The sequence below is a fragment of the Leucopleurus acutus genome (genome assembly GCF_964270905.1).
Source record: "Leucopleurus acutus genome assembly, chromosome: 1".
Taxonomy (NCBI): Eukaryota; Metazoa; Chordata; class Mammalia; order Artiodactyla; family Delphinidae; genus Leucopleurus; species Leucopleurus acutus.
Window position 1 is genome coordinate 93,289,628 of NC_139142.1, and position 72,089 is coordinate 93,361,716.

A 72,089-nucleotide genomic window follows, 5' to 3' on the forward strand; every position below is an offset into this window, starting at 1 on the left:
ATGTTCAAGCTTAGGAAACATTTCTCTAGAAACTGAGAAGTGCCAGTCATGTGCTGGGGAGTGGGGCGTAGTAGGTTGAAAAATGGCACCCCAAATACGTTCACATCCAAATCTCTGGAACCTGTGAATCTGATCTTATTTGGAAAAAGAGTTTTTTCATATGTAATTAAGGATCTTGAGATGAGATCATCTTCGATTACCTTGGTTAACCCATATTTACAGATAGATCTGCTGAGGTTCATATTGCTGAGAAGACACCCAAATAATCTTCAGAATATGCACAGCTATGAAGGGAAGTTTGGCCAGGTGATATCAAACAGCTGCTGGATTTGGAGCTGGAATCCCTGGGGGGCAATCCTAGATGTGGCACTTATGGTGCGACATTGGACAAACCATACAACCTCCATGTGGTTCAGTTTCCTCATCAGAAAAATGGCGACTTCTCTGCCTTCCTTACTTAGTGTTCGGGTGAATGGGTGCGTAGGGGTACAAATGAAATGATGGATGTGAAAGGGTTTAATGTTAGAGACTGTAAATGTCATGGCCCATGGTAAGCCCTTGGAGATGGAAAGCTATTAGTTGTGGCACATTAACCATTTATAACAATTCTTTCCCCTTAACACTTGCCTCAAAAACAACACACAAAGAAATATCACCCACACCTGCATCATCATGGGCAGGGATTTCTCCAAAGTGACAGTTGATTTCTATTTGCCTGTTTTTGGTTGTTCCTAGAGCACTATGAGTAGTAAAAGCAGCAAGCTGTGTTTGGGGAAGGTGGTAAGCTTGCCTGAACGAAAGTGTTGGTGTCTAGGGAAAGTGTTAATTTCCACTGGGAGAGGAGGTACTAGTGAGCCTGATCCAGCTCATCGATGACTTTGGTTTGGGTGGCACTGTATTTTAGAACATTGAACTTCAAGGCCTTTGGGTGAGACGTGCTCCTTTTCTCCCACAGGCTCTGTTTACAGTTGGCCTGATCATAGGTGCCCCACTCTTCTAGACACCGCTGTATAGGTAGCACCAGCTTCATGTGTGGGTGAAGTCGGTGCTATTATTTTAGGGGTATCTGAAAGGCAACACCTCCACTCCTCCCTCCTCTCCTTCCACACGCCCTGCTTCCTGGTGCTTATAATTCTTTCAGGCAATGTCTTGGAAAAACAAAAACCTATGTTGGAAGGGAGGAAAACATTTTGAATATTAGCTATGCTTTATAACATGGGTAGATAAGTTTAGCAGATCAAGAAAAAAATCGGGGGGGGGGGCAGGTTTTGATAAGAGAACTTGAGACACCAAGCCTGTGTGTTGGGGTTTGTGTGGGTAGGTTTGATAAACTCTATGAAGCAGGTAGCAAAGGAATATAAATGGATGGAAGGGCAGAATTTATCTGTAAAATGGGGGTGTACCTGCCTCACAGTATTATTGAGAGAATTAAATGAAATGATTATGTAAAGGACTTAATATAATAAGAAAGTAAGTACAGTTACTATTGTTTTTCTTGGTCTGAAAGAATGAACACATGTCACAATAAACTGGAATGGGAAAGAGGCAGAAAAGTGAAGTGTTCTCACCTCCTCATCCATCCAAGCTGCACTAGGCTAGAAGAGGAAGCCTCCGTGCCTGTGTCTGGCTGGGTCTCCTCCATGCCAAACACCTGGCCATTTGGAAATAACCAGATGAGTGACTGTTTCATTCATAGCTAACATCCTTGCCAAAGGAAGAGACTGCCTAACAGCTGTCTCCATCACAATGGGCTTCTTAGCACTTGTCAGTTTGGCCTAAATGGAGAGAATTTTATGGCCATCATGAGGTCTAGTTTGCCCCTGTGTGTTTATAGTAAATTACTACTCTTTTCTCCACTGTCTAATTTTTTCATGCAGTACCACATCTGACATGAATTGAAATTGTGCAAAACTAGAAGCGTTCCTAGTGGTTAGGTAATAGCTTAATGGAATCTGATAATTTCCAGTTGAGGCAGCTGATGGAATCCACACGTTAATACTACCACCTCACACTAAGTGAAGTTTTACAGCACTTTCCCATGCACTACCTCTCTTGAGAAGGAGCCTCCAAACATGCATGGAAGTGGGTAAGGCAGGTAGAATCATCCAGATTTTCTGGACGAAGTAACTAAAGTACTTCCTGACTTAGATTCCTTGGGTAATGAGGCAGGGAATGAGCAAGGCTTGAAAGGGGTTTACCCAACACCACCTGGGGGAGAGCCAGGAACCTGGGACTACACTCCTCAGCCTTCCAGCAGTGAGTCCTGCTGCAAAGAGGTGGCATGATGGAGGGGCCAAGACTTTGGGATGAGAAATGGACTAGAATCCAGCTCCTTTACTGGCTGGGCCCTTGAGGGCAAGTCTCACCAAATCCCTGGACCTCTGTCTTGTCATGAACAATGTGGGGCTTCCTGGGGCAATCATACTAATGTGAGAGTTGTCATGAAGCTTAAAATGGGATCGTAATGTTGAAGCATCTGGCACATCTTCTGCCCCCTCCACTGCATGAAAAGAGGTTTCAGGGTGTCATGATCAGCCTAATTACTGAGCATCATCATTTTCAGGCCCAAGGCTTACTGAGAGGTTGCCCTATACCAGACACTGTGCTGAGAGCTCACATAAATTTATCCCTTGTAATCGCCACATCAACCTTATGAGGAATTTATTATCCCCATTGGATTGATGAGAAAAGTGAGGTATGAAAGACTAAACAGTTTGACCAAAGCATACATTTAAGAAATGGCTGAGCCCAGATTCAAGTCTTCACCACCTCCTTATTTACAGAGTCGTTGAGCTGAAAGGAACTTTAAAAATCACCTGGGCCACAGGCTGAACTTCCATGTCTCATAACTTAAGAACTTTGTTACAAGAAATGTTTTATTAATAAATTAAAATACTAAGGTTGTGAAACATTTGCTTTGGCTTATAATTAGAGTAGATTTAAGGTTATTTTTGCAGTAATTCTTATACTTATATTCTTATAATAATTTTGACTTGTACTTTGAAATGCTTTCTTGGTGGAAGAGAAAGAGGCAGGTATACCTAATGGGCAGGGCTTGATGACCAGGTTGCCTTATCTAAATGTACTCCTTTTGTCTGTTGACCTGGTGGAAACAGGGTATGGCAGTGACTCCCTAAATGTAAGCCAAAACCTGCTAAAAGCTGCAGTAAGGGAATGAATGATATCTTGTTTGCCTTGAGCCATGGAGGGTTCAGCTCTTGACTTTGCTTTTTGAGCTAAGTCCAACTGAAAGTACTGCAAATTACATTCAACTCCTTACTTTGACAAAGTTTAATTTAGCAAGTCTTTTTGCAAATACAGGTGAGAGATTCAGTCCCAGAGACCAACTAATACAGGAGATTGAGGAGGGCCCAGCTAACATTCTTTCCAGTGGGTCAATGCCACACACTTCTATGGAATATTAGCACCATGAATGGTGAGGGGTGCTGCTTAGAAATAAAAAGTGACAACTTCCAACTGGCATTTCCCATTATGTGGGATCTTTCTGAATGAGATGATTTTCCACTTGTGGGAGGGAGGAGTAAGATGTCAATGAAGGCAGAAGGGGGTTTCTAGAACATCCAAAGGCAGGAGACTACAGTTGTTCTCACAATTTGAAAATGATAGAGCCCTCATATGCATTCATTTCACTAATAATTTATACATCCTAGTTCTTTGAGAGCTGGTGAAAACAGAATACACAGCACATTCAGAGTGACAATTAAATATTTAACAATGAGGCAAAATTTTGAAGAGAAAACAGAATTTTCAAATATATGTTCATCAGCCCACTGAAAAGTCAATGATATTCCAAATTCCTTAAGCCTGTACAAACATATGAGGTTTGTCAATACAGGACAGAGTGACAAGTTGAACAATTGCCCAGATAATTTGTTTCTGGGAGAGTTTGCTTAGATCATGCAAACTAGTACTTTCCCTCTCCCCTTCCCCCCCCACCCCTGTTTTCCCCTAGCATATTTTTGTATCTGCATTTATCTATATACAACCATATCCACCTTCCAATTCACTTTGACTGTATAGACAGACTGTGGCCTTGGCTACATATATGCACATTAAATACAGTAGATGTTCAAGGGAATTAGATGGATGGAGTACACTGGTCCAAAGTCTGTTTTTCTCTACTGTGCAGCTCCAGCCAAGGACAAAGTAAACTGTTTGTTAATAATCACCAGGTGAATTAACGAAGACACACTAAGTCTAAAATCCTTGCTTTTCTTTCAGGGATCTGAATTGATTGGATACTCATCTAGACCTGACTACAGACATATCCAGATACACAGATGTATTTTCACATATGTTTACATCATATAGATGATCCAGATAATTCCAATTTCAAATATTTGCTTCTTTACTAATGCCCATCCTTGAATTCTTAGGATACCTGCTTCCCCTTTACTTAGTTTCTGGGTCAGTTAGAGTATCTCTGAGCCAGAGTGTCAATTCAGTGTTGATCTTGAAAGTAAATATGGGGAGAAAGAATGGGGGACGGGCGTGGATTCCAAAAGAAAAGAAAAGACCTCCCCACTCTCAGGAGTTTGCACTCTCATTTTATACTCAGCTGTTGCCCTATTGCAAAGCAGCAGGATAAGAAGAATATTCAGGTTGACTCAATGAAAAACATTTACAGGTTTGTAAATGAGTTCAGTTTTTTTCATTTTTAAGTGGCATTCAGCAGATACACTCTTATAGTGATATCAGTATAACACAAGGAAAGTAGTATTTGGAAATTTCACTCATCTACTTGATTCGCCCTGGACAGAAAATTCCAAGGTGTGCATTTTTCCAAGGCTATATAGTGATCCAATAAACTAGATAAATGTTAGATCTCTAAGGTAACTGTTAAATCTGAGGTAGGATAAAATGTGATTGCAGGGGTTCTACCCTAGCCATGTTCTCTACTGATCTGTTGCTTTTGGCTTTGGGGGTCATGGAAAGAAAGAGAGGGGGAGAAATGTTGAGGGAGAAGGATTATGGTATATGAGGAGCACTCCTTAGAAGTTTGAACTCACTGGGTTGTAGAATTAGATATAGATTCAGAGACTTCCCTCCGCCAAATCACTGAAGCTGTGGTAAGAATTAATAGATGCCGTTACCTGAAGTTATTTCTTAGTTACTGTACTCCTGGAGCTAAGCAACAATGCAAACATGAAAAAAGGAATTTTATTTTAATTTGAAATGCACTGTGTGAATTTTTTTTCCTACAGCAGATAAATGGTACTAATTATATATTTTACTCAGGCTATTAATAAGTTACTTTGTATTACCTGAATCTACACCTATTGTATCAGAGGTAAATGGCTGAGGAATAAATTGAGAGATTGGGAAAGGGTAGTCTTCAATTTAACTTTTGCCACAGACAAATCACATGTGGATAAACAAGAGTTAATTGAATATAATTCATAGGAAAAGTCACATGCTGAATTTGTAAGCATTTCTCCAAAGGTGTGAATATTGCGGTCCCCAACCCACCGAAAACAAAATCAAAAGCCCTTTATTCACACTAGTGGGTGTGTTTAGCCCTAGGTACCCAGTGTTGGCCTGGCCTTTGTAATTGACTTGAGTGCTTCTGCCCCAGTCATTACAAAGCTCCCATCTCAGTGCAGGACAGTGAGGAGTCGGGCGTGAGTCTTGCTGATGGCTTGTCTTTCCCAAAGCATGTTTTGTGGAATGGGCCTTTAGGGCTGCAGTTTCCTGCACAAATCTTGGCCTCTGTATTTTCTCCTGCAGTCTGGTTTCTGGTTTGGATGCGCTCAGATGAGCGGCATCTCCCGGCTCCCGCTGACACCCCACAGGAGGTAAGTGTATAAAAGGCCAGAGGCCACAGTTGTTCATGGGAGGAGGACTACCTGGCAAAGGTGGGTGTTTTCCATGTGGAATACTGTTGAGAAGTGCTCCAGGGCAGGGACTGACCAAACTTTTTTAGTGGTCGAGGCACTTGTCTGAATTTCTTGGGATGAAAATCATTCCTAGCAGGTCGCTGGTCTCATCTGGGTGCAAGGATAAGTCATTTTTCTTCTGCATCTTTTCAATACATCGACCTTGCAATGTCTGCACATGGAAGCTTCTCAGAAGTGTGACCAGGGTGACCTTCATCATCACCATGGCAATGTATTTTCCCGCACAGGCCCGGGGCCCAAAGCCAAATGGCTGAAAGTACCTGTAAGGAACCTAGGAAAATGATCAGACAATTAGCCCGAGAAGTAAAGGCTAGAGTCATGCATATCTGTTTGATTCACCCTGAAAACACTGTGAGTCAGAATGCTCCTTCACGGAGAGGAATGACTATAACTCAGATAAGCCTCTTTCTCCCTCCAGTTTGATTCACCCTTTGTGATACGGACACAACTTCAAACAATTCCCTGTTTTGCTTTTCATGTAAATACTCAGCTAGCTCTGTGGGAAGACCATGGCTTTACTGCTGTTCTGCCAGTCATTGAGGCAAAGATTGTTTTTGTGCCAGGGCATATAACATGATGACAAGGACAAATTTAGGCAAAGGTGTGGATTCCCTATTAGTGCCAAGGATCTAAATATATTTAGTTATACAAATATTTAATGGGACACCTCTGCCTGTCTTGTCCCCATTTGGACTCACATAGTGCCTGGCACTTAATACACGCTCAGTAAGTTATTTTTGACCAATTGCCAACATGGCGTGGGTTGCTTAACTAGAAATGGAATGAATTAGACAGCTAGTTTTACTAAGATCATATTTCCATATGCAAATGGAAAAAGGGGACACAGAGGGAACTATCAGGATAATTCAGGTTAAAAAAGTCATTGCCTAGAATTGACATAATGGAGGCAGAATCTCCAGTACACCTCAGTTACAGAAAAAGAAGAAGCTGAGGCTCTTGTAATTACAAAGTCGTATATAGAATGAGGCCTAGTGCTTGTGGGGCCATTTGAGAAACCAAAGGCCCACTGCCAAAACCAAATCTTTTCTTCTCACTTGATTTCCATCTGAAGCAGGAGTGGATTTCCTTGACTTAGATGATGCTACGGCTGAATCTACATGGTGACAAGGTGATAAGTTTAAATGGAAAAGTTAAGTTTAAATGGGTTGGTTAAAGAAAATTTGCCTCATTTTAAGCAAATTAAGGGCCTGAATTATTCATCTTTTGACCTATTGTGTGGCCTCCATGAAGACATTTCTGAGAGCTTGAGAGCCAGCCTCCTTGCCTTGAGGACAGACATGGTGGTTGTGTTCCAAGCTAGGGGAAATGTGTTTTCCTGGTGAGGTGTGAAGAGAATGAGTAAATAGAATGAAATATACATGGTGCAAACACAGAAACAGAGAGCACTTAAGAGGTGACATTTTCAAGAGTGGCACACTCAATTTTAAGGAAGGGCTCTTACATTCCTGGCAAAGTTTTCAAGAGTAAATTCATTGGGCTTGGGGAAAAACTCAAGTCTATGCATTCTTCCAATATTCAGGATAATGTTAGTCCCCTTTTTCACTGGGTAGCCATCGATGACATCATCCTCTAAGGCTTTGCGCATGACCAGGTCCACGACAGGCTGGTACCGCATGCTCTCATAAATAAAGTTTTCTACCACTTTTAGTTTTTGCATATCGTCAATCCTTATGTCTCTTTCACCTGTAGAAGAAGATAAAAAAAAAAACAAAGCTCATGTTAGTTTTAATATACGATTGGTATTAAAAATACTGTGCTTTCCATAGAACAGTTTGCTCTTGGTTGAAAAAAAATTATATCTATAATTCTAATATAAACCAGCAACCTGCATTAAATATGTTATGTTTGGTCCACAGAGTGTCTTATGAAAATTCAGATTTGAAGTCAATTATCTTAACACCTGGGCTTTTCATATTAAAGTCTAAATTTCTAGAAAAATAAAAAAGGTAAAATGGGACCCACATTCCCACATGGCTCTGCAGTATCATGTAGACCTACCCAAACTGCTTCAAACATTTATTTATCTGCCGCCTCTGTGGTTCTTGAGTTTTGTCCCCTACTCTAAATTCTAGAAGACGTTCATTCCTTCTCTAGTCAAAGTGAGATGGTGAGTTTAATCAGGTTCAAAGAAATTTTCTCTTCTGGTATCCTGTGCAGTCATTTGTCGGAAAATATCACTGATAGTCTCTCCTCCTCACCTCATCAAGAACAACCTGGTGTGGTAGTGTGGCAAGAACCCCCTCTCCCCACCACGACAAAAGGGGTGCCTCAGATCAGCCCTGGGTGAACTGGGAATTGACAGATCCCTCGTCTCAGCTTGGCCTCACACTCGTCAGAGAGGTTCAGATCACTCTCAGAATTGGCAAAACTTCAAAGCACCCTCAAATGGGGTATCACTTCTGCAGAATCAGAATCAACCCAGGGTCCTGAGGCAGCTCTGTCTCCTGTGCAACTATGTTATTCAGGAGTGGTCTCACTTAGAGAACTCTAACCACCCAGCCCCTCACATACTGCTCTCTGTACACTTAAGAGTTTAATGGGCTGTGTTTATCTGGGGTGGGGAGGTAGAGGGTAGATGATGGAGCAGGTAACCAAAGGTGTACCCTTGGAAGTAATTACCAGGCATGCAGGTCTAGAGGGAACACGTACACATGTGCTAGTGGTTGTTTGGACTTTCCATCTGTGCAGAGGTCTGTTGAAGCATCAAGGGAACATCATGGGGCACAAGCACTTTTCACCTCTCAAGGAAATTGTATTAAAGGTTTATGATCTCAAGAGCAATTTCCCCTGTGTTGCCTGTACCCCCATCATTCTGTGACTCTCACTCCACTGAGCTTGTTTCTTGAATTCTCGTTTTCTCACGAGACTGAGAGCCCCAGGATTGCAGGGATGGCACTGGCTTGTTCAACACGGTGCCCCTGCACCTGGCACAGGACCCATAACCTGAAAAGGGTGCTTGAGAAAACATTCCAGAATTTGAAACCCAGATGTCATTCTGACTCCTTGCTATCTACCTTCCCAGGCAGTGGCCCTCCTATGGCAATGCGTCTGCAGAACCCTTTCACATATTTAATCCGTGTATGAAATTTCCCCTTGTCATCTATTTCAAGCAGCACTCAAATGGTTTTAGAGATAAATAAGATAAAAATTTTTTAATAATATGATGCCTTTATACAGCAAAATAGGTTGTTTCCCAGGGATTCTGTAAAGTCAAGAAAGAAAAATCTATATCATTACTGATACCTCTTCGCATATGTCTGAAATGTGTTCCTAAAGAGATTACTTATGTGAAGCACACTCCAAATAAGGCATTCTGTTTTCTCCAGAAAGCAATTCTGACTTCTTCTGAACGTGGCAGTGTCTCCAGGGAAGGGTGGGGATATCCAAAGCAGTGGCAGAGTGATGCTGAAGCAATGGCAGAGCAGGGAGGGGACAGAGTGGGGAAGAGCTGAGCAGGGACCTGGAGGCTCTCCTGCAGAGGAGGAGGAGAGGGTGGGGGAGGGAAACTGATCGCTCCCCTGCCTCTGCTATCATCACCCTTTCCTCCTCCCTCTGCCACCACCTGGAAGAACGGGCTGCTTGAAACCCAGAAACACTGCAAAAAATGATAGCCATTTCTTTGGGTGAAAAAAGCCTTTTGTCACTGATAAGGTAGCAAATCCTTGTGGATGATCCCGTGTTTTTTAAAACACAAATAAAACCGCATATAACTCTTTTTGAATTATGGTTTTCTGAGGGTATATGCCCAGTAGTGGGATTGCTGGGTCGTATGGTAATTCTATTTTTAGTTTTTTAAGGGACCTCCATACTGTTCTCCATAGTGGCTGTATCAATTTACATTCCCACCAAAGAGTCATGTACCGAAATGTTCATTGCAACTCTATTTACAGTAGCCAGGACATGGAAGCAACCTAAGTGTCCATCAACAGATGAATGGATAAAGAAGATGTGGCACATATATACAATGGAATATTACTCAGCCATAAAAAGAAACAAAATTGAGTTATTTGTAGTGAGGTGGATAGACCTAGAGTCTGTCATACAGAGTGAAAAGTCAGAAAGAGAAAAACAAATACCGTGTGCTAACACATATATATGGAATCTAAGGAAAGAAAAAAAAAGGTCATGAAGAACCTAGGGGTAAGATGGGAATAAAGACACAGACCTACTAGAGAATGGACTTGAGGCTATGGGGAGGGCGAAGGGTAAGCTGTGACAGAGTGGCATGGACATATGTACACTACTAAACGTAAAATAGCTAGCTAGTGGGAAGCAGCTGCATAGCACAGGAAGATCAGCTCGGTGGTCTGTGACCACCTAGAGGGGTGGGATCGGGAGGGTGGGAGGGAGACGCAAGAGGGAAGAGATGGGAACATATGTATATGTATAACTGATTCACTTTGTTATAAAGCAGAAACTAACACACCATTGTAAAGCAATTATACTCCAATAAAGATGTTAAAAAAAACCCCGCATATATGTGTTTATGTGCCCATCAAAAAAGACCTTGAAGAATACACATCAAAATATTAACAGTGATTCCCCCTGGGGAATGGGAAGGAGAGTGGAAGGGATCAGGAGATACTACTTTCTGCCTTATACATCTATTATTTGAATTTTTTCCAATGAGCGTGTGTTTTTTTATATCAGAAAAACACAGAAACCTGTCTGGCATAATGAAAATATGACACAGTGAACTGCTCTATTGTTCTCTGGGTGGATTCTAATAAAGATTTTGACATAAGATTTTTAGGACCTAGAAGCTGATACTCAGAAGGAATTGTTTTCTAATCTCTATTGTTTGCTTGATAAATTCTTACCAACAACAGTCTGGATTTCCTTCATTATTGCCTCTTCAACCTGGGGGTGCTTTGCAATGAGAAACAGCATGAAGAACACAGAGACGGACATGGTGTCTGGCGCTGCGATCAGCATTTCCAATATGCACTGGTCCACATTCTCTTTTGTCAGGTCACCACGTTTCTGAACAATTGAAATGAGGAGAAACATTGGAAAAGTGAAAGGTTCAAAACAGGAGGGAGGGTGGCACTCAAGGATCAACAGACCTCAACAAAATGAAATTACAGAAATAACAAGTCTCTGGAATTGACAATGGACATTTTCATTAATAATCTTCAGCTCAAAGCTGAACAATTTAAACATTTATCTATGTATTTAGTGTCTTTGCACTCCCCTGTTTTCATATTTTATATTGTGCAGACACAGAGAAATTTAAATCTTAAAATTCAGTCTAATCTGATTGTCTAATAGTGGGCAGTTTGGGTTGGGCATTATAGAAATACTAAACCAAGGGCTTCCCTGGTGGCGCAGTGGTTGAGAATCTGCCTGCCAATGCAGGGGCCACGGGTTTGAGCCCTAGTCTGGGAAAATCCCACATGCCGTGGAGCAACTGGGCCCGTGAGGCACAATTACTGAGCCTGTGTGTTTGGAGCCTGTGCTCCGCAACAAGAGGCCGCGATAGTGAGAGGCCCGCGCACCGTGATGAAGAGTGGCCCCAGCTTGCCACAGCTAGAGAAAGCCCTCGCCCAGAAACGAAGACCCAACATAGCCATAAATAAATAAATTTAAAAAAAAAAGAAATACTAAACCAAATATTTAAAAACAGAAACATGCAACAATTAACAAGAGGAAATTTTAAGACACCTATACACAGTCATACATGCATGTTGTGTGGGAATTATGATTAGTGCAGGTCTGTACCTCGGCAAAAATCAACTCAGTGGCAAAATCCATACAGTCTTCCAGTTTCTCTGCTGTTGAAATCCTCTGTCTTTTTTCTTCTATCAGAATTTCCATGGCATCTTTCAAATCCTTGCTGGAAGTAAAAGTAAAAATATAATCTACTTGTACTCAGTTAAGACACCTAAAAAAATGGATTCATTTGCCATTTGTTTAAATAAAACAATCTATTTAAATTGAAGCCATTAGTTCTCATGAATAACTGAATTTATACTTAATTCTTTGCAAATATCCATAAATTACGTATACATTACACTTCATATTAAGGAACCGGAGTTAGCCAACATGTCTAGGTACTGGTAGCAAAATCAAGGCTGTAACCTATAGTTAAAGGTTAAAAACTGTTACCGAAAGGCTAAATCCAATATATTTTTTAAAGTATTGGCATGATAGAGAAAGATGCATACTGTCTTTCTCACTTGTATGTGGAATCTTTCTCACTTACATGTGGAATCTTTAAAAAAGTGCAAGATCATAGATACATGGAACAGATTGTTGTTTACCAAGGCAAGAAGTTGGGGGTGGGAGCGAAATTGGTGATGGGGATTATCAAAAGGTACAAACTTCTGGCTTTAATAATAAGTCATGGGGATGTAATGTACAGTATGGTGACTGTAGTTCATAATATTGTGTTGCATATTTGAAAGTTGCTAAGATAGATCTTAAAAGTTCTCATCACAAGAAAAAGTTTTGTAACTATGTATGGTGACAGATGTTAACTAGACTTTTGTGATGATCATTTTTTAGAATATATTGATACAAATATTGAATCATTATGTTGTACAACCGAAACTAGTATAATTTTAAATGTCATTCATACCTTAACAAAAAAGTATTGGCACATTGCAAGGGTATTGCAAAAGAATTTCTCTAGGTCTTTACTGCTTTAGGTCATAGGAGATATTACCTAGTTCACTAACCATTGGCAAATGTTACAGAGAGAGGAAAGTTGCTAAGATAATTTTAAAGAAACCAAAGAGAAACTGTTATACAGTCTCATGCAGCAAGTTTCTATGGGCCTGCTGACCATACAGAAGCTAAACTAATGACCAAATTTAACTGTGGACCAATAAGACTCTTTAGACGACCACAAATTCTGACAGCAGTGAAGAGATGAACCATTTATCTTATCGATTCAAATCACAATAAGCTCCGGTAGAAACAAAGAGAAATGTTTAAAGGACCAGGTGTCCAAATCATCCACCTAATACTCATCATCCGCTTGAAATACATAAAGCAACATCAAGCTGACTACCTGGAGACTAATACTACTGAATTTCAAAACACGCAAACAGGATGAAGTTAGCTCTTCAAACAACTTTGGGAAATTGTAGAGATGGACAATTTAAGATAGTCAGGGACATCTGGGAAAGATATGAACAGAGGGATGGGGAAAACTAACATGTTTATTGCCTACTATGTGTCATGCTTTGTGCTGATTGCCCTACATAGAGGATCTCATTAACCTGTATCGCCACCACGGAGGGTATGTTATATTTTATTTCAGAGAACTTCCCAAGGACATTTGGTTACTAAGTGGTAGAGATAGGATACAAACCAGGTCTGTCTACCTTTAGATCCCCTGTGCTTTCCACTGGCGGTTAGAGGTGGCAAGTACAGTGGCTGGAAACTTACACTCTAAAAACCCACTGATTATCCAATAGGCTATTGGGCATTTGTCTAGTCTTCTGCTAGACTAGTCTGACACCAAAGCAAAGCCATTTAATGACAGTTTTAGGATCCCCCAAGATATAAGATGCATAACTAAACAAACAACACGTCTTAAAAAAGTTCATCATGAAAAAAATTCTCTTGCAACTACTGTCAATTCTGACAAATTGAATTAAGTTAAATTCATTCAGAAGCAACACAACAATAAAATGATTTATGTTTCCATTTTTCCAGACATGCAAAGAGAATTTTGACTAATGATAAGGATAGGTTCAGCCAACCCTTCTCTTCAACTCAAAATACACAGCAGTGTCCTAGTTCCAGAGATGGAGCTCTCAGCCTCCTAGGGGAAAACTGCCCTGGGCCAAAGTCTTCCTTTCCCCTGTGGTCTGGCCACATGCTGCCAAATTGCTGTAGGAAGTGTTTCACCGGCAACTTAACAGCTCCCTTGCGGTCTGGAGAGGAGAAAGCTTGCCGAAGAGGCCAGCAATAACTAAGACACAACACAGATCAATCCAATCTCAGCAATAAATATTCCAAAATATGTTACTTACACAGACTTTTCATACTTTCTGCATAGCCAAGAAATCTTAAAGAAGATGTCTGGTTTGAGAAGGAGAGCTTGCCATGCATCAAAATAACCCTGGATTTTAACCACGATGGCCCTTTCTGGAAAAACAGAAAAAGATCAGAACAGATGAGCAAAAATGTGAGCCCAAGAATGGTACACTGCTCAGAGAAGATCCCCTGTAGACTCTCCTACCATCTGGGACTCTAAGCAGGTCAAGGTTCCACCTTCACTGGGTGTTTCAGCCAGGGGAATGCCACTAAACAAATCAACACTAATTTATTCTGCTTGGCATCTAAACTGGCCACGTTAACCAGAGATTTGCCAGTTTTCATGTTTGCGTTAGAGACACAGCCTAGAATCTCACATCCTTCTCCTTGGCTGAGCTGCCAACACCTTCTGTTTACCTGACCGTTTGAAATAAGTAATTAATGCTGTTATGGCCTCAATTCTGGTGCCTGGAAAGGCAAAAAGCCTCCCCACTCTGTTGTTTATATTTCGGTTCAGAGGGTGGAATTCATTTTGGAATCTTCAATGCCTTGTCCTGAGTCTTGTGCACAGTCAGATCTTAACGGATGTTCTTGAATTAAGTTGAATACTAGAGAAAAGAAAACCCCTCCTTTTTTTTCAGATTATACACAAGAGAAGGGAAGAGACATTTGCAGATGCAGAAACTGCAGTTCATAGAAATGAAGAAGCTTGCCCAACAAAGTAGAACCACTGTGGCAAGAAGTTCCTAGGCCGGAGCCTGGTTCTATCTAACCTCAGGGCCATGTCCTTTCCTCTTCGGTGCACTGAGTCCCTCAGGCCAAATGAGAGTTTAATAAGGATCCGGTGAGCAGAGGGAAATATGCATAAGTCTGTATGGGTTATGAAGGTTCTTAGACCGCAGTCTGCATCCATAAGTTAACAGAGAGCTGTACAATTCCCTTTACTTGATCCCTCCTAAGAGTCAAGGCTAGTGGGGAACCAAAGAGCAGGGACTACTAAAATAGGTACCTGTCATATCTTAGGAGAGATGTACGTGGAACAGGCAAACAGGACTTTCAGAGTCCCTGTGTGAAAGGGGATGAGGCAAGAGGCTGTGACTAATGTCCTCAGAGTGAATGGGGCTCCCATCCTAATGTCAATCAGATGGGGTTCCTATGACTCTGGTAAGGAATCATTAAAGATGCAGGGAGATGATTCGAGGAGAGTGGAGTGGAGAAAGGGAGGGCTTATTGCTTGTCTGCTTGTCCAAATGTGGTCAATCAGGGAGCAGGTGTGATAGCTCAGCTGGTTTGGGCAAGTGTGAAACTCTTGCCGTGTTCTTATGCCTGTGATGTTCTTCCTTCAGATCTGCACATGGCTCATCGTCACACTTCATCTGGGCTATTTTCAGACATCCTCTCCACAGAGGCCTTCCTGACCACCCTTTGTCTCCACAAGAGCTTCAGCCTCCCACTGACCTCCCCCTTCACTTTCTAGCCCTTTGCCCTGCTTTGTTTTTTTTTAAGGCACTTATTATAGCCGAATATATTATTAGATAGATAGTTTTTTACTGTCCATATACCTACTAGGATGTAAACTCTTTGAAGGCAAGGACTTCGTCTTGTCCAACTGGTCTATCTCCAGAACCTAAGCCTGGCATGAAATAGGCAATCAATAAGTATTAGTTGAATGAATGTATGAATCAATGAACACTGCTAGAAATCAAGTTAGGAGAAATTACATTAAGCTGACAGCAGCAGAATTTAGTGGATCCACGTGATTAATGTTTGTTCTTTTGTTGGCCGTCGAGTTGTATGTGTTTAATATTTGTTTCTGTAATATAGTGAGGAAAGCAGTTTCTTGAGTGAGACATCTTGCCAGGATTGTTATAAATGCTAAGTGACAAAGTTTATGTGAAGCAACTTTTTATACTGCTTGGCACATAGTAGACACTAATTAATGTTAGTTATCATCATCATTTCCAGCAGCCTCTGTACCCTTATCACTGTATAGATAGAGTCAAAGTTTTCATACCTAGTAGCTTTGAGGGAGGGGTATGAATGTGCACTTATATGTATGTGTAGATAGATAGATAGAATGTGTATATGTGTGTATGTGTGTGTGTGTGTGTGTGTATATATATATATATATATACACACACACACACAGACATACATACATATATACATGTATATATGTATATATCATGCCCAAAAGAATGGTTGGTAATGGTTAAATACATAGGTTTGGTGGTAGGATATATTTATGACCAAATCAAATGATCACATCTGTTAAGTTTCAGCTGTGGGTAGCATCCTATTTCCTAGAGCAATGAGGCGAGATAGATACAAATGAAATAGAAGATGGCCCCTGCTATAGATATTTATGATCATATAAGTGAACAAGGCAGACATACCAGGAACAATTTTTAGGAATACTTAGAAAGGTTTAAAGAAGAGCAGTGTACAAAAGAGCATATCTTTACTTGAGTCTGTTATCCTTCTCATGCCCTGTTTAATAAAGGGCCCAATGTCAAGTCACAAGAATGAAAATTTCAGTACCGTCCAAGGGGATCCCCAGGAAGAGCTTGTTAGAGGTGTCCAGCATGATGCGCCGCATGAGGGTCAACACATCCACATAGCCCAACTCGTTGCGGACCTCCTCCAGCCTGTCCAGATGCTTGGTGATGGAATCAGCACAGACGGTCACCATGCGCACCAGGCCGGGGCCAGACAAAGCTGAAGGGTACACGTCAGAGTGAGCCGCCTCCAACTCCAGGGCACACAAACTATCAGGCAATTTTGGCATTTTGTGTTTGAAGCTTAATTGTCCATATTTTTATTATGGGTGGAGATTTTCATATTATTATTTATACTTTTTCTGTATTCTCTTATTTTTCTCTATAGCAGGTTATCACATTTATGGTTAAAAATGAATGAATGAATAAATATTTTTAAAACAAACTATTCAAAACTGAACTTTTCTTCATATGATGACATGTCATTTGTGAGATTACAAATGAAATATTTAGTACTTATGATCATAAATCACCAATCAGCGATTTTCCATATTTATTATATACCTTTCCCTCTAAAGACAGTTTGGATTTGGTCAGGGTAATATTTTATGTTTCAGTGGGTGGTAGAATATTGCTATAGAACTATTCAAATTGGATCTTACCTTTTTGATCTAAGGTGCTTCCTGTTTAATTATAGGTCATATGTGTAAAATGCTAGTCTTCTAAATTACCAAACATACCCTTCTTTTAATATCAGTTTCTCTTCAATCTACATCCAGATTTATTGTACTCAGTCAGTGTCCTAACAGCAAAACAAATCTTTGTTGTTTGAGCAGTCTTCCTCACAGGACTGGGAACTCTTTTAGGGCAGTGACAACCTATTAGCGTTGTACTTTGAGTCTGTAGTACGTGGTAGCTCTCGATATATTATGTATTTGTCAAATAGAGGAATGAATGAATGAAACCCGGTAGAGTGAACTGGCTCTGATCTCTTACTTTGCTCTGCTCCCTGACCGTCTTTGCACTAGTGAGTCATGATGGTAGGTGGTCTAACATGAGTGTTAACTCTTAAAATCCTTTTTCTCCTTGTTCTAAGTTTAAGTTTTCTTTAGGAGTAATTAGTTTTTTAATGTCTTTTATTATTCAGACGTGCTGTTAGGGTCCTCCAACAAAACAAATCAACTGTGCTGCAGAAGCCCCTGGTGTCACACTTTGCAAATAAGAAAGGAGACCTGGTGAGTGGTCCTAGAGTCTAAGCATTTCCACACGTATAAAAAAGAAGTTTGTGTTGGCAGCATACTTTCTGACTTTAGGAAGGACTTGGAGATATGAAAGGTAGGGATGCTGTTTCCTGGGTGACTGTTACATCCAGAAGTGGGACAGATGATTCCTTCATGAATCAATCCTTTGCATGGCTTTGATTATCACTCCCAGGCTGATGTATGATTTGCCTCTATGTTCAAGAGCTTGAAGCCACATTTCAAACATATAAACAGAATGTAATATCCCTGAAAGGGTCACAGGCCAAGGAATGTGGGCAGCCTCTAGAAGCTGGAAAAGCCAAGGAAGCACTTTCTCCCTAGAGCCTCCAGAAAGGAACACAGCGGTATCAGTGCCTTGATTTTCGCCCCATGAGACCCATGTCAGACTTTTGACCCATCAAACTGTAAGGTAATGAATGTGTGGTTTGAAGCCACTAAGTCTGTGTCAATTTGTTAAGCAGCAATAGGAAACTAAGGTAGTGGAATCTGTGCTAGAGTTGTGCTGAGTCTTGGTGATGGGCAGCTCTGTGGAGGGGGATCACCACTAGACTGGGACAGGTGTAGATTTTCCCCGTCTTGGCAGCCACACAGGTGGCATCTAGGTTCACTACAGAGGCTGGCTGGAGGGAAGAATATCCATGGTCCCTGGTCAGACCTACAACCCATCTAGTGCCAGATTCCATCAATGATAAGGTTTCTAGTATATGACCATCTTCTCTGATGTTAATGTCAAAGGTTGGTCATGATTATTTCCCAAAGGCTTCCATTCCAGCAGCATATAGTAAAGGGGGAAATCACTAGATAAGGAGGTTTGGGGCCCAGTTTCTGTTCATCTGTATCTGGCTATGTTGCCTGGGGGAAAAATCACAATCTCTCTAGAAATGTACTTCTTGAGTATAAAACTCAGAGGCTGAAAGAGATGACATATACAGCCCTTCTAGTTCTAAAATTCTCTAATTTATTTGCAAATTGCTTTCTGTTAAAACATCTGGGAAGTCAGCCAATGATTCAGCAAACATGTTGGCTATGTTAAATCAAGGATATGGCTGACACACTAATTGACATACACGCTAGTTGAAGTGACCTTAAGTATATAGAGTGCTAATTCTTTTTTACATCCATGAAATGGATGTAAAAACAGAAAGAACAAAATTGAAGTGGTTAAATATGTGGGTTCTGGGGTTGTCTTCTTTGCTACCATTTACTAATGGTAGAAATTGGGTAAGGTACTTAACCTCTTTATCCTTCAGTTTTCTCATTTGTAAAATGTAAGTGATAAGAGTATTCACCACACGGGGTTGCTGTGGGATTAAAGTATCAAGTGTTTAAAACAGTGCCTACTTTGTAGTACATGTATAATGAATGTTAGCTCTTATTATTTCAAAACTGTGAAGAAGCAGAAGTTAAAAATGATTTTAAGACAGGCATATTCATAGACAGAAGAGCAGACTATACCCAGCACCTAAATACCTTTTGTAAAGAAAGGTCGAACGGCTTTCCAGAGTGCTGGATTATTGTTAAATATGATGCCTTTCTCATGCATGCCGATGCACTGCAACCCAAGTTTGCTGCCGAATCGGGATGTGTAGTGACTGTGCTTCATTATGTGGAACATACTCGAAGACCTGCAGAGAAAGCAAACCTTGGTGTTGATTTTTAAGGGTCCAGAGAACTCACGGTAATGAGTTTGACTACCAGTTGGCTCTCATAGCAAATGCATGTTGATCTTGACAAAATGCATAAATTCTAGTGTTCAGATTAAATAAGCACCTGTGTTAGCACAAGAACCTCCTTCAGCAGTTGAAACATTTCTACCTACTAGCTCCCTGTTTGAGCATCACTAAAGATCAATACACACACACACGCGCGCACGCGCACACACACACACACACACGCACAGTTATTCGTTATTTCCCCTTCTTTTTAACTCCTAGTCTCTAAAATATTACCCACTACTGTGGTCAGAGCTGCAAGCCTGTAAGCAACTGAACCCTCCACACCACCATATTCCTGAGAGCCTCCAGCCTCCAAGAAGTCCCTCTCCAGACAGTGCTCCCCATGCAGAAGTGAGCCTCATAATTGGAAGTTGCTGGAATACCTGAAGTCTTACCTCTTTGGTTTTGGAAGCAGCAGTTCTGCCTGTACCACCCGTCCCCCAGAGGCCCTAATCAGGCCTGGCCCCTCCAGGGGAGTATCATTATAGGACTGAAGGACATCTCCTGGGCACCTCTGGCCCTGGGCTTGGCTGGCTGGGCTGGCCTGGAAGGCTCTCTCTGGTGGTGACAGCAGCTGTCTTGGGGCTCTGTGTCCATCATGATTCATCAAGGTCTCCAGGGTCACAGAGTTCTCCCAGGACATAGGACACGCTGAGCCATTAGATAGCCCTTGCTGTGGCAACCCTGGGACCTTGCGAGGAACCCAGGCTTCCTTGAACTTCCTGGTTCCTCTTCCACTGCTCTGCCCTCTATTCCCACCCCCAGGCCTGGCTCTTAAGGCCTGAGCTGGGTCTTCAGAGCAACTAGGAAGGAGCAGGCAGCCCCTCCCCACCCATGTCCTCCTTCAGGTCTTGCTTCCTGCCCCAAATCCTACTCTAATTGGGGCACGATAAGGCAATGAGCATTATAACATGTTGTAAAATCCTAGCTGAAGACGTCATGGGGCCTCTGTGTTTGAAGAGAATATTGTCTTCTTAGGACAGTGGTACAGAATTCTTCTGCAGAGGAGCTCACTTTGGTGCGAAGATGTTTTATTAAGACTGCTTATAAGTAAGGCTACGGCATTTGAAGGAAGAGTGGATAATTTGGATAATTGAAAGGATAGGGTTTTCTATGTATAGTATCATGTCATCTGCAAACAGTAACGGTTTTACTTCTTTCCAGTTTGTATTCCTTTTATTTCTTTTCCTTCTTCGATTGCTGTGGCTAGGATTTCCACAACTTTGTGGAATAAAAGTGGTGAGTGGGCATCCTTGTCTTGTTCCTGATCTTAGAGGAAATGCTTTCAGCTTTTCACCATTGAGTATGATGTTAGCTTTGTGTTTATCATATATGGCCTTTATTATGTTGAGGTAGGTTCCCTCTATGCCCACTTTCTGATGAGTTTTTTTCATAAATGGATGTTAATTTTTATGAAAAACTTTTTCTGCATCTATTGAGATGATCATATGATTTTTTAATACTTTTTTAAATGTTTTATTTATTTTATTTTATTTTTATTTATTTTTGGCTGCGTTGGGTCTTCATTGCTCTGTGCGGGCTTTCTCTAGTTGCGGCGAGTGGGGGCTACTCTTTGTTGTGGTGCGCAGGCTTCTCATTGCGGTGGCTTCCTTGTCGTGGAGCACAGGGTCTAGTTGTGCAGGCTTCAGGAGTTGTGGCTCTCGGGCTATAGAGCACAGGCTCAGTAGTTGTGGCATATGGGCTTAGTTGCTCCGTGGCATGTGGGATCTTCCGAGACCAGGGCTCGAACCCATGTCCCCTGCATTGGCAGGTGGATTCTTAACCACTGCACCACCAGGGAAGCCCATCATATGATTTTTATTCTTCAGTTTGTTAGTGTGGTATGTCACACTGATTGATTTGTAGATATTGCAAAAATACACAAACAACGAAAGATCAGAAAAAGAAATTAAAGAAAAAAGTCATTTACCATCACATCAATAAGAATAAAATACCTGGAATAAACCTACCTAAGGAGGCAGAAGATCTGTACTCTGAAAACTATTAAGACACTGACACTGATGAAAGAAATTGAAGACGACACAAATGGATGGAAAGTTATACTGTGTTCTTGGACTGGAAGAATCAATATTGTTAAAATGACTATACTACCCAAGGCAATCTACAGATTCATTGCAATGGCAAATTATCAATGGCATTTTTCACAGAACTAGAATGAAAACAATTTAAATTTGTGTGGAAACACAAAAGACCCTGAATAGCCAAAGCAATCTTAAGAAAGGAAAACGGAGCTGGAGGAATCAGGCTCCCTGACTTCAGTTTATACTACAGAGTTAACAGTAATCAAAATAGTATGGTACTGGTACAAAAACAATAATATAGATCAATGGAACAGGATAGAAAGCCCAGAAATAAACCCACGCACCTATGGTCAATTAATCTATGAGAAAGGAGGCAAGAGTATACAATGGAGAAAAGACAGTCTCTTCAATAAGTGGTGCTGGGAAAACTGGACAGCTCTTTGTAGAAGAATGAAATTAAAACATTCTCTAACACCGTATACAAAAATAAACTCAAAATGGATTAAATACCTAAATGTATGACCGGATACTATAAAACTCCTAGAGGGAAACACAGGGAGGTCACTCTTTGCCATAAATTGCAGCAATATCTTTTTAGATAGATTAATGGAAATAAATGGAAATAAATGGAAATAAAAACAAAAATAAATGGGACCGGATTTCCTGGTGGCACAGTGGTTAAGAATCCACCTGCCAATGCAAGGGACATGGGTTCGAGCCTTGGTCCAGGAAGATACCACATGCCACGGAGCAACTAAGCCTGTGCGCCACAACTACTGAGCTTGCGCGCCTATAGCCTGCAAGTGACAACTACTGAGCTCGCGTGCTGCAAATACAGAAGCCCACGCGCTTAGAGCCCATGCTCTGCAACAAGAGAAACCACCGCAATGAGAAGCCTGCACACAGCAATGAAGAGTAGCCCCTGCTCGCCCCAACTAGAGAAAGCCCACGCGCAGCAACAAAGACCCAAAGCAGCCAAAAATTTTAAAAAGTAAATAAATTAAAAAAGATAAACGGGACCTAATTGAACTTAAAAGCTTTTGCACAGGAAAGGAAACCATAAACAAAACAAAAAGACAACCTACAGAATGGGAGATAATATTTGCAAATGATGCGACTGACAAGGGATTAATTTACAAAATATACAAACAGCTCATACAATTCAATTTAAAAAACCCAATCAAAAAATGGGCAGATGAGCTAAATAGACATTTCTCCAGAGAAGACATACAGATGGCCAACAGGCACATGAAAAAATGCTCAACATTGCTAATTATTAGAGAACTGAAAATCAAAACTTCAATGAGGTATCACCTCACACCAGTCAGAATGGCCATCATTAAAAAGTCTGCAAATAACAAATGCTGGAGAAGGTGTGGAGGAAAAGGAACCCTCCTACACTGTTGGTGGGAATGTAAATTGGTGCAGCCACTATGGAAAACAGTATGGAGTTTCCTTTAAAACCTAAAAATCGAGTTACCATATGATCCAGCAATCCCACTCCTGGACATATGTCCAGAGAAAACTATAATTGGAAAAGATACATGCACCCCAGTTTTCACAGCAGCACTATTTACAATAGCCAAGACATGGAAGCAACCTAAATGTCCTGGACATATGTCCAGAGAAAACTATAATTGGAAAAGATACATGCACCCCAGTTTTCACAGCAGCACTATTTACAATAGCCAAGACATGGAAGCAACCTAAATGTCCATCGTCAGATGAATGGTTAAAGAAGATGTGGTACATATATGCAATGGAATATTACTCAGCCATTAAAAAGAATGAAATAATGCCATTTGCAGCAACATGGATGGAGCTAGAGATTATCATAGTAAGTGAAGTAAGTCAGACAAAAATATATGATATCGCTTATATGTGGAATCTAAAAAAAAAAGATACAAATGAACTTATTTACAAAACAGAAAGATACTCACAGACATAGAAAACAAACATACAGTTACCAAAGGTGAAAGAGGGTTGAGATTAATATATACACACTACTGTATATGAGATAGATAGCCATCAAGGACTTACCGTATAGCATGGGGAACTATACTCAGTATTTTGTAATAACCTATAAGGAAAAAGAATCTGAAAACGTATATATATATATATATATATATAAATAACTGAATATATATAACTGAATCACTGGGCTGTACACCTGAAGCTAACAAAACATTGTAAGTCAACTCTACTTCAATAAAAAATTTTAAAAAGACTAAAGTCAAAAAAAAACCCAAACAAAACATATGGGTCTGCCTATATATATATATATATATATATATATATATGTATATAACTGAATCACTGTGCTGTACACCTGAAACTAACAAAACATTGTAAATCAACTCTACTTCAATAAAAAATTTTAAAAAGAGTAAACTCAAAAACACCCCCAAAAGGTATGGGTCTGCATCCTGACCTCAATAGTTACCATATATATGACATTGGGGAAAACATTTATTCCCTTTATTTTCAATACTGACACAAATAATAACACCTATATTATAAGCTACTATAAAATGTAAAAATGCTAATAATTATAAAAGCCCCTGATTTCACATTGTTTATTTTGCTTACTTTTATTAGATCTGCCAATGTATGTACGTGATAAATATGCCTTGAATAAAATTAATGAATAATATTTTAAAATAATTGAAAGCATAAATGGATAGTTATTCTCTTCAGGATAAAAGGTGGGGTGGGTTTATTAGATAGTGGATGCAAGCAGCACAGGGAAGGCTTGAGAGGAAACAGCTGAGATGAACCTATGTTTATGAGGATTTGGGGAGGAGAGAGACTCCTCATTCACTGCTCAGTAAAAGAGGGACTTTAGAAGAAAAGAATGTCTGTTGGGAACTCATGAAGTTAAGAATCAAGTGTGGGTGGTATAAACTAATTTTCATCTACCAAGAGAAAAATTAAGAAATTCTGCAGGTGACTGCATTTCCTGTGGAAAGGAGCTGAGGTTGGAAAAGGTTCATGCAGGGCCTAGACAGAAGCAGGCTACCTGGGTGAGGGCTAAGTGGTGTCTGTGACCATGATGAGCACGGCTCAGGAAGCTGGAAGTCCAAAATGTCCTTGTTAATAAGCTATGTGGTTGACCCTCCTTATGATGAGTGAGATGGAGGGGGTATGAACACAGACGGGATGGAGTTTATCAGAGCATAGGAAGATATAAGCAGGACATGTGGTGTTTGTATGTCCATTTTTTTCATAAGTGCCAGTTGTTTGTATTATAGGCGAAGACTGAAGACCAAACACCCCTTGGAGAAATCAAACGAGATTATCTAAAGGTAACGAGGAAGGTCAGTTCAGTGAGGATACACAGCAGACAGACCAGGGCAGAAGGAGGTGCAGACAGCCACCCCAAAATCCTTACCCACAGGGGCACCTAGATACGGTGAGGGAGGGAGGAAAGAGAAGTCATGTCTCAGCCACCTCCCTCCAAGTTCCAGCCTTTTTACCTATGACCCTGGTAATGCCACCTCTGAGGTGTGGGGCCCTCGACTGACTCTGCTGCTGAGTAGACAATAGGACCACAGGGTTTGTGCTCAGGCACAGTCAAGGTCTCATGTATCACCCTCCACCTCCCCATGCTGGCAAAGCTCTTCCAAGCACGTTATCCAGACTCCTCTGTGGGGCAGGACAACAGGCTCTTCAGATTACAGGGTTTATGTCATAGTGTTTATACATGGACCACACGGCCAAGTGCAAATTCCCCTTAGTAACATGTAAGCATGGCAGTTCTGCAACTTCAAAAAATTTCCACTCGAGTAGCTTTAAATTGATAGGCATTTTTCTTGGAGATAATCAGAAAAAGGAAGTGGAGTTTGGGAATTAAAAAGAGTGGAGAGCAGAGAAGGAGTAGAGGTTTTCTGCAGTGCAGCTACAGGAGACATGAAGAAAGCCAATGCATTAGTCTGTGTTTTGGCCATGTTTACAGGGCAGGAGCCAGAAAGTATATAAAAGTTGCCCATCCTGTGTGCTCTGGCGAGGAGCTGCCATAGGCAGAGCTAAAGTGATTGAACCCTTAACTTCGGGGCTCGAGAGCTAACCTGCTCAGGTCTGCTAGGGAAGTTAAAATAGATCTTCCAGAACTTTCCCACATGAGGATTACCCATTATCCCATGTCTCCAAGGCCAGAGTGGAATTCAGAGACACAAATCATGACATCAGAAAGGAACCAAACATTTGGGCAGAGGAATAAACAGAAAATATGTACATTATAGCAGGAAAGTAAAATATATTTATAAATATCTTTTTGATAACTGCAAATGAGGGAGAATCTGGTGTGCAGGGGATAGAAGATGGAAGGAATTGCACAGTGCTCAATTGTGCAAATTCAAGATGCATAACATATTTCTGGTGTTAGCTTTATTTTAGTTGTTATTTTTTCCCTTATTTTGGTGAAGTAAATATTGTACACGTTTTCGTGTGTTCACTACAACTTTAGTTCTTCCTCGCCACTTCTGTACTAAAATTCTGTTTCTCAACTGCAAATTCTCCTACTATGGGTGTCTTCTGAACACATAACCCTCAAAGATGGGGAGTAGCTACTATAACCTACATAACTGTTCTTGCACTGGGCTAGGGTGGCCATCTTCTCACTAGCTCCTCTCTATCCAAATTGCAACTGGCTCCTAAACGGATGACTTTGCCTTAATGAGGTTGTTCAGTAAGTGCCTGTGAGGACATATTGCCATAGGAGACCCTGGGCTAAAAGAGCTCAGCTCTGGCTGAGTAGATAATGCTGTGGGCTACGTACTAGCCAAACCCACACATTTGTGATGGATTCCAAGGTCCCATTTAAACTTTAAAAGAAAGGCCCTGAAATAATGGCAGTTCTGTGAAATGAAGACAGAATTATTATATGAATAAATTATTTACTTGATATATATTTCAGGAAGAAAATCTTATTTTCAAATCAAAATACTTTCTACTAAGTCAAATATACTTTTGATATAATTCCAGATAATATTCAAATTACCCTAAGTTTTAGACAAGTTTTTATCTTCCTAGCAACTATAAAAGCAAAAAACAAAAATCCAGATGCTTCTATTTGTATTCCAGGGAATTAATTTGACCAACTAGCCAAAATTTTGTCCTGTATGGAAACATCATGCTATACAAAAGACTGAAATTCTTATTAATTAATAGATTTCAGGCCTCTAGCTTTCTTACCTTCCACTACCTCATTGTATAATTAAAGCAGAAAGTAAGTAATTTGTATACTCTTTACTCACAAACTCAGATCTACAAATTTTAAGTGATTAGTTGACAAACAGAATACTATTTTTCTGCTCTGACCTTTAGAGCTATTGAGTATATCATAAAACACATTGGTCTGTCCATATGTTTTGAGGAATTACTGGTCAATTAAAAACTTGAACCCAAATTTAAACTAAGTTAAATCTTAGTTAATAAAGAGCTACCATTTAAAATCGATGTGTTCTTTTGGGGGCACCAACATCTCAGTTATCCTGAGATAGAGGCTCTGACTTGGCAAAGAACAAAATAGGCAAGACAGAAGTGATATACACAGCAAGCCAAGTGTGACTAAGAACAAGCAATTTAAAACAAGATCACTTATGAAAAGTAGGCTTTATCTAACTGGAGTAAATCAGGAAAGTGAAGAAGGGAAGGTTGGTGATGAACTAGGGATGCCAGCCCAGAGCTCTCCTGACATTAAGAATAGTAGAGACCTCCTTCCCACAATGCGAGCCGGCCTGTAACACCAGGTGAGGGAGATGTTACATTGACTGACTGACTGACTGACTGACTGACTTACTGACTGGCTGGGAGAGTGAGGACTTCTTACCACTGAGGAGAGACTAAGTGAGTTCCCAGGCTCAGAAGGAACAGTGGGTAGTATAAGATGCCTGATCCCTGGGGGTCATTATTCTTCTTGAAATGTGACTGAGGTCAAAAGACATCTCCAACGATGGCAAACCTATTGTCTCTTCAAAATGAAAAGTAGCCAGGAAGTAAGTCCTTAGGTGGTAAAGAAAAAGCCACCCTCCCATTCTGAGTTTAAAGAACTCAGACACCTGTGGTCAGATTCAAGATTGATGAGTACTAGGAATACAAGGGAGACAATCAATGGAATATTTGGTACCAAAATTTTATAAACACTTGCCTTGTGTAGACCTGTTCTGTGCTTGTGACTTACACTCCATCAATCTTACCACATTTTCCCTGTCCTTTGCCCTCTAATATCCTTACCCAGGTTTGATACTGAGGTCTCTGCAAGAGAAAAAGAATCTTTGTAACAGAGATCTGACTGTAACCACCCTAAGCTGACCAAATTTAGTATCTCTAATATGGGAACACCTTCCCTGGTCTCTTGATGTGATGCAATGTGAAGTGCCTAGAACTAACAGGAACGTATTATTACACAACAATTAACCTGAATCGAATAGAGCCTATAGACCTAGTGTTCAGTTTGTAAGCAATACCGGGAATAGAAGAATATGTTCAATGACACCATAATGAGACAGTAAGAGAGATTTGGAATGTGGGACATCCTGTAAGGCAACTGATGTGGTCTTTTCAGAAGGTCAAGGTCATGGGGAAAAAGGGGGGAGGACTGCTCTTCTAACTTTCCTGTTCATTTGAATTTTTCTTACTAGAAAGTTGGAAAAATATTTTCTTGTCGATCATTAGAGTCTCTCCCTTCCATGCATCCTCAAGTCCCTTGACCCTCTGCTTACTTTGTCCTAGTTGCCTGGTAAAACCTCAACCCTGGCTAAATCCAGCTCTCAGTTTAGCTTACTCTGTGCTTGCACCTGGCAGTTGAATGGGGCCAGGGAAAAAACCATACATGCACATGGACACACACACACACACACACACACACACACACACACACACACAAACACTGGCAGGTCTCAGTTAAATTCAAGTGAGCCCTTAGTGCAGCTGGCAATTCTACTACATTTCCCAAGTCCAGTCACTCTCTCACTTTCCTGGATGACTGTTATATCCTGTCTCCTCTGTCCCCCAGTGTTGTACTTCTCACCTTTATTTCAACTACAGACTTCATTTCCTATTTTATTGAGAAAACAGAAGCAACTGGAACCTCTGCAAGTCCAACCACCAGGATCAGTGCCCATATATTCAACCTTCCCTCCTGTTACTGTGGATGAACTTCCAGGTCCCTTTTCAAGGCCGCATCCACTTGTTACCTGGACCCCCTTGTCATCTCACCTGGCACACTCCTCCTGTCTGCTGCATCAACACTTTCGTCTGTAACTTATCATTTCCATCAAAATACACATGTCATAATATCTTGTATCTTAACGAATAAAAACTCCTTGGACCAAACATCCCTTTCAGCTCTGTTCCATTTCTCTGCCTCCTTTATGGAAAACTCCTGGAAAGAGTGTCTATACCTGCTGCCTTCAATTCTTCTCTCCCCATTCTCTACAGTGGTCAGACTTTTGCCCCCAGAACTCCATTGAAACTGCCCTTACCAAGGTCACCCATGACCTCCCTGGTGCTAAATGCAATGCTCACATCTCCGTCCAGTCATGTGGCACTATCTGGAGAGTTGACAATTCCATCCTCCCTGACATGCATTCTCGCCTGGCTTTCAGACCACCACACTCTCCTGGTTTTCCCTTCTCTGTGTGGCTGTCCTCACCCTCCTTTGCTAGTTTCTGACCTTCCTTCTTAACTTCCCGTTCGGCGGTACTAGGCAAGTCAAGTCAAAATATCTGAAATGGAATCCTGATTTCTCCCCATCGCAAAGTTGCTCCACCCACCTTATCTTCTGTATAGCCCATATCTACCTGCTAATAGTGTGGACAACCATCCTGGTCTATCTGAGTTTTAGATTAAAAATCCCACAACGTGGGAAATCCTCTGGTCCCAAGTAAACCAAGACAGTCATTCACCCTACTGCTATACTATGTTTTACCCTGTTATTGTCGGTGTATTAACACTGTAACAATATATTCCTCTACAAGGGCAGGGATTTGGGGCTGATTTGTTCATGATAACCTGTTGTACATAATAAGTTCTTAATAAATATTTATTTAATGAATTAATGGAGAGCCAATAATGACTATGATAGATTAGGATCATCCAGTGCTTAGTATAAATTCTCAATAGTGGATGCTTACAAAATAAATAAATGAATTCCCTGTAAATTTATACATGATTAAAACAGGTATACAAATGCTATAACAATAATTAGTATTTAAATGGCTAACTGATGTGCAAATTTGACCCCAGTTAGCATGCTAAGTTCTATCTCCCCTTTATGGATGCTACCCACATTCTCCTTTTTGATACTATTACAAACACTAATACATACACATGACATAAAGTGTCATGCGTAACGTCTGTAGACCCTCAGTAATTTAGAGCATCCCCGCCTGGGAATCTCGCAGACTTTACGCACTTTAAGATGATCAGATGGAGCTCCCCCCAGAGCGCCCAGTTGCTCAGGCAGAATCCCGGCAGCACTTGTGCCTGACGTCCCGCCCCCCGAAGTTCTGCAGCTCCCCCGACTTCAGAACTCAGCTGACTTGAAAGTTGGGGCATAATCTCAGCACAGTTGTAATGACTACAGATGTCAAACTTTTCAAAAGAGAAGAAATCTGGCAAACTATTCAAAGAAAAAGAAAAGGCTTTCTGAGGTCCAATGGAGTCTTTTCAAGAGGTACCGGTAGTTCTGGAAGGACCTGAAGAGCAGACAAGGGAAGGAGATGGGGACAAACATGTCCTATTCCCGCGGGGAGCTCAGCCCTTAACAACAAAATTGAGCGGCTCAGAGGCAATTATAGAGAACACAGACTCCAACCAGAGAAAAGCCTATGAGGACAGAACAGGGAAAGAACTGGGAGAGCTGGGGGAAGGGCAGGGTGGGTTGTTGTCCAGGTCCTCAGCGTGAATCAGCACCTGACCCTGTCAGGGTGGCTAAGGTCACTTCCCTAACTAAGATAGCAGAGTGATCAGATGCCACCTGTGCTGTAACGAGGGTCCTGTTTCAGGAATTGCTTTTGGGGTTCCTGGGAATTTATCTGGTGATCTAAGTATCTAGTGTCTAAGAGCAATTTCTGTCCTGGTCCTCTGGTCCTTTCTCACATGCTTCATTCTTCCCTCCAGGTCTAGTCTTGCACTCCCAGCACCTGAGCTACACTTAGGGGTAAGAAAATTACACAAAACCCCTCCAACCTGCTTAGGTGTTTCCCCAACCCCAGGGAAAGGCCCCCTGCCCCAGAAGCTTCTTACCTTCTCTCCTCCCTCAAGCTCTGCAGCACATTGGAATCACCTGGGGCTCTAAACACTACCAATGCCTGGGTCTACCCCATCAAGAGACTGTAACAGTTGGGTTGTGGCCTGGGCAGTGGGGTTTTGAACAGCTCCCTGGGTGACTTTAATGTGCAGCCCGGGTGAGAAGCGCTGCTCTAGATACTGAACTGCAGGCATGATCCTTTTGGATGAATATCCTGCAGGTCCCTTTGCCTGTATCTGAGGGAAAGGGGTGACAGGGAAGGCAGACACTGACTTGAGGAGGGCTGGAAGGCAACTTGCTGTGCTGGGGGATCAAAGAGCAGAAGGCAGTGTCCCAGTCCTCCAAGCCCAATCGCCATCTGTTCCAGGACATTTTTGAGGCTCTAGTCAGTTGCACAAGTGAGTAAAGTGTTGATTTTGAAAATGAGAGCATATCAAATTCACTTAAATTTGGCTAGGCAGAGCTCCATAGACCAAGAGAAGTAAAATCCAAGAGTAACTCTGGCCTTGCCATTAGAGCAGTGGATCTGAAACTGGAGTGTGCCTCAGAATCACCTGGAGGGCTCATGGAAACAGATCGCTGGGCCCCGCCCCCAGATTTTCTTATTTAGTGGGTCAGGGTGGGACCCAAGGATGGGCATTTCTCACAAGTTCCCAGATACGTGGATGCTGCTGGTTGGGGGCCACCGTCTGAGAACCGCTGCACTGGGGTGTTTCACTGTGAACCCAATGAAATGACGTTTCCACCTGAAGCTATTTATGGTTAGATGTGTAACACGGTCTGCCTTAGCTACTCTTCAAACTTTTACACCACCAAACTGAGTGAAATGAAAAAAAAAACCAGGCAAAAACCGAGATATTAGTTTGGTTGAGAATAACATTCTTGGATAGGTAGAAATATTTGGAAGGATAACATGTTTTTTCTCCCCTGCTCCCTTCTTTTAAGTATTTGGTTCAAAGAATTGGGCTTTGAGTTCACCATGGTAGTTTCAGAAATGATGTATATCATCATGGCCTGAAAAAAAAATCAATGCACTTTCCAGAAATGCTTCACTTACTTCTGGGCAATAGTCTGTGTATCTGAAGAAACAATTCTAATAAATCAGTAAAACACCCTGGTCAGTCTTAGTTTGTGGGTAAATCTCTGTCAGGGATTATAAATGTAAAAACTCATTAATGAGACATTTTGGCAGATAGCTTTGCTAAAAATCTAGCAAAGATAGCTGAACATCTATGATATGTGCTCTCTTATAAACTCTTCATTTTCCATGATCAATCAGTAAGCAAACTAATATTTCACAAAGCTACTTCTTTAGTCAATGCATATTTTGTTAACCCTGGAGTAAATTCAGTCTGCTAAAGTTATCTGGAAAATATTAAGTGTATGGGGAGCAGGAGAATACCATTTCTTTTAATAGGCAATATTGTTCCTAATTTATATAAAATGACTGAGCAAGGACACTGGCACACAGTCACCAACAGGAGAGCAGAGTATGAATGGCTTCTTCATCTGCTGTCTATCCTCCCAGAGTTTCTCAGTAGCCTGGCATTAGAAACACATCAGCGAATTGATACAGTCAGAATATTTTTCCTCAGGTGTTTTTTGTTGTTGTTGCTATTATTGCTTGCTTGCTTGTTTGTTTTGATGCTTACTTGTACAGCTAAGACCAAAATCTTAGGAAATAGGAAAGCATAAAAGATAATACCTCTCCCTCAAGTGTGTTTTGTCAGAACCAAATCACCTGTATTCTAAGTTTCCACATTCACTGCTCAGAGAGATTTTGAATAATTTTCAGTCTTCCCAGAGTTCTTTATATGTACCTCTGGCTTCAAACAAGACCCAATTATTCTACTTGTCTCAAATGTGAGATTTTTACCTGGGAATCACTCACCTTTATTTAAGTAATGAAAACATAACTTTGGAAACAAAGATGGCAAAATATCAAAATAAGTTTGATTTTTAATAGGAAATATCCCAGCCTTGATTTTTAAAATATGTCACTGATTATTAACAGACTTACTTGCTAATAATGAGGGTTTCCTCTCCACATATCCAGACTCTCACGAATTCACCATACGTCTTGTTGTAGTAATTGCAGGTACTGCCGATCCCCATCCAGAGGAACCTGCAGTGGGAAATGAGGGGCCCAATTCCCAGAAAATAGCCAGGACCTAGGAAAGTCATCAGATTACAATCAGTATTTCCGTAGCACCAAAAAAACAAAGTACTTTAAATTACTGTTGTTCTTATTCCTTTATATCTACATGTCCTTTTACATCTTCTCATGTATAGAGGTGAATCACATACACAAAATGATTAAAACCACAACACAAGTTAACATGAGGCTCTTCACAGCTCTATGAGTAAAAAGTTGTCCAGTTGACACCACACCAGTTCCATTTGGTCTCAATCACTTCTGTCTGAACAAACTGGAATAGGTGTCTAGTCTATTCCTGCTGTGTTAAACTGTGTCTATGGGTTTCAAATACAAGTCGATCAGTCCCTCTGGTAACAGGCATGGAAGCCAGGACAAGTGACAAGTTGACAGATCTGTCTGGCTGCTAGTTTTGTCTGAAAACTGGGTTTGAAAGCACCAGTCAATGGAGTGGGTGGATTTGAGTTAATTTGTGGTTTTGGTGTCATCTTTTTAACTGTGAGAAACATGGCCTGCAAAGACAATGTCCAAACAAAAAGCATGCATTCCTGGGGCTTCCCTGGTGGCACAGTGGTTGAGAATCTGCCTGCTAATGCAGGGAACACGGGTTCGAGCCCTGGTCTGGGAGGATCCCACATGCTGCAGAGCAACTAGGCCCGTGAGCCACAACTACTGAGCCTGCGCATCTGGAGCCTGTGCTCTGCAACAAGAGAGGCCGTGATAGTGAGAGGCCCGCATGTTGCGATGAAGAGTGGCCCCCGCTTGCCACAACTAGAGAAAGCCCTCGCACAGAAACGAAGACCCAACACAGCTAAAAATAAATAAGTAAACAAATGTGGGGTTTAAAAAATAAAAAGCATGCATTCCTTTTTTATTTCCTTAAAAAAGGATTTGGTTTAAGAAGAGAATCTTAAGCTAAATCTCATTAGACGAAATAAAGCTAAGCACTGAAGAATGAGGCAGTGTGTCTGATCTGTGTCTAGACCAGAGTCTGAGTCCAGTGATGTGGTTTTAGTGAAGAGCCGTGGCCCTTACACCCTTGCTGACGCAGATGATGACAGAATTGTGAAGACTGTGAATCTGGTGAGCAGCCAGGGGAGTTGCTGTTGCTTGTATCAGAGAACAAACTTGGTAGCTTGATTTTAGTGGTGGTGGTGAAAAGTTCGTCAGAAGCTTGTTGGAATGGTTTTAGGAGTTTCATTGTAAAGTTATACCATTTCTGTATCTTACTCCTTTAATTCCATTCTGTCAGTGAAATAGTCCTGGAGCCAAAACTCACACAACTGTTTGAGACAGTACAGAGCTATAATAATTTAGATAATCTAAGTTTTTGTTTTGTTTTGTTTTCTTTGGCTGTGCAGCATGGCTTGCAGGGTCTCAGTTCCCTGACTGAACGTGGGCCATGGCAGTGAAAGCTAGGGATCCTAACCATTAGGCCACCAGTGAACTCCTTAGATAATCTGACTTTTTGCATGACTCATCTAAAGTGGAAGTTCAGTCCCAAATTTGGCAAACAGGGTTTACTCCTTAACTTTGCGTTAGCAGGATTAATGTAACAAATACTACCAGGTTCTTTTGTCTTTAAAGTTCTTTGTTAATGTTTATAGCACCAATATAAGAATTTGAGTTCTTTGGATCAAGGGTTCTTAATCTTAAGATTGTTCTCATAACACTACATTATACAGTTATATAGTCAGATGACTGACTTTATATTAAACTAATTTCATTGAGTTCTCAAAAAGAAATAAGCTGATTTGATTGTATACATATTTCCTTAAAATTTAATGACATACTGACCTTTTATCAATACAAATATGCATAATAACAAAACACTTTGTATTTACAACTTGAAACATTGTAGATCCTCAATAAATGTTTCCTGAATGAATTTTTACAATTTATTAGACATGTGTAAAGAATGAAGTTTTAAATGTCATCCTTATTTAGAATATTTTAGGTGTATTTACATTTTGATAAAATGGAAAAATATCTTATATCTCATACATTTAATCCATGTGAAGTCAAACACCAGTCTATTTGGGAATAGACTTTTTCAACAAAGATTTACTTCATATACTATGGCCATGAGGCACAAAGACATACAAATGAAAGGCTGCACTTTCCATGTTTTATCTAAATGTTTGTTGCTATGTGGAAAGTCTTAGTATTTGGAAACCGCCAATCAAATTTAAAATATGACAGTGAAGAGCTGTATCTATTGAAAAAGGGAGATTGTGATGAACTCTGCTAAGGCTGAGAACCGGAGTGTTTTAACCATAAGAGAATCAGAGTTTGAGTCTTCAGCAGTCAATCGTATTTCAACTTAATTCATCCAACAAACCCTGAAATCTTACTAGGTATAGACACTAGCTCCAACTTAGGGACCTGTGATGGTATGGTAAGTATAACTAGGTCCCCATCAGATCCTGGGCAGGGAAAAGGAATGTGAAAAAAAGCACAAAATCAAATAATTATCACACAATATGATCCTTTCAGTTAACGTGTATATCTTATACCTTCCGGTTGGAGAGAAGAATGCTCTGGGGGGGGAGAAATTTTGGTAGAATATTAGGGAAATACTCTGGTTGTGTCCACATTACACTGCTCTCTGCTTCTCAGATTTGGGAATGCTCATCTAGGCATGTGTGAGTACAGGAGTCTCTTGCACACCCTCAGAGGAGCAGTAAATACTTCACTGCATTTTTGTGCAGAGATGGCCTCCATGAAGCCAACAGCTGGGGCCTCCCACCCTCTGTCCTAATCAAGAAGCTGTTACGTTCCATGCTGAGTGTACACCCTAGAGAATCCAGTGCACAGGAATGTTCATAGCAGCACTGTTCACAATAGCCCCAAGCTGGAGACACCCTAAATGTCCATCAACAGTAGAATGGGAGATTAAACCATGGGGTGTTCATATAACTGCATACCATATGAACTGCAGGTGCATGCCACAACCTGGATGAAACCCACAGGCAAAAAAGTGAGCAAAAAAGCAAGACAGAAGAATAATGTAGGATTCTATTGCTAAAGCATGTAAAACCAGGCAAAACTAAAGTATGTTGTTTGGAATATGAAATTAGGTGAAAAATCTATTAAAAAAAAAGCAGGGGAGCGATCGTTAAGAAATAGAAGGTTATTTACTTCTGGAAATGAGAGAGGGTATGATTGAAAAGGCACAAGAGGAGTTTCCAGGATGCTGCTAACATCCTACTTCTTGTCCTGTCTGTGATGACATGTTTATTTGTGCATTTTCTGTATTTTTAATGAGCAAAAGGAGACTATTGCCATGTCCTTTTTTTCCAGTGCTCCCATAAAGAATGTGGTGCCCAGGGCAGAGAGGGCCTCTGGGGGAGAGGACCCACGTGCAAGGTTGGGCATCGCCCTGTATCACTGGGGAAGGGAGAGCTGCCAGGTGCCAGGTAACTGTAGTCCTGGCAGAGACCAGTGAACTGGGTCAGTTTCCCCAAATTGAAGCTTACAAAACCCCCAAATAGGAATGATTCTTTCCTCTCCGAACCCTCACGGCCATCGCTGGCACTAAGTCCTCTGCCTATGTGTGTCACCTTTGCACACTCGTCGACCCCCCTGTCCCCATCACCTGATAATGCAGGGCCTCTCAGGAGCTTAGATTTGAGTCCCAGTTTCATCACTTACTAGTTATGGACACCTAGCCTCTTTAAGTCTCAGTTTCTTCATCTGTAAAATAGGCATCAACACACTCAACTCACCAGAGTGCCCAGAGGTTCACAAGAGAAAATGGTGTGAAACTGCTTTGAAAACTGTAACTTACTAGAGGGCTTTGGCTCATTGTACCCTCTCAACTCTTTGGCTTCACTGACCCTGAGATTCCCCATATGTATAAAGCTAAGAATCCAGAGAGCCAGTGATTGGAGGGATCTGGCAAAAGGAGTTCAGAAGTATTGGTCAGCAAGACCCATCCAGCAAGGCCAGTGTCCTCACCTTCCCTTCCCCAACCAGGAGTCGCGGGATCTCAGCCTGGGCCAGAGGTTTCTAGAGCTAGAAGGTTCTGACCAGACCTCACATTTTCCCAAGGAAAGCATGGAACTAGAAGCTCCCTGGTAGCAAAATGGTCATCTACCTGGGATTTAGGTCTTCCTGGTGGTTCCCCTGCTCCCCCTATTGCCACTTTCCTTCCAGTTGAGATGCTGGCAAGCCATCTCCCTTCTGTGGCTTTAACCCCTCCCCCATGAAATGAGGAGTTTGAACTCCACAGTTACTCGTACTTGTCACAATGGTTTGCCTGGGCAAGGCAGAGCCCTTGTCTGAGGCTCAGTTTCCCCTTCTGTCAAATGAACGGGTTGGGCTCCATTCAGTGGCTCTCAACCCTGAATGCTCAGGAAAGCCACCTGGGAAGATGTTAAAAAAACAAAAACCCACATGGGGATCCTCCTCAGGCAGGGCTGAGAACCACAGGACTATGTAATAGTGTCATAGACTATCAGTATATGACAGCATGATGTCCCCAGCCCAGAGGTGGTGGACAGAGTGAGCTACCACCTAGGCTCCTGGTCCAGGGCTTCAAGGATGCCAGTTCTTGTGTTTGCCCCTCCCCAAAGGTCCAAGGGAGTTCTACCATCACCTGCAACATAAACATCTGGGGGGAGTTGTTAAAAAATACCTCCTCCCTCACCTCCACCTTTCATGGACCCTGACTTGGGTGCCCACTGGGGGAGGAGAAATCCAGTGAGGAAGGAGCAGTGGTGGGGAAGGGGTTCAAGTTAAAAGACTGTGGAACAGTCTTCCTTCAGACCCCCATCAGGAGTAGAGAACAAAACAAACTAAACATTCCATTCCATTGGGCCTTAAAGTAAACTAAAATACCAGGCTGAATTGGGCAGAGAGACAGTCAGTTCTCTGGAAAACGATAGAGAATCCAGACGCAGGGCACTTTGCAGCAGTGCCACACTCCCACTCGACATCACTCTGTGAAGAGGCCCACGACGCTTGAAAGTGTGTAATGACTCTGCTCTTGAAATAAAGCCTTATCGGATATCTTATGGATATCTTATGGAACTGGGGACAGATGCCTGCTATGAGGAGTTTTCCCTGAAAACCAAAAAAACGTATGATATTTCTGAGAATTCTGAGTTAATCTGGTAGTGTGGAGTGATGGGGTTTCTACTGGAATTATCTGGATAATTATATTATACTCTACTTTTGATTGATCCACAGAGCTTGTGGAAGTTTTTTTTAGGTTTTCAAGGGAACTATAGTGGTCCCTAATTTTCTCCCGCTGTCCAGGTCCCATCCAGCCCTCATGGTGGCACCAACATCACCACCATGCCCAAGAATAAAAGAAAAATGAAGAATGGGATAAAGAGAAGGAATAAGTTCAAAAAAGAGAGAGGGCAGAGGACGTGGATGAGGTAAAGTGGGAGGGAGACAGAAAGCTGTATAGAAGGCATTCCAGAGACTTTTTCACCTTTAGAGCAAAACTGGAATGAATTTGAATCAAAAGATAAAAAAACAATCCTGGAATTTTACCTTGCTCCACTCCATCTTAAACTTACTTTAAAGGATACTAGTGCCAAGTCTATTCTACCAAAGCAAAGTGGAGACTGGAAGGGGTTATGTAAGATATTGTTTTAATGTTTTCAATAAACATGTGCAGATAATTCGCTAAAATTTTTTCACCTGAGTCCTCATTTGCTTATGTGCCGTGGGCTTCAGCCATCTTCCCAAGTTTGCTCTTCATCGTTTTGCAAAATTTCCTTTACCCTCATGGATCAAAAGCCCAAGAAAACAATCTTCTTAGGTACAGAAATAAATGACTGACTTACCTGGTATTGAGGATGTGTCCTCATAATTCCAAACCAAGAGAAGAAAGCCAGTGAGCAGCAGGATTGCAATGCTGGCAACAGGCGCAACTTCGGTCACCATGCTGGTGATGTTATAATGCCTTGGGTTCAGCACTTCCAAAACCATCTTGCGTTGCTTGAACTCAGAAGAAGCAACTTAAAGTCCTGTGGAAATCAGAGGGTCAGAAAAATTAGAGAATCCTCCAAAATGTACATTTACGACTCCTCTTACTTCAGAGGATGCTGTACTGTAGAGATGGGCGTTCTGTTTTATAATGTGATTGGACACTTAGACAAGACAAATTTATAGTTACAAGTCAAAACAAGCAAGCCCAAGACAGATCTTTTGGCTTGAAGTGCAGCATTTCTGACCTTGGTAGAGTCTCAGGTTCGTTTAGACGCTTGGTCTGATAGAACCTTATCATCTTGCCCTTGAGTGGGTAGAGTGACTGAATTCCCAATTGAGAGCCAAATTTCTTACCAAAATACATGAAAATGAAGCTCATTCCAGAGGTGGAGTCATTCTATGACTTCATCAGCAGATTTTGTTTAGACAATCTTTTTCCCTTCAAGCCAAATAAATTTTTTAAAAAAGCATTCCCCAATATTCTTCCTTGCTCAAAATTACTTCCCCCAAAGGGTAAGCTTCTTCAGTAAGAAGGTGTTTCATGGGCATCACTGAGGCATTCTCAGGTTGTCTGTTGAATTCAACATGATTCACTCAGGACAATCTTTTCTTATTGGCTTTGATGAAGCTTAAATCTTGCACCATGGACTTGATGAAGCAGTGCACATGGGCCTATGACAGAGGTAGTAGGAAAGAAGAATAGGAGAGGAAGAATAAAAGGAGAGGAAGAAAAAAGAAGTGGGGAAGCAGGAGGAAAAGAGAGGACATAGTAGATGCCACCAACAGTAGGCTCAGGTGCCACTCAGCAACCGAGCTCCCTACAACAGCTGGTCTCCTGTGCAGGACATTTTTCAGTTTGATTTGCTGATTCTGATGTGGTTTTCTCTTCTTTTTTTTTTTTTTTTCTGGGAAAGCATATTTTTTCTGCTTTATTTAGATGTAATTGACATACAGCAGTGTATAAGTTTAAGGTGTACAACATAATGATTTGACTTATATACATCCTGAAATGATTATCAAAATAGATTTAGTGAGCATCCATCATCTCATACAGATATAACATTAAAGAAATAGAAAAAAAATTTTTTTCTTGTGATGAGAACACTTAGGATTTACTCTCTTAACAATTATCACATATAAGATGCAGCAGTGTTAATTATCTTTTTTAAAACATCTTTATTGGCGTATAATTGCTTTACAATGGTGTGTTAATTTCTGCTTTATAACAAAGTGAATCAGCTATACGTATACATATATCCCCATATCTCCTCCTTCTTGCGTCTCCCTCCCAGTTATCTTTATTGTATTGTACTTTATCATCCCTCGTACTTATTTATCTTATAACCGGAAGTTTGTACCTTTTCACCACCTTCATTTAATTCCGCATCCCTCCACCCCTGCCTCTGGTAGCCACAAGTTTGATTTCTTTTTCTATGAGTTTGTTTGCTTTTGAGGTATAATTGACCTACAACACTATGTTGGTTCCTGGTACACAGCATAGTGATTTGATATTTTTATACATTTCAAAATAATCACCATGGTAAATCTAGCTGTTATTTGTCACCATAGAAAGATATTACATAATTATTGACTGTATTCCCACACTGTACATTTCATACCCATAATTCACTTACTTGTACCTCTTAATCTCCTTCACCTATATTTTTCCTCCCCCAGACCCCTCCCCTCTGGCAATCACCTGTCTTTTCTCTGTACCTATGACTTTCTTTCTGTTTAGTTACATTTGTTTTGGTTTTTAAATTCCGCATATAAGTGAAATCATATAGTATTTGTGTTTCTCTGTCAAACTTATTTCACTTAGCATAATGCCCTCTAGGTCCATCTATGTTGTCACCAATGGTAATAGTTCATTCTTCTTTATGGCTGAGTAATATTCCATTACACACACACACACACACACACACACACACACACCACATCTTCTTTATCCGTTCATCTGTTGATGAGCCCTTAGGTTGCTTCCATATCTTGGCTATTGTAAGTAATTCAGCAATAAACATATGGGTGCATATATCTTTTTGAATTAGTGTTTTCATTTTCTTCCATAAACACCCAGAAGTGGAATTGCTGGGTCACAGGTATTTCTATTTTTAATTTTTTGAGGAACCCTCATACTTTTTTCCATAGTGGCTGCAACAATTTACATTCCCACCAACAGTGCACAAGGGTTCCTTTTTCTCCACATCCCCACCAATACTTATCTGTTCTCTTTTTGATGATAGCCATTCTGACTGGTGTGAGGTGATATCTCATTGTGATTTTGATTTGTATTTCCTGGATTATTAGAGATGTTGAGCATCTTTTCATGTGCCTGTTGGCCATCTGTATGTTTTCTTTGGAAAAATGTCTATTCAGGTCCTCTGTCCATTTTAAAATTGGGTTGTTTGTGTTTTTGATGTTGAATTATATGTGTTCTTTGTATATTTTGAAGATTAACCTTTGTTGGATATGTCATTTGAAAATATCTTCTTCCATTCAGTAGGTGATCATTTTGCTGATAGTTTCCTTAGCTGTACCAAAGATTTTTTGCCGTAGTCCCATTTATTTATGTTTGCTCTTGTTTTCCTTGCCTGAGGAGACATATCCCCCCAAATACTGCTAAAACTGATGTAAAAGAGTTTATTGTCTGTGTTTTCTTCTAAAAGTTTTATGGTTTCAGGTCTTACTTTGAAGTCTTTAATCCATTTAAATTTATTTTTGTATATGGTGTGAGAAAGTAGTCCAGTTTGATTCTTTTGCATGTAGCTGTCTGGTTTTCTCAATACCATTTATTGAAGGGGCTGTCTTTTCCCCCATTGTATATTCTTTGTTCTTTGTTGTAGCTTAATTGCCCATATGAGTGTGAGTCATTTCTGCACTCTCCATTCTGTTCCATTGATCTATGTGTCTGTTTTTTGTACCAGTACCATACTAGTTTGATGACTATAGCTTTGTAGTATAGTTTCAAATCAGGGAGTGGGATACCTCCTGTTTTGTTCTTCTTTCTTAAGATAGATAGTCTTGGCTGTTCTGGGTCTTTTTTGTTTCCATACAAATTTTAGAATTACTTGTTCTTCTTTGAAGAATGTTATGGGTGTGGGTTTTTTAATTTATTTTTTATTATTTTATTTTTAACAATTTATTGGAGTATAATTGCTTTACAATGGTGTGTTAGTTTCTGCTTTATAACAAAGTGAATCAGTTATACATATACATATATCCTCATATCTCTTCCCTCTTGTATCTCCCTCCCTCCCACCCTCCCTATCCCACCCTTCTAGCTGGTATTGAATCTGTAGATTGCCTTGGGTAGTATGATCATTTTAACATTATTAGTTCTTCCAATCCATGAGCACAATATAGCTTTCCATCTGTTTGTGTCATCTTCAGTTCCTTTCATTGGTGTCTTATACTTTTCCAAGTATAGGTCTTTTACCTCCTTAGTCAGATTTATTCCCAGGTATTTTATTCTTTTTGATGTGATTGTGAATGGGATTGCTTTTTAAATTTTCTCTTTCTGTTAGTTTCTTTTTAGTATATAGATGTGCAACAGATTTCTGCAGATTTCTTGCAGAAGTCTCCTGCAACTTCACTGAATTCATTGTTGAGCCCTAGTTTTTTTTTTTTTTTTTTTTTTTTTTGGTTTTTTGGTGGTGTCTTTAGGATTTTCTATGTGTAGTGTCAAGTCATCAGCAAACGGTGACAGTCTTACTTCTCCCATTCTAATGTGGATTCCTTTTCTTTCTTTTTCTTCTCTGATTGCTGTGGCTAGGACTTCCAAAACTATATTGAATAAAAGTGGTAAGAGTGGGCATCCTTGTCTTGTTCCTGATCTTAGAGAAGAATATTTCAGCTTTTCAACACTGAGTATGTTGTTAGCTGTGGGCTTGTCATATATGGCCTATTATGTTGAGTTATGGTCCCTCTATTCTCACTTTGTTGAGAGTTTTTATTATAAATGGATGTTGAATTCTGTCAGAAGATTTTTTGCTTCTATGGAGATGATCTTATGATTTTTATTCTTCAGTTTGGTAAGGTGGTGAATCAAATGGATTGATCTGCAGATATGGAACCATCTTTACATCCCTGGGATAAATCCCAATTGATCATGACGTACGATCCTTTTAACGTATTGTTGACTTTGGTTTGCCAATGTTTTGTTGAGGATTTTTACATCTATGTTCATCAGTGATATTGGACTGTAATATTCTTTTTGTGTGTTATCTTTATCTGGTTTTGATATCAGGGTGATGCTGGCCTTGTAGAATGAGTTTGGAAGTGTTTCTTCCTCTGAAAAGTTTTGGAATAATTTGAGAAGAATGAGTGTTAACTATCTTCTAACTCTTTGGTAGAATTCACCTATGAAGCCATCTGGTCCTGGACTTTTGTTTGTTGGGAGTTTTTTTTTTTTCTGATTCAATTTCATTAATGGTAATTGGTCTGCTCATATTTTGTATTTCTTCCTGATTCACTCTTGGGAGATTGTACATTTCTAGGAATTTGTTAATTTCTTCTAGGTTGTCTATCTTACTGACATATAATTGTTGGTAGTAATCTCTTATGTTCCTGTGTATTTCTGTGGTGTCAGTTGTAACTTCTTTTTATGATTTATTGATTTGGGCCCTCTTTGTTCTTGATGAGTCTGGCTAAAGATTTTCCAATTTTGTTTATCTTTTCAAAGAACCAGCTCTTAGTTTTATTGATATTTTCTTTTTTTTTTTTTAGTCTCTATTTCTTTCATTTCTGCTCTGTTTTCATGATTTCTTTCTGTTTTCATTTTCCTTTGTTTCCAGGTATTCTTTAAATTTCCTCTTTGATTTCTTCAGTGACCCATTGGTTGTTTAGTAGCATATTGTTTAGCCTCTATATTGTGGTGGTTTTTTTTGTTTGTTTTGTTTTTTGCGGTACGTGGGCGTCTCACTGTTGTGGCCTCTCCCATTGCAGAGCACAGGCTCCGGACGCGCAGGCTCAGCGGCCATGGTTCATGGGCCCAGGCGGTCCGTGGCATGTGGGATCCTCCCGGACCAGGGCACGAACCTGTGTCCCCTGCATCGGCAGGCGGACTCTCAACCACTGCACCACCAGGGAAGCCCTATATTGTTTTTTTTGCAGTATTTTCTTTGTAGTTGATTTCTATTCTCATAGCTTTGTGGTGGGAAAAGATACATGATTTGATTTCAGTCTTCTTAAATTTACTGAGACTTTGTTTTGTAGCCTAGGATGTGATCTATCCTAGAGAATGATTCACATGAACTAGAAAAGAATGTGTGTTCTGCTGCTTTTTGATGGACTGTTCTATATATCTGTTAAGTTATTCTGGTGTAATGTGTCATTTATAGCCAGTGTTTCCTTATTGATTTTCTGTCTAGATGATCTGTCCATTGATGTAAGTGGGGTGTTAAAGTCCTCTACTATTATTGTATTACTGTCAATTTCTCTCTTTATGTCTGTTAATATTTCACTTTATGTATTTAGGTGCTCCCATGTTGGGTACATATACATCTCTAATTGTTATGACTTATTGTTAGATTGATTCCTTGATCATTATGTAATGTCCTTCTTTGTCTCTTGTAACTGTCTTTATTTTAAAGTCTATTTTGTCTGATATAAGCACTCGCTTTCTTTTTCTTTCCCATTTGCATGAAATATCTTTTTCCATCCCCTCACTTTCAGTCTGTGTGTTTCTTTAGATCTGAAATGAGTTTCTTGTAGGCAGCATATATATGGGTCTTGTTTTCATATCCACTCAGCCATTCTGTGTCTTTTGATTGGAGCAGTTAGTCGACTTACATTTAAAGTAATTATTAAAAAAAAAAATGGGGACTTCCCTGGCGGTCCAGTGGTTAAGACTCCATGCTTCCACTGCTGGGGTCAAAGGTTTGATCCCTGGTTGGAGAACTAAGATCCCACATACTGCGCAGCACAGCCAAAAAAAAAAAAAGATAAAAAAATAATTATTCATTGGTATGTACTTATTGCTATTTTGTTAATTCTCTTTGGCTTGTTTTGTGAGGTTTTTTTTGTTTTGTTTTTTTTGGTTCCTTCTTTTGCTCTATTCCCTTGTGATTTAATGGCTAATTTTAGTGTTATGTGTGGATACCTTCCTCTTTTTTCTGTGTGTATCTATTATAGATGTTTAGTTTGTGGTTACAAAAAGGTTTGTATATGGTTATATATATATATATATAGTCATTTTAAGTTGCTGATTTTTTTTTTTTTTTTTGCGGTACACAGGCCTCTTACTGCTGTGGCCTCTCCCATTGCAGAGCACAGGCTCAGGACGCGCAGGCTCAGCAGCCATGGCTCACGGGCCCAGCCGCTCCGCGGCATGTGGGATCTTCCCAGACCAGGGCATGAACCCGTGTCCCCTACATCGGCAGGCGGACTCTCAACCACTGCGCCACCAGGGAAGCCCATAAATATTTATTTATTTATTTATTTATTTATTTTTGCGGTACACGGGCCTCTCACTGTTGTGGTCTCTCCCGTTGTGGAGCACAGGCTCCGGACGCGCAGGCTCAGCAGCCACGGCTCACAGGCCCAGCCGCTCCGCGGCATGTGGGATCTTCCCAGACCAGGGCACGAACCCGTGTCCCCTGCCTCGGTAGGCGGACTCTCAACCACTGTGCCACCAGGGAAGCCCTAAGTTGCTGATTTTTTAAAGGCTTGAATGCCTTTTAACAACTCTGCATTTTCTCCCTCCCCTCAAAATTTATTGTTTTTGACATATATTTTATAGCCAAATCCTGACATGCCTGGCTGAGGAGCTCAAGGTGATCTGGAGCTGCTGTAGGTCTGCTGTTGGCCAGGGCCAGGGCCCGGGGCATCCTGAGGTGGTGCCTGCCTGCTGGTGGGTAGGCTGGGTCGTGACATGGCTGGCTGTGGGGCTGCTATGATCCTGGAGTTGTTGTTTTGCCAGCTGGTGGGTGGGGCTCAGGCACAAGGTTTCCCAGGGCTGGTGCCCACCCACTAGTGAGGCCAGGTCCTGGAGCTACTGCCATCCCACTGATGGGCAGAGCCAGGTCCTGGGTTCTCTGGCTATAGGCCCAGGGGTCCCATAGCTGGTGTTGGCCCCTTGGTGAGTACACTGGATCCTGACACAGCTGGCTTCAGGGCCTTGGTGGTCCCAGGGCTGCGGCCCAGGGGGTCCTAAGGCTGGTGTCCACCCACTGGTGGGTGAAGCCAGGTCCTGAGTTACTGCCAGCTCACTGGTGGGCAGAGATGGGTTCTGGGGTCTCTAGCTGCAGGGCCCCAGGGGTCCCAGAGTTGATGTTGGCCTGTAGATGGGCAGGGCTGGGGCCCAAGGGATCCCAGGGCTGGTGCCTCCCTGATGAGTGAAGCTGGGTCCAGGGCTAGTGCCAGCTCATTTGTGGGTAGGGCCAGATCCCAGGGTGGCTAGAGGCTTAGGGGTTCCTAGGGCTGCCGGCCTGCTGGTAGGTGAGGCTGTGTCCCCACCCAGCTAGCTTCCTGGCCTGGGAGGTTCCAGGACTAGTGCCAATGCGCTAGTGGGGATGGGCCAGGTCCTGGTGCTAATAAGCTAGAGGGAGGATTCCAAAATTGTGCTTACCAGCACCAGCGTCCTTGTGGTGGGATGTGCTCCCCAAAATGGCTGCTGCTGGTGTCTTCATCCCCAGGTTGAGGTTCAGTTGCCTCCTGCCTTTCTAGGAGGCTCTCCAAGATCAGCCATTGGGTCTGACCCAAGCTCCTTTCAAATTACTGCTTCTGCCCTTGGTCCTAGGGCATGTGAGGCTTTGTGTGCACTCTTTAAGAGTGGAGTCTCTATTTCCCACAGCCCTCTGGGTCACCTGAAAGCAAGCCCTACTTGCCTTCAAAGCCAAATGTTCTGGAGGCTTGTCTTCCCAGTGTAGGACCTCCACCCCCACTCCAGGCTGGGGAGTCCAGTGTGAGCCCCAGACCACTGGTTTATTGGGGGGCACCTCTGCAATTGTAATTATCCTCCTGTTGGTGGGTCACCTACCTGGTGGTATGGGTCTTGACTATGCTCCATATATGCCCCTCTTACCTGTCCTATTATAGTTCCTTCTTTATATCTTTAGCTGTAGAGATCTTTTCTACTAGCCTTCAGATCACTTTCATGGATAGTTGCTCTGTAAATATTTACAATTTTGGAGTGCCCATGGAAGGAGGTGAGCTCAGGGTCTTCCTACTCCATCAATCTTGGCCACTCCCCTCTGCTGTGTTTTTCCGCAACGGAATGTTGAGTCTTTATTTTCAGTAAGGTTTTCCAATACCTATACTCTCAGAAGAGAGTTTCAGGGATGGTGGTTTGTTGAAGAGACTTAGAACGAATAGCCTTGTGTAAAGGAAAGAGCAACCATTCCATTCAGTTCCTGGTCCCAGGTGACCACTCCAAGGATTACCTTCTCTTGGAAAGTGCTCTAAGTTCCCAAGACTTGCAATGTCTCTGCAACAGACTTTGGCTGGGTTTTACCTAGTAATAGAGTTCTAGATTCTTAACCAGGACTTCTAAGTGGATTTCGGGGGCTCTGTGAACTCCCTGAAATGCTGCGTAAAATGTTGTATCTGCTCAGCTGCACTTTTATGGGGGAAAGAAGCCATAACTTTCATCAGGTTTCTGAAGAATATATAATTACATTTCTCTTCTGATTTATATGAGATCTTAGATACACAATCAAAGATCCATTTCTGGCAAGTACAGAAATTTCATGACATAGTTGAATTCATTCAGTTGCTTGATTCATTCTATTGATTCATCCTATTATTCTACCATTTAAATAATCATTAACAGTTAAGTGCAAGGCACTACCTGCACACATGTTGGGCAGTTTTTTTCTTTTTCTAAATATATGTAAGTTGAGACTGAAATGTCAGCAATGTGTCTGCTATCATCTGGTTCCTTTGTTAATGAACAGCTTCTTTGAACAGGTTGAGTTTTTAGGTTTTGAATTTCCAGAGTGGAATTTTACGTCATTCTGAGTAAGCTCCTTGTGACTTTCTGCCAGTCAGGACCCTCACTGTTTCTGTTTATATTGATGAAACCTGAAACCAGTGTTAAAAGCTTAGGTGAAGAAAGTGGTTGTGACAAAAAGGAGGAAGATGTCCTAGAGGAAGTGATGCGGGCAAAAACTTCACGTTTAACAAACTCTCAGAGAGATGTTACAGTGTCGAAAGCACAAAGTATAAAATGTTGGAAGCTGATGCAACTTTATAAAGGAGTATGACAGTTCACCAAGGCATAAAAAAGATGTTCCCTCAGTGTTCTAAGTTCTACAAAAAGAAGGCAGCAAGAACTGTTCAAATACTCTTGCTGAGTTTTTTTTACAAAGAAAAACAAAAACACTAAGAATTGCAATGTTTCTAATGTTTTAAATTACAGTGTATTAAAATATTGGTTTTACTATTTTTTTCACTTCCATATACGCTTAAAACCTATACTAAGAGAGTTTTTCATGTTTCAACAAAATTTTTAAAGGTCACAGTACAGTTGTATTTTTTTTTCTTGATTTTTAAGATTACCTTGCATAGTTTCAGTTTGCATGGTCATTTTTACTGTCCTGCACTACTGTGCAAAGTTAGCACTGCCTGTATTTCGAAAAGTCTGATGGGGCAAAGAAGCCTGGTTCCTCATCTTGCTCAAAAGTATGTCATAAAGATGCCTAAAAGAGCAGTATTTAAAGACCAAAAAGAATTTTTTTTTTAACGCTTACATAGCATTTGCTGTGTGTCAGACATTGTTCCCAGCACTTTACAAATATTAAGTCATTCATCCTCAAAACAACCCTGTGAGCTAAGTATGATGGTACCCATTTTACAAATGAGGAAACTGGAGTGTGGGTACGTATTTTGCCCTTGGGCACCGAGCTTGTTTGTCGTGGAGATGGGATTGGAACCCACGGAGTCTGTCTCCAGAGCCCGTGCTCTGAATCATGCCATTTGGTGCCTGTTATGGGATTCATTTGGTCTCAACATTCAGGGACTTTTCAGTCATTTATGTTCATTTCCAGGCTATTCAGAATGACTCCCTTTAAAGGAGTTAGATTTTCAGATCTCTGAATGCACAGCTGGAGAGATCCTTAAAGATTCTCTCCTCCTTTTACATTGGTTTTCCTGTCCAATAGAACATTCCAATGGGTCACACAGACAGGTTGAACATAGGCCTTTGAGGTGTGGTACAGGAATGGAGGAAGGTCCTAGAACTTCAGAGAGGTTACTTATATGTCCCCTGTGCCAGGAATACCCTCCCCTTACCCTCAAACATACATATACACACATGTGGCCCTAAAGTGCCACAGGCCTTCAAAAGCCATCTCAAATACCTGGCTTTCCAGGCATTTGTTTGTGGTCTCATTCACTGGGGCATCCCACGCTAGGTGCCTGGCCCTAAGCAGGGGCTTTGGCCTCCAGATGAACCAGGCCTCTGCTCCCATGCTATGTGTACCACAGATATCCTGACACCTTAATGCCCCACAACCTCAGGATAAGGAAATGCCAGGCCAGAGTCCCCAGTCTGAGCCAGGGCAAAGTCAGCTGGGGGCACAGCAGAAACCGGGTATCCCAGTGCTTTGGGGTCAGGATGTACTCTGGGCCTTGCAGTACCAAAAGGGGCTCCCAGATGCCCTGATACAGCCCTGACCCTCTGCCAGGGTGGGAAGGCAGGCCCTCACCTTGCAGAAGTGCTGCCCCGCTTGGCCAGACCCTACCAAATCCTACCTTGCAGCATGGAGGCGACCTGTCCAGCAGGGTCTGAGGGCCGGGTGCCAAGCCTGCCCTCCTTCTCATTCTCTCCAGTACACCTAGTCCGTCTCTCTTTCTTGCCCCCACTCCCAGAGGAATGTGACCCAGCCACCTTGGTTCTCCTCCCTGCCACACTTTCTGATTTGGGTCCCCACAGACAGGGGGCTGCCTCCTGGGGCTCTCGCAAGGAACAAGACAGATGTGATCAGCCCCCAGGGGCTAACAGACAGGGTCTTGGAGGAGGAGTTACAGATCTTTACTGAATGGTTCCCCAAGTGAGTGAGAACATCCAGTTGGGGGCAGGGAGGCCTGTGGCTGCAGTGTCCTGTCCCAGGGAGGGGCTGGGGAATGGAACTGGTAGCCTGGGACGGATGGGAGCAGGGGGAGGGTGAGCATGATGCGAAGCAGAAAGAAGGGTCAGCAAGGAACAGGAAGAAAGCTGGTGACCTGGGCCCCAGAGAGCAGGGGCAGTATGGGGTGTATTGGGGCTTGCGATGGCAACAGGGGACACCTCTGCAGAGCTTTGCAGGTGCATTAGAAAAGTTAGAATTTGTCTTAAAAGAAATGAGAAGCCAGTGAAGGGCTTTAAGCAGGGGATCAGCAAAGTCATATCTACATTTTAAAAATCTGAATCACTTTGGCTGCAGTGGGAAGAATACGATGGAGGGAGGGGTATCGGAGTGGGTGAAGGAGAGCAGCTGGGAGGCTTCCATAGTTTTTCAGGTAAGAGAGGGAGTCACCATGGTCTTAGGAGGTCGAAATAGAGACAAATAGACAGGTTCACTAAGTTGGCATGACTCTCATGATTTAAATCTAATGATATAAGGAGAGAGGAAAGTGTTAAGTATGTTTCCTAAGTTTCCAGACTGTGTACCTAGAGGGGTGGTGTGCCGTTCTCTGAGCCTGGACCAGTTTTGAGGTGTGGAGAATTCTTTTAGATTTTGGAAATTTTGAGCTGGAGGAATTGTTGGAACATCCAAGTGGTGATATACGGTCTATAATTCAGGGGAGGTGTCTGAGCTGACATATGAGCTATGGAGACTGTATAGACTGAGAAGGGTGTCTTAAGGGACACAAAAATTTGATGACAGAATAGAGGAGGATAAATCTTGTAAGAAAAGGTGAGTTTACAGAGAAAGCTGGGGAGAGTTGGCCCAAGAGCTATCAGGAGACCAGAAGAGGCTGATCATGGCTAAGTGCCAGCATCTCTAATGAACAAGGAGGCATGGCTGGGATGCTACAATAATAGAGACAGAGAGGAAGGTAGAAGCTGGAGAATGTCCAAAAGGCATGAATCTCCAAAAAGTAATTTTTTCTTTTTAAAAAAATATTATGACAACTGTTACTGCTGTTTTACAAGGGGAACAAACAACCTGGATGTGGTGTCAGCAGTCCCTTGAAGAGTGTGGCCAAGACCTGATGCCTGTAGCATCAGTTTCACTCTCACCTGGAACGTTTCACCAAGTGCTCTACATGCATTAGGGCTCAGTCATCACAACGACCTTCTGGAATGAGTTCAATACATTATACCTCCATTTTACAGATGAGGAAACTGAGCCTCAGCATGTCAAAGCAAGTGGTAAAGTGGGAGGTGAGCACCAATCTGTGGGAGCTGAAAGCCCATTCTTCTAACCCAAACTACTTTCTGCTTCCCCTCACTCCATGCCTGGTTCCTTTCCTGGCTGCCATGATACAGGCCTCTCCTCATTTTCCTTCTGTATCTCTGGCTTCCTCCTCTCCTCTTTGCAAGTTAACTTCTTTTTCTTCCAAATAAATAACCCATGCCTACTGTTACCATTTCCTTTATACCCATTGCCTCTTAATTTCTGGTTTCTGCTTTCACTACACTCATGATACCAGTCCCTCAGAGGTTACATACAACCTTCCCACCTCTTAATCCATACTTTTTCCCCCTCCATCTTTGTTCTTCTGATCTCAGTCTGTGGCTTTGGACCCATTTGGCCATTTCTCCTTCTTGTATCAGTTTGCCCGTGGCTGATGTGATAGGCTTTTCCTTTTCTCCCATTGCTCCTTCTTATTCCTCTGTACCTGTTCCTAGCTCCCCTGCAGTCCCTGAACCCTGAGCATTTCCCAGCCTAAGAGCTTAGCCCTCTGCTTCATACTCCTTTTGAGAACTCGTTTCTTTTCCTGACTTCAGCTCTTGCTGCTGTGTGGGTGCCCCACCCCCAATTCCCTTCTTGGCCCAATCCTCTTTCTTTAACTCCATATCTCAAGTGCCTATGAACATCAGCACTTAGATGCCTCACCATCACTCCACACTTATGGTTAAAACCCAAACCACTGACTTCCTCCTAACCTCCTCCTCCCACTCCAGCCTTCTCATACATCATTTTCCCAGTCATTCAACTTCAAAATATTGGGGTTTTTTTGGTTGTTGTTTTGCTTACCCCTTCCCCTTACTTTCCTACCCCCTAGGAATATTCACCCGCCATCCCAGCCTAAATATGTCATCATAGGACTTCCCTGGTGGCGCAGTGGTTAAGAATCTGCCTGCCAATGTAGGGGACACGGGTTCGAGCCCTGGTCCGGGAAGATCCCACATGCCACGGAGCAACAAAGCCCGTGCGCCACAACTACTGAGCCCGTGTGCCACAACTCCTAAAGCCCGTGTGCCACAACTCCTAAACCCCGTGCGCCTAGAGCCTGTGCTCCTCAACAAGAGAAGCCACCGCAATGAGAAGCCCGTGCACTGCAACAAAGAGTAGCCCCCACTCACCACAACTAGAGAAAAGCCCACGCACAGCAACGAAGACCCAAACGCAGCCAAATATAAATAAAATAAATTAATTTTAAAAAATGTCATCACAAAGTTCTAGGGATAGTCCCTAAAAATGTTTTGTCTCTGAACAAGATTTTCCTTTACCTTCAGGCCCATATCTTAATTTTTGTAATGGACCATAACCCTACCCTCTGCTCCATTAATGATCAAAGACTATTCTCAGTGGTCAGTTGAAGACAAATCCATAATCTGCCTTCTAGACTTTTTCCAAAACTTACCTCGAAATCTCTAATACCCAATTGTTTTCAAAAGCCCCTGTTGGGAAAACTCCCCCCAAATTGGGGACTCCTGGTGGACCCTCATTCCACTCTTGGCATTCCCAAGGTTTAATGACTTTAAGGGCTACACGGGTGACACAGCTGTGGAGATGGGTAGACGTTATAGAGCCCAGGACTCCTCTCAAAGTTTCAGGTATGATGCCAAACAAAACACCTCTCCGTGGGCCCGATCCAGACTCCAGCCCATTCGCAGCCATTACTAATTATCTGAATCAAGTGCCACAAACTTCAAGGAGCTGCACGCTTGGACCTGGTGTGGGAGTCCTTTCTGCAGCTGCCTGTGCCTAGTCATGCTCTGGTGTCAGGCCTTAAGCTGACTATGAGTGACTTTATAGGATCAGCCCTACACAATTCATTGTTTCATCTAAAGGGATGTTAAAGAGAATAGATTAAATCGTTTATATTTATCCTTCTGAGTTGGATGTGTATGTTTCCTCAAATCCCTTACCTAATAAAATGAGGCATTAATTCTTAAAAGTCATCTCCTTCCTACTCTTTCCTCTCCTGGAAGATGAGTTTCCCAAGGCTGGGGATCTGGGTCTACCTCCTTCACAACCGTATCCCGCTCCTAGAACAGTGTCCAGGCCTTTGCATATGCTCGCTACAAACCTGTTGCCTGAGTTTGTACTGTTTCCACCTCTGTCCAGATTTTATTCCCCATTGTAACCTCTCTGATGTTCTTCCTCTCAGACCTTCCCTTTCAGTTCATCCTGCACACTGCTGCCAGATTGTTTTCCAACTCAGTTTTCATTACATCAGTTCCCTGTTAAAAATCCTTTTTTTGCTTCCAGTTACTGCAAGGCTTCCAGATTTATCCTTAGTCAGCCTTATTTCTTGGCTCTCTTTACCCAAACTCTGACTCCTCACTGAACCACAGGCATCGTACCTGGGAGTTCTCATGTCTCCCCCATGTCACCCCAGCTCTGCTGGTTCTGCCCCGCAAGCCTCCCAGGAGAGGTCTGCTTCTTCCTTGCCTTCCTTGAGCCTTCTCTTCCCTGGCGTAAATACCCCTCCTGCTTTCCCTTTGACATGGGTCCTGGGATACTCTTGCTTTCGACTGCCAAGTCACTCTATAACTCAGAGTCGTGGAGACTTTCATTAAACAAACATTTATTAAGGACCCTGTCTGAGCAAGGTGCTACATTCAGGCATGAATGTAGGGGAAGTTCCGAGGAAGGGGAAGTTCCGAGGAAGGTTCTGGAAGCCAGGACATCATGTGAGGACCACAGGTCTCTGAGGTGACAGGCAGAACTGCCCATGAACTCCTACATTGTGGAAACACAGGTTGTCAGAGCTGGAAAAAATCTCCCGAGATCTTCCAGTAGTACAGTTCTCTCACTTGAAAACTGAACCAACCACATGAGATCTGGGGAAGTAAGGTCACATGCCAGTGGTCACTTAAAAGTGGGAAAGGTTTACTGTGTACACATTCTACTATCTGATTTCCATGCCCTGGCATTGGGGTCATGACACTGGTGGTTTAGTCATTTTTCCCAACACACTTCCAAGTGAGTCCCTGGGAATTTCTTATTCTGGAGCAGGAGAACTTGTGGAAACCAACAAGGGAAATCCGGTGGGGTAAACATTGTGTGGTTGGCCTGGACTCCCCTTTAGGGCACCAGTGGGAAACCTCAGCCACTAGCTTTCCAAACACATAGGGAAGACTATTAATGGTGCATGAAAGGCAAGTTTCCCTCTCCGGTAAATGCACAGGCTGCCAAAATGCACATTTCACATGAGCATACAGGCCCAAAGCTCTTGGGCATCAGGCAGGACTGGGGCTTTCTTACTCATCTTTGAGGTCCCATGACTTCAGTGCATGTCTGTGGAAATGAGCTTTTCTTTACAATTGCTTACTGGCCAACCACCAGCAGGCCTTGGCTGCCCTTTTACTTCAGCTTTCACCTTTGCCCCTCTGAGGGTGCCCTCTTGTCCCTCAGATACTTAATCCGTTGTCTTCCCAATGGGCTGTATCTGATATTCTGTCCCAAGAGAGTTTGTTTTCAGGTATAATCAGCAGTGACCACTGGAAAAGCCTTCTAGATCATGGCCCTTTCAGGCCATGAGACAAGGGTAGGGGATCTTGAAAGACCAGAGGCCCACCATGGGGCCTTCAGAGCCTATTGTACAGGAGCTGCCTGACATCCAAACCATACTTTTTCTCACTAGCAGGCTGAGCCTGTCTCATGGAGAGGCAGAAATGATACCCAGGCTGGGTATCGTTCCCACAGCAGCAGTCATTTCTCTAAGAGATTTCCTACCACTTCACTTTTCAACTCATTTGTACAAGATCTCACATGTTGTCTGGCATCAGAGGGTATCAGTAGTGGGATTTTTCAGTACAGTTTTGGCTTTTAACCTGAGGTGAGAAAAGGCAGAAGTGACAGTTTCACAGCAACAGGATTTTGGGTCATGGACCTGAGTTCAAGTCTCGGCTCTGTGGTTAAACAGCCCTGTGACTTTGTTCATTGCCAAAGCCTCCCTGAGCCCTGGTTGAGGATGTGAATTCTCTCTACCTCAGGACACTGAGATGAAGGTGAAAGTGAAACCCCTGGAACTGGGCACCACTTTTTCTTCAGCCTTCAAAGTCTCTCTGGCACATGGAGTTATGTGACTCCATGACTCTGGGGGCAACAGTGGGAGGTTCTCAAGTGGGGCTACTCAGGGCAACCCCAATACCACCAGTGAGAGAGGCCACGGAACCTCTTTCTTACGGCGAGATTCAGAGCCATACCTGAGCCTTGGTATCCAAGATTTACCACACCGAGGTCCCAAGTGACCTTGCTTTGGCTCACCTACCTGGATGTCATTAAGTCCTTCTAAGGGCAGCAACAAACCCACCTCCTGCACAGAAGCCCCAGCTGCCTCTGCAGTGGGACGTCCTTTCATAATTACCACAGCACAAGTTCCTCCAAGGCAAAGCCTCACATCTCACTCCTCTCTGGGGCCCCCCAAAGAGGCTACCATGAGTTCCTGTACCTAGTAAGTGCTCAGTAAATGTTGGTGAAATGAATGAATGAGTGGTTGGCAAGTTAAGCTTTTTAGGCCTGGGGTCATCAAAGAATGATGTGTTCACATGTACCCAGAGGAATGTTTTCCCTACCCTATCTCTGATTCCAAATGCCGAATTCCAGCAATGAAAAGGCCTGCAGCTGCCACCCAAAGAGCCAGATAACAGCAGCAATACTGGCCTCTCCTTGTGAGCTTATCTGTTGTTTAATGAACAAACTGTGAGGCCACAGAGATGGCCTAGAGCAGGGCCAATCTCTGGCAAGGGAGCCACCCGCTGACCCCAAATGCTGGGGTTACTTAACCTCTCTGGAACTCCTTTCCTTATCTGTAAAACAAGGGTATTGGGCCACATGACCTCTTCTAGCTGTGTATCTGATGCCCAACGTTCCTACCCTTTGTCTTAGCTTCCCCTCATAGCCCTCCCCAATGCCTTTGCCCTCTTCACCTTTCTTGGTTCTTTCCTTCTGCACCGCTGCCTTTGGCCAGCCAGTGGCATCTGTAGGCCCAGGTGCCCTGAGCTCATCTGGGATGTCAGGGAACGTGAGGTGCAAACGGCCATCTTCTCTAGCTCTTCTCATTCTCTTTAGAGCCCCAGACACATTCTGAGAATCTAATGAAAGCTGTGGAGAAACACACTCAGTAATCAGTATGCTTTGAATACAGTACTGCAGCCCATTCACAGACTTAAAATTAACAACTCCTAAGTCAGGTTCCTTCATCCACCTTCCACCTCAGGTTCCCAATGTCCCAGAGGCTCTTTCCAGATCAAAACCACCTTCACTGACCAGTAGAGTTTGATTTCCAGGTTGCAAGTGAATGAACTTTCCTTTGGGCATTTAACTTTTCACCTGGACCCCAAATCTACAGATGAAGCCTTGATGATATGGTGGTAGATTATGCAGCCAGTGAGAAATATTTACGGGGAGAATGGGGGACATGTCTGATCCCTGAAATCCCATCTGTGGCCCACTTCACATTAGCACTGTCCATGGCTGCACTTAGCCTCAGTGGGCCTCAAGACTCGTGGGGTCTCTGGGCTTCTGCCACGGAGGAGCCCATCTCATGGAGAGCAAGTGCATGTGCAGACTACTGTATTCACTTCCAGAATGTAGTATCTGCAGTGACCCAGCCAGTGTTCTAGGCTCTAGGAATATAGCAATGAACAAAATGAGGCCCTTGCCCGCAAGGAGTTAATTTGGACCCGACAGAGTCACCTATATTACTATTAATATGTCAGATTACAGGTGTTCAAACAGAGGCATAAACGACAGGACAGAGGAGAAACTGATTGATTATCCTGGGAAGGTTGGGTATGGCCTAATGGGCAGGCCTTGAAGGAGGAGTATTATTTTACAAGACATCAAGTTGAGGGAAAGGCATTGCAGGTTGAGAGAATGAGAAGAGAATTGACAGGGGAAACTCAAAGGTCCTTCTGCATGCTTGTCCATGCCATTTGCTTTCCTGGGTTCAGATGGACTCCCTGTCACTGTGTGCATTTACTGCTACAGCTCTGCCTCAGTTTCTTCATCAGAAAAATTGTGAAACTAAAAGTGTTTCTTGATACGGGGTAACTATGAGGAGGAAATGAGTTAAAGCATGTTGAGGCCTTATCAGAGTAGCTATATGAAGCACACAGTAAGATTTCAATAAACGTCGTTATTGCTATTAGTCTTCAGTCTCCAACAAGAGCATAGGTTAATAAGGGACAGTCCTGGGAATAGCGGGTAAGAGCAGAGGCTCTGGACTGGGGTAGTGTCCTTGAGGGTCACTGAAGAAATGTGTGCTTGCTGGCAGGTCACCGCACCTCTCTTGGGTACTCAGAGGATCCGGGAAATGGGGTAGTCTCTAAGCTCCCTTGGTGGTCTAGAGGTCAGCGATTCTGTGACCCTGGTGTCATAGAGTAATTGGGGATCATGTGAGATGCTGAGGTGGCATGAACACAACTCTAGGGCCCCTCTTCACCCACACTTCCTTTTCTGTGTTATTTCCCCACATTTCCTATCCACCCACTTCGTTCTCCCCAGTCAGAGGAAATCATCTCACCAAAATAGTTTCTGGGGGCTAATCCTTCCGCTTGTTTTCTCTCCTGGGGGTATTCTCATTTTAACAGGCACCTGGAGCAGTTCTGCGGAGGTCACAAAAGACATGTCTGGCACTCTTTCCGCTCTGGGGAAGCCTACAGGCTAGGAGCAGGAAAAACTAATAAGCATGATATCGTCACAAGCATGATGAGATACTGGCATAGAGATGTGGCCAAACAAGCCTTTGTATGAAAGGTGGGACTTGTTCTGAGCCTTGAAATGTGGTTAGGATTTTGATGGTGAGCAGAAGAGAGGGCTTTGGCAATGCTTGGAGGTAGGACTGAGTGAGGTGGTTGGAGATAACGAGACCAAAGAAGATGGATTCATGTTGGGAAGCATTAATATCCACTGGTGGAACTGCAAGTAGGGGTGGGGATGATGAGAGAGGATACATTGCTCTCTTACTTGACTCCCTGGCTTCTAATTTGTTTACATATTCTTATGCTAGGAAGTAGCATATGTATACCCTTATACCAGGAAACTAGAGGCAGTTTTGAGAAAACAGGAAATTCTACTAGCTAAACTATCTGTGTGGGTGCTAATAGTAGAGGCAAGCATCTTCAGAACTAATTTATGAGCCTTGCAACAATATTTTAAATTTACATCTAATTTAACTTACATCTCATCGTCAATAAGAACTGAGTTTGATCAACTTTTCCACCACACTTGGCTTCAAATGGCTTTTTACTGCTTCCCAAATCAAGTCCATCTTCAATGGGTGAAGAAGTGGCCCCGCTGAGATACCTGTATGTGACCTCTTCATACTGCTGAGAATTTAGGAGGTCCTCTTCAATTCTGGGACATTCTTCGCTAATATATTTTTTTTTTTTTTTTTTTTTTTTTTTGCGGTGCGTGGGCCTCTCACTGTGTGGCCTCTACCGTTGTGGAGCACAGGCTCCGGACGCGCAGGCTCAGCGGCCATGGCTCACGGGCCTAGACGCTCCGCGGCATGTGAGATCTTCCCGGACCGGGACACAAACCCGTGTCCCCTGCATCGGCAGGCAGACTCTCAACCACTGCACCACCAGGGAAGCCCCGGCTAATATTTCTTTGAATACTGCCTTACCTCCATTCTAACTATTTTTGCTTTCTGGATCACCAGTTAGACAAGTATTGGGTCTTACAGATCTATCCTTCATGTTTCTTACCTGCTCTTTTATATTTCCCATCTCTTTTATCACTTTGTGCCACATTCTAAGATAATTCCTTGACTGAATCTCCCAGCCATCACTTCAACTGTTATCTATTTGGCTTTTCAGTCCATTCATTCAGATTTATATCTCAAAAATCAAAGTATTAATGTCCATTATCTGTTAATTTTTTATGGATGCAATATCTGTTGGTGTCTCTGACGCTATCAATTCAGCATATTCTAGAGCCCTGTTTTGACTGATCATTAAGTCTCTTTCCCTGGGTATAAACTCATCTTTTATTTACAGTTTGTGAAACAAACTCCCTTCCATGGTATTGGCATTCATCAAATGTTTGGTGAGTCTTAATCATGTGCTCATTTTGGGGGCTGAAATTCCTTATCAGTCAGCTGGCTTTGCCCACCTTTTGGGGAAAGACAGAAAGAAGCTGGATGTTCTGCTGCGGATTATACTCCAATCTGTTTTCAGGAAGAGTGAGGAAGGAGTGGAACGTGCTACTAGTCAGAATACCTTAGCAGTTAGGTTTCTGGGCTTGTGCATATCCTGCATCTCCCGCTCCAACCCTCCCTATCCGAAGCGTCTTTGGGCAGAGCCCCACTTCAGCTGCTGCTTGGTAGGGGAAAGAAGATATATCGGAGCTCCTGAGGCCAGTTCACAATCTGCTGGTTGCCCCAGTGTTCTCCTGCTTTCATTATCCACTGTCCAGGAGAGGACCCCCATTGGGTTTTGTCCTGCTTTGTAGGGAGACTCTGCTCTCCTGTATGTGTTTTGATTTCTTTCCTTTATCGGTTGATCCCATCAGTTTCTATACTGCCGGAATTTCTGGCCCAAGGAGGGCTCCTCTGCTTGTTTTATAATTCAGTTGTGAATTTTAAAAATATCTATCAATTCCAGAGATTTGGGGTGACAAGGGAAGGCTGTAGTGTGTGCTTCACCCACCATCTTGAACCAGAAGTTTACTGAGGATATTAAAAATAAGGTGTCACAGATTTCCAAAAGCAGTTCTAAAGAAGGGGCCCCAGTGATGTTTTGGCGTTATCATTGAAATGAGCAGTTAGGCTCACAGGAGAATCACTTGTTTGGTCATGAAATGTCTGATGCAGTATAGTTAACTTATCAGTCATTGGGGCTCTGAGGCCACACCCTGTGACACTAAAGAAGCATCATTGATGTCATGGGTGCTCTAGACACCACCTAAGGAGGGCTCCAGAGTTGGATATGGTAACAAAGGAAGTGTCAGGGGATAAATGTTGAAAAGAGATATACTTGGAAACCCAGAAGAACAAACATAGGCTAGACATGGAGGTCAGTGGCCTGGAGGAAAGAAAAGCAAGCAGAAGAGCAAGCGCATAAAAATGGCTTCTCAGAGAATGGGTGGAACAGAGAACATGGGAGATTTTGGCCAGGCATGAGAATTCCAATAAAATAATCAAAATTTGTATAAGGCAGGGTAAACTTGCAAACAGGGACTGGGTGAATCCTTAGTAAGTGGTAGACAGTTTGAAAAAGGCTGTGAATGATCTGTGACCAATTGGAACTTGGAAGTAAGACATAAATAGCATTGTTACAGTTTTTATGATGCTATATTGTCAATGTAGCTGTATCATAGCAGGAAACAATTCCCTTTACAGTTTTGCCCCATACTGTGTGATTTAGGGCAAGTTACTACACCACTCTGAGACTTCAGTTTCCTTGCCAGTAAAATGGAGATAATAGAACCTTCCTTACCTGGAGATATGAAATATCTATATAAACCATAAAGTGATATAATACAAGTGGCAGGCATGATTTTTCTGGAGGCTCCTTCTAACTCTCCTGGAGTTTAGGAGCAAAGCGGAAATGAACCATCTAGTGACCCTTGAAAGGGAGATAGCATCTCCAGCCTCAGGTAACGGGTCCCTACAAGGTCCTAATATGCCACCGCCAGTTCTCCAGACACATTCTCTCAAATACTCCACTCCTTCACTGAGGGCCTTCTGTGCTTCTGCCAGGTGATGGGCATGTGAGGAACATGGCTGACAGGTCCAGGTCGACCTAGATCTCATGACCCAGTAGTGAAGGCAGTCCTTGAACTAGTAAGTGGAAAAATGAGAGGAGGTTTATCAAAGAACTAGTAAGTGTAAAAATGAGATGAGGTTTATCAAAGGAAGCACGTTGGGTCCTATGTAACAGAAAACTTCTTTCAGTTTACCCCAGATGAGGTCAAGTGCCCCCTTAAGCTGAGTCTTAAAGATAGTAGGTGTTTACCGGGAGGAAGAAGGGCAAAGGGGGGACCTATTCTAGGGAGAGGGAACAGTGTGTACAAAGACCCTGATGGTTAAGAAGACAAGGCTCTTACCAAAAGTGGGAAATCTCCCTCTTTCCAAATTATGCAGCATTATTCCAGTAATTGGGAGCAGACATTATCTGTGCAGAAGGTCTCTGGAAGAACTGGGCTGTAATTTCTCACATGGTTTCTTCTTCTTTTTTTTTTTTTTAAACATCTTTATTGGAGTAGAATTGCTTTACAATGGTGTGTTAGTTTCTGCTGTATAACAAAGTGAATCAGCTATACATATACATGTTCCCCCATATCTCCTCCCTCTTGCGTCTCCTTCCCACCCTCCCTCTCCCATCCCTCTAGGTGGTCATAAAGCATTGAGCTGCTCTCCCTGTGCAATGTGACTGCTTCCCACTAGCTATCTATTTTGCATTTGGTAGTATATATATATATGTCCATGCCACTCTCTCAATTCGTCCCAGCTTACCCTTCCCCCTCCCCGTGTCCTCAAGTCCATTCTCTACATCTGCGTCTTTATTCCTGTCCTGCCCCTAGGTTCTACAGACCCCCCCTTTTTTTTTTTTACGTTCTATATATATGTGTTAGCATATGGTATTTGTTTCTCTCTTTCTGACTTACTTTACTCTGTATGACAGACTCTAGGTCCATCCACCTCACTACAAATAACTCAATTTCGTTTATTTTTATCTCACATGGTTTCTTGACCTGACATGGAAGTGAAGTATGGGACTAGACCCTTGTACAGGTGGGCTCCCCTGAATTGACTTCTACCATTTCTCATGAAAGTCACTCATGACATGGGACACAAAAATGAATCCCTGTCTCCATAAAAACAGTTAAAGTAACGCAAAGGAATCTTAACAGAATATTTGAGAATAAACGTAATTTTCAGTTTGTATGCTTGCAAGTGGGTGGGGAGGGAGGCATTCTGATGTTCCCACTCCTCAGGACTGGCATCAACACCACTGTTGAAAGTTTGGAAACCCTTCACCCCATGGATGAAAACTGTCCCTGGGGCCCAAGTTTAGTTGAGACCAAAGTTGTGACTTGCCTGCTGGTGATGCCAAGATCTACATGGAAGCTGTTATCAGTAGTCCTAAGAAATCAGCCCCAGGGGGTACAGAGGAAAACTTGCACTTGTTACGATAGGATGTAGGTAATGAGATTACTTTTGGACAAGCACCCCGGAGGTGACAGGCTCTGTAATGACGGATGAGTAATGAGTTTGCCAAAGAGCTCTTTTCATACTCACGCTGGTGCTATAAGGAAGCAGTCATTTTCTTACACCGTGGGAACTAACCTCCTGAAAATTAGGGCCCCAGAAATGATCAAGTTGCCCAAATAGTTCAGCTGAATTCTGAGTATCATTCCCAGTTTTATGGGAGACCTAGCTTTGCTCCCATGGAACCAGGCATTCAAAGGTTACTGCTTTCCACCAATAGCTACTTGCTGGGTAAGGCAGTGCATGTGTATCACCAGGGCAGAGTTGGAAGTGGGCATTCCTGAAAGAAGGGTTTCTGTACAGCTTCTCTCTGAAGAGCATCGTGTCTAGAGATGCTGCTCCCCACCCCTGCTCCCACCCCACCCTGGGAATATTGAAATGGAAAAAAATAAGGATAAAATCTGCTGCCAGCTTAGCTATATACTCTTTAGGTCTTATGAAAACTGCACAAGATTCTATCTACAAAGAAACTAGGAGTAGGTTTAATAACTATATTTATGAAGCTCCCATTTCTGTGAAAATCAGAGGGCAGCCAATGTTATTCAGGCCTGAGGGTTTGGGAACTGGCATACACATGGGAGGAAGATATACACCTTGGCAGCCCACCTTATAAGTCCAGCAGGTGAGGAGTGGGAATGAGGGCCCCCCAAAATCATTCTGGACTCACCTCTAAACATTCTGATCCAGTAAAGGTCATAGGCTTTGGCCTATGAGGTAAATCCCCAGCATACCATTGAATGGACCTGTAACCTTGGTTGGGCAAGTTACTTAACCTCCCTGAGCCTCAGGTTCCATAGTTGTGCAGTAGAGGTTGCACCTACCTCCCACAGTGGTCATGAGGATTTTAGAGCTCATTTCCTTAAAGCACTGGGTACAAGGGCTAACACATATTCATTCCCCAATCAGTGACAGCTAACCTAAACAGTAAAATAAACACCTTCCAAAAGACAGAGATGTCAAAAAGGAGAAAATATTTCCTATTTTGTTCCTTCAATCACTAAGAACTGTGTTTTGAATAAAGAGGTACAGTCAGACAGCGTGGCCTTGGAAATGAGTGGTGGGCAGTGGGTAGAGAATCGTGGATTAGTTTACCCAAGACAGTCCCAATTTATGCCTATTGTCCCAGTGCCATCACTAATAGCACTCCCTTTACTCTCAAAAGTTTTTCCATTTGATCAATAAATTTTATGGTCGCCAAAATTATATGTGAATTTCAGGTGTGCTTTCAGCAGTGGCCACCCCCTTCTCTCTGCCTACAGCATCAAAACAACAGTGGTTGTTTAATAATTATAATGGCTACCTTTTATAGAATGCTAAACGTTACCTTACTATATCTAAACCTCACAACCAGTCCCATAACGATTTTATTATTATACCCATTTTACAAATGTGGCTTAAAGAGATTAAGTAGCTTGCCCAAGAGTATAGATTTCAGCAAGTGTAGAAAGTGGGGGTGATGGCCGCAACTTAACTACACTTTGGGGCATGCCTCCGTGTGCCCTTCAGTCTGGAGCAGGGTAGAGCAGGTGGTGACTCTGTAAGAGTGATGAGAGCCACCCTGGAAATCTCCCTTAGCAATGATTCTGGTCTCTGTGACCTCCAGGGCCCGGACCACAAAAACCTCTGGGAAGGGTGCAGCTCAAAAGACTGTTGGCTCTTGAGTTCATAGCCAATAGCAGCTTTGCCTCCAGGCTGTGGTGTGGGGAATCCAAACTGACCTTGGCTTGTTGGACCCTGTGCCCCAGTGCCTGAGCCCAGGGCATAAGATCAGTCCCAAACAGCACCATTTTCATTGCCATATTTTCCTCTGAGTGTTATTCCAAAGTGCTAAACCATGTAAAAACAGCAGCAACACATGAAAGTCAAGTCCTCTTTCTCTGACCTCTCCTGGTGTCTTTTAGAATTACTCTCAATCTATGGATCCTAATACTACTTTTGGATCACCAGAGGCATTTTGTTTGTGCCTGTGTGTACATATCAGTAAATGCACACACATGCATGCATGTGTGATCATAATAATAGCTAACACTTACTGAGCACTTACTGTGTGCCAGGTACTGATCTAAGCACTTCGTAGGTAATATTCTCATTTAATCTGTATACCAGCTCTAGGAGGTAGGTACTACTGATATGGAAGTCCAGAATCTACCAGCAGCTTGCCCAAGTTCACTTAGCTACTGAGTGGTAGAACAAGACTCAGATCCAGGCAGCGTTCTGCCCCTTGCTTTCTTCTCTCTCCTCTCCTTTGTACTGGGCATTTTATATCCTACCTACTTCCAGAGGACTGGAGTCTCTTTAAGCAGGCACTGGGTAGGACTCTAGGGCCCTGCCAAGGAAAGGGATGATGTTTTCCTCCTTTTAGCTAGGATTGCATGCTTTCCAAATCACTGTCTCTTCTCTATAAAGCTTTCCAGATCTTCCCAGCCTACAATCACCTCTCCTGCCTTTGTTTTCCTTTATTGCCCACGACCACAGTCAGCTTTTGGTATACATCCTTGGTGACATTTCTAGCATGTCTTTATCCCAGTGCAACCTAGGTGCAGGCCTCTGTGTGCATGTGACTTGTGGTGTGTGGCTTGACTCTCAGGTTAGATTGTAAACTATCCTGCCTCTCTCCCCCTTCCCCTTCTAGCAGGACCCCTATTAGTCTATGCAGCACATTCGTGTGATTTAGAGAAAGCCACCTCTGGGAGGATAAACTTTGGAAAAGATGTCCCTTCAGTGGAGCTTGGACTGGATTCCAGGCCCTCCTGCTCCCCACACTCCTTCCCCACCCTGTCCCCCACCATCTCCCACCCTGAACCAACCTCCCTGTGTCTGGCAGAAGGGCTAACAAGGAGGTGCTCCGTATATATCTGTCGGCTGCTTGTAATTCTAACCTAGGGCCTGTTGAAATGTTACAAAGATTTACAAAATGTAAGAGGATTATAAGGGTGGTTTTCCCTTTAAAATGTAAATCTGGTTTATTCAATTAGAAGAGTTTAAATCTGAAAAAATAGGGGAGCCAGCTTGAGTGGATGACTAAATGTCTAAGGAACCAAAGTTGGCTGCAGCAAATGCTGCTCACGACAACTTTGACAAAAGCTTGAGAAAGTGGGAAAGTCTGAGGAAGCTGTGGGTTAATTACCCTTGCCTCTGCCCACCACCACCATTTACAAACCATGGCAATTTAGGAAAATCACAAAATCTCTCTTCCAGCCCCAGACTGTGCATCTGTAAAACAGGGCTAATGATGCCTGCCCTCCCACCATTCAGAGGACAATGTGATCATTAGAGGAGATAGAAGTTAGTGAAAACACCTACAGAATCATGGTAGGCAGAGTTAGGATTTAGGGTCACTAATGCCAGGAACATCCGTCAAGCAATCACTAAAGCAAAAAAAAAAAAAAAAAAAAAATTTCTTGCTATGTGCAAGAAAAGATGGTATAAGGAAAGAACCCTGAACGAGACACATTCTGCTCAACTCCTCAGTCCCAAGAGGGATTTTAGGGAGTAAATTGGACACTGCGCACAGCTTCTTTTGGTTCCAAGACAACCAGCTCGTTTGCTGAGGGAGACTTCATAAGGCTTTCTTGCAAAGTTGCCGTAGGTTGAGCATTGAGGGGGCAGTGTTATCAGGGCTGGAGAAACCGGAAATGGTAGGACAGTTCTCCAAATGGAAGAGTGCCAAGCCTCCGAATTAAGTCTTACTAAATGGCTTTAAAAATGCGTCAAAAGAGGGAGTTATGGTGCAGGCAGCAGCATTTCAGCAGATTTGGAAAGCCCTTTAGAGGTGGAGATAAATGTCAGACAGATGGGGAGAAACTGTAGAAGGCCAGGGAGAGTGGGCAGAGAAGAGGCTGAGGGTTTCAGAGCGGGCAAAGGCAGGTGATGCACCACATGGGGAAGATGACCCAAAATATGTTTATGATTCATTCACTCATTAACTTTTCTAGAACCCTGAACTCCAACTAAGTGCAAAGCAAGGTGTTAGGATTCCAGTATGCGTGGGTGGAGGGTGTGGGGGGCAGGTAGGAAGGACACTAAGAGAATGTTTTCTCTGCCTTTAAGAAGCTTCTGATACAGCTAAAGAGGAAGACATGAATACAAATAAAAATAGCAAGGTTTTATGTGATAAACTCCACAGGGAACGAGTATGCAAATGACAAAGGTGGAACAGCAAACGGATTACACTCTGCTCAGAGGAGGAAGATGGGGATCGGGGAGCTGTCTCCCAAGGAGGCAGTCTTTCTGGTCTTGCAGTATCATTAGGGTTCCACTGGAATTAGATGGCAGGGTGCTCTTGGTGACAATGTAGGACATGTATTCAAACATATTTTGAGTATTTTCATGGAAGCGTTGGTCCTAAAGGACTGCTGAAGCCCTAGTCAATGTTGGGAATTTTTAGGAAAGGCATTAAATACGAAGACGTCTGTATAAGCCAACCCACATCATATATGAGTTAAACCATGTTATTATTTTCATCCAATGTGACTAAAAATGCCTGGCCCCTTTTAAAAGGCTAAAGCATGCACACATAAATAGCTTACAAACAGGTTAATTGAATCAGTGGGGCAGGAATGAGATTACCATGGGTTTTCAGGATATGCGTCATTTAGAAGCTCAGAGGTGGTGCCTCAAGCTATTGTGGGACTAAGAGATTGTTTCCTCCAAAACCAAAGGAAGGAGCAGGCCAGGCTCATCCAAGACCTTTATATAAATCTTGTAAGATAAATGAGTTATAAGCATTATTAACCTGCCCCACCAGAACTTTGTTTAAAAATTAAAGATGAGAAGATGCTTTTAATTAACTGTAAGCCAAGAAAATACAGTAAATATGCTTCTTTCAGTTTATGATTTTTTTCAACTGTTTTAGTTTGAAGTAGCTATTTCATCAGAGGTGGCACAATGCCTGGATACACTCAACTACATAAGCACTCATGTTATACACAACTGGCAATAATACTGACCATTTGAATCAAGTGCTGTGGGGATGAAGAGGAGGGAAAGAGTCATTCTCCCTGGAGTAATCCAGGAGATCTTTCTAAAGATCGTGATGGAGGAACAGGATTCCAAGGAGTTAAATGTGGGGGCAGGTCCTTCCAAGGAAAAAGAACAGCATGTATGTGAGGGCCCACTGCAGGGGATGATGGGTCAGTACAAGGATCCTCTGATTCAGGGCAATCTCTCACTTCCTATCATCCTACCCTGATATTCAATTGTCATTTTATCTCTGAAAAGTCTCACCTTCCCTCTTTCTTCCTATTCTCAGTGCCACCCATGACCTAGGGCTTTCATAAGCTCTCCCCTGGAACAGATTCACACGAATGCCCCTGCCCCTATTCTCTCCTTCCACAAAGTCTTCCTCCTTACTGCTGACAGCTAGCTTTCCAAAATACAGAACTCACCATATCACTCCACTGCTTCAAAGCTTGAAGACTCCCTCACTCTTCAGTGTTCACTTTACTTTTATTAATACAGGATTCCTCTATTTTTGGCAAAAGAAATTATCTAGATTTCCTATTCTGCACTAAGGAAAAGATAGTTTGAATGTAAATCTGGGAGAAAAGACTGTGGTGAGAAGTTCTAACTATTAGACAATCCCATGAGGGCAGATGTTTGCTTCCTCTTTTGGCAGACAGAGCACAGGCCCACTAGGTAGAACTTTGCATTGAAGCTCAGTCACTTTTTTCTAGGCTAACCCAGTGGATTATAGGAATGGTAGATAAAGAAGACATTGCTCACCTTCATGGAGCTTATGGTTCTAGCAGAGGAAACGATAAATAGATCATCACCCTAATAAGTACTTAATTACAGTTCTGTGATAGAAAAGGTAAGAATTCAGGAAAGATTAAACCAGGATAGGGATGGATTTAAGGCCTTGGGAAAAAAGTTGAAATTGCCAAGGGCGAGTATGATATGAGAATTTCCAAAGAACTCAAGAATTTAGAATTTGGGAGGAGGTGGAACAGGCAAAAGATCCTCAGAAAGAACAGTCAGAAGGTATAAAGACGACCACAAAAGTATTTTTGTCACCAAGGCCAAGAGGAGAGAGTGTTTCAAGAAGGAAGACGTGGTTAATTGTATTGAATGCTGCCAAGAGATCAAGACCAATGAAGGCAGGAACTTCACAGTGGATAAAGCAAGAAAGCTACTGGTGGCCCCAGCAAGAGCAGTTTCTGCAAGCTGGTGAAGTAGGAAGCCAGAATGGAAAGAAGAAAGAAGAATCCTGTATTAATAAAAGAAGAGCAGGTAAGAGCTTGAGGGATGTGTGGAATGAAGGGAAGTTTTGTTTGCTTGGCTTTATTGGTGATGAAGGATTCCAGCATATATTTGAGTGCTAATGGGAAGAATCCAGGTGTGAAGAAGAGGTTGAAGATTGGGGAAGGAGAAGGTACACCTAATGGAACAGGACCCCTGCTTAGGTAGGAGGGGATGAGATCCGGGGCACAATGTGTGGAGGGACTGACCTTGATTGGAAGAAGGACATGTACTCCATTGTACTGTACCTGGGAGGAGAGGACAGGTGCAAATTCAGTCCATCAGTTTTCTCTGCCATGCTTCTTATCTGGGAATAAAGGGGTTGGAAGCATAAAGCTCTGAGAAAAGGAAATAAAATTTGTGAAAGTGGCGGGAGCTTCTAGCAAAGCATGGTAAAACTGCTGAGCAGTGTTGAAGACCCAAACAAGATTGGAGAACACGAAGTTAGAGCCATGCCCAAGTACTCAGTGGCGCCATATTCTCCAGTAATACTGATGTACTCCGGCACAGGCATAAATAAGTCTGTGGGGCTTTGCCAGGCAAGGACAATGAAGAGGGGCACAATGGATTTAGGACACTGTAGGAAGAACTACGGCCTCTAAGCTAGATACAGAAGAAAATAAAGATAGGAGGAGGTTCACGGACATAGAGAAAGTGGTGAGGCCACTGGCTCGGAGATCTCAATGAGGCTAGAGAATTATTTCAGTGAGGGGACTTAAGCAAATGAGCTGGAAGGTGGTGGTGAGAGAATGAGATGCCAGAGGAGGTGCAGTTTCTGATGATGACAAGCTCAGAGCTATGCCCCTGGGAGTGTGCTGAGCTGGAGGGAGAAGGTCACTGAAGGTATAATCGTCAAGGAACTCTGCAGCCAGGATGTTGCTTCGATCAGCCATAAGGACATTTAGTGCCTTAGGATGATGGCGTGGAGAGGAAGACATGGAGAAAGAGACTAAAGCCTTCAGTGACTAGGGGAGTCAGGGTAAGGGGGTGGACGGTGTGAACCTCAAGGAGGTTACAGTATTTTAGAAAGAAAAAGAGAGTAATGGTCCAGAGGCAGCACCCTGGAAGATACCAACCCCAGCTCCCGACACTGAAATTGGAGTATGTATGATTGAAAATACATCCTCTACCTGAGAGGGTAGAAAGGAAAACAGGGTCCTCAGGGGTCAGCCTGAGTTCAGTGAAGAGATGGAATTGGAAGGGTCACTGGGGAAGAAGAAGAGTTTGGTGGAGCCTGGGGAAGTAGGGAATGGGAGCTGGAGTTGTGGGGGAGGGAGGGAAGGCAGAAAGCAGTAGCAGTTTCTGAAGTAGCAAGAAGGCTTGGTAACAGCTATGGCAGCACCTCTCAGTGAAGTCTGGTGATACTTACTACCCTCAAACGAGTTCAACTGTATCAACTTTGGACACTTTGTAGATGGCTAGACCACCCAAATTATGATGAGCGTGGTGGCCAGATCATGGTTTCTGAAGCCCTTTATGTCACTTTAAAGTGCATAGATGATAAATTACACAAAACCAATGTAGGATTGTGCCACCAGCCTTACAAAAACAACACATAAGTATTAAGACATCAATTTTTTTATGTTAAGTCCTATTTCATCTGCCTTAGCAGTCCCCTCCCCTGCCATTTGCCCTGCACTCCACCCAGCGGTACCAAACTAGTCCTAACTTCCCAAGCATGCTGCGCCCCCATTCGAGCCTCAGGTTGTGTGTGTGATGTTCCTCCATCCAGTATAACCCCTGGGCTGTGGGCAGGTTAGCTAGTGTTACCTGATTTACCTTTATCCCCTCCTCATTAAATCAAATCAGCTGAGCATTTTCCCTTGCCTCAGGAAAGCAGAATGCAGAGGGAAAAAAAATACTTTCCTGGCTTTTGAGTTTCAAAATCCAGGCCCTGTAAGGGTAGGCAGGATGGGCTACAATGGTGGTTCTGGGAAAAGGAAAGGAGCCAAGCCTTCTTACCTCCTCCTCCCACAGAGAGCTGAAGCTTCCTTAGGCTGGAGGGAGAAGGAGAGACAGAAGAGAAGAATTGAGAGACAGGAGACAAGTTGCCTGGATAAAGACAACCTAGGACCTTGCTTCCTCTCTGGGCTCTCTGCAGGAAGCAGGGCATGACTGCCTTGCTCTTATATTTCCCCCTCCTGACCAGAGTTTCTGTCATTAACCCACCCAGCCTGCTAACCTGTCTCGTTTTGACTTACATTATGCTTTAAATTTGCTTTCATGGCCATTATTTAAAGTTTTGGATATCTTATGTTTTAAAAGCCCAGATTTCAGGCCTCTCTTGAGGAAAACTCTGAGGATCTGCCCACACTGGACCCACATTCCCTGTGGCAACAATCTGTTGTCCCTTTGAATGGGCAGGGGTTCCCCATTCCCTTTGAATATTATCCTCCAATGATGCCTGCCTGAACTTTGTGGCTCTAGAGCCTCAGATCCCTGATGCCCAGTGAGCTGAGTGTCAGGCTACAGGCTAGCATATATGACCAGTCTTGATATATCTAGTTATAACCTCCGAGACAAAGCAAATCTACCTTCCCCCAACACAGAAAAATAGCTGGTTTCCTTGGTGGAAAGCTGCAATAACCCTCTCCTCTCTCCCCAAGTCTGCCCAGACTCAGTGGAGGAAAGACTTATCTTTCGCCTTGCAAAAAATGCCAGACGCAACGCTTTTCTGCCAGGCTCAGAGAAAAGCAAAGAGGAATGTGTGATAATGCTCTCACAGGTCACATTGCTGGCACAATGATTTATATCCGCTAACAGAGCAGGGCAAACATTGGCCCAGCCTAAGAGGTTAAGTTAGGCACCCAAGAGGTTTAGTTATGTCAGCTAATTAGTGACAGAGTTTAGGACCCAGGCCACCTCTCTTCCCAGCCAGTGCCCTTGAAGATTAGACTGCTTCATTCTGCCTCAGGGAAGGGCTGATGGGAGGCCCTTCCCCTGGGACAGAAGGAAAAGCACATCTGCCAGTTCATTCTCCAACCATGGAATCAAGGATTAGAGCACAATTTTGATCATACCCTGACTCACTTAATGAAACTTTCCAAGTTTATTTTTACTTCTAAACGTGTGAGCTTAACAGCTATGTTTCCTAAAAAGAGCTCATATCTGCTCCTGCCCTTTCAGAATAAGCTTTCTAAAAACTGACCTGGACTGTGTGGAGAAAGCTAGAGGCAATGGACTGCCAGATCAAAGAGATACCACTAATCTATGACGGGCCTGGGCACACAAAGGTTTTCTAGGTCTGCTCTGCCCTTTTGCTCTTTTGTTGAAGCTGGAGCATTGTCTGACTAGGAGCATTCATTCTGGAAGCGAAGGCAAGGTATTGAAAGTGAGCTTAATGCATTTTACTACTCTCTCTATGGACTTGGCTGTTGTCATGGTTACTTTTTTCAAAACAACAAATTGGGTCTTTCACCCTCATTCCACACTGGAGAGGAAATCAGAGAACAGGGAGCTCTGCATCCAGAGGAATCTTACGAGAGCAAGATTTTCCTTGCTTCTACCCT

The 72,089-nt window shown here is 42.6% G+C and overlaps 1 protein-coding gene across 1 annotated transcript; it reads right to left on the bottom strand.

Annotated features, from left to right (window-relative positions):
- Positions 1-5,940: 5,940 nt before the first annotated feature.
- On the bottom strand, positions 5,941-38,831 carry LOC309972228 (aromatase; the record flags this gene model as incomplete). The annotated part of the gene is made up of 9 exons (XM_082855830.1): positions 38,655-38,831; positions 32,719-32,869; positions 19,159-19,313; positions 16,470-16,646; positions 13,925-14,039; positions 11,661-11,775; positions 10,760-10,922; positions 7,381-7,622; positions 5,941-6,189 (listed from the first exon to the last, which is right to left on the bottom strand). The coding sequence occupies exons 1-9, from the start codon at positions 38,797-38,799 to the stop codon at positions 5,941-5,943; spliced, it is 1,512 nt and encodes a 503-aa protein (XP_082711956.1). The 5' UTR covers positions 38,800-38,831.
- Positions 38,832-72,089: the final 33,258 nt, after the last annotated feature.